The following is a 72,089-nucleotide window of genomic DNA, read 5'->3' on the forward strand; positions in this document are numbered from 1 at the left end:
AGTCCGTCTGAGGTCTCTCTGTCTCAGGAATTTGCTTAGAAATTCAAGACATTCTCATACAGCAGTTACTCAATGGATTCTATGATCTATTTTAATTCATGTAAGCACTGTTTTTATTAAGCAATTACTAATGCCTCATGCTTCACAAATTACACTCTGTTCCATTTTTAACTTGCCCCCAACACACACACACACACATAAACACACACACACACGCATGTAGCATTTACACATGATTCTTCCTGCATTTTCCATGTGACTTCCTGAAAGTCCCTGTATTTTCCTCCTTATATAGCACTCTGCTGAAATCTCATTTCTTCCATGAAGTATTTACTGTAAAGTCTGTATATAGCATTGTTCTATTATAAGGATTTTATATTTGGTATTAATTTTATTTTGGTTTGGTGACTCATTCATATAAATATAGTTATGTGCATTCTTTCTATGATAAAAATAATAAGTGTTTTTAGTGATGACGTTTTGGTATCTATTCCATGCTAAAAGTACTCCTGTATTTACAGGGAAGCTGTTATTACAGAACTTATGATTAGCTTATGTATTGCTTGTGTATGTATTTAAATACCATTACCTTTGGGCAGAGACTGGATTTCCTGTATACTTGATATTGCAGGTTATAAATTAATGTATAAGAATATAGACACCAATAATGATTAATACCAATTTCTATACATGGAAAGAAGAGGGAAATTTTGGGGGGTGACAGAAGTATTTGGTTAGAGTGTGGGTTACCGGGATGTATATATTTGTCAAAGTTCATCAAAAATTACATTTGGATTTTTGCATCTCACTATGTATAAACTACACCTTAGTAAAAACTTATAAATATAAAGGAGTGAGATACTGGAATTGTTAAAGCAGAAAGGAGAGAAATCTTATCTGAAAGTGTATTATTGAGGTGTTCCCAACTTTGCTATGGACCAAATTTGGAGAAATACTGGAAAGGAATTTTTCGATTAAAGTTGTGTGGCTTTTCAGTCTCCCATGCTGGCTTTGTTTTACTCTAAAAGTTTACTTGCTCTTGTCAACAGCAATATCAAATGGGGCTTTCTAAGTAGGGGAAATACATCCAGGATATGATGGAGGAATGAAAATTGGGTCCACGGGTTTTGATGTTTAGAATATGTTTATTTCATAAATAATATTTTTCAAAAGCATGGTGTCTAGTTGGCTGCATATAAAATCTAGTAAAATAGACATTTATAATGAGCAAGTATGTTTATAAAAATATGAATTTCTTACATTTGAAAATATTTTTATTAACATCCAAAACTAGGACAGAGAAATGTTTGCCAGGAACATTTATAGCTAGAAGACATCATTTATCTTTATCCCTCTGCCTAGAATACTTTCTTCTCACTTTTCTTTCTGCCAAGTCCTTAATCATTCTTAAAGACACAGAAAATATTACTTTTTCTGTTAAATATCTTATATTTCCCTGAGGTAGCCACATCTTTCCTCCCCTCCAAATTCCCTCATCTTTATCAGAGAGCACATGTCATGTTTGTATGTAATTATGTTGGATCACCTTTGTTTCCCCAATTAAACAGCAAATTCTCAAAGGTAGACTGTATCCTATTTACCTCTTGTGTTACTACAGTTCCGTATATTGTGCTTGGGACAGAGCAGATGGTTTAAAATATCTGTTAGGTTAATGAAAATTTTAGTTGAAAATATATTAAGGATGATCTTTACATTCTTTCTATCAACCAGCATTGACCAAAATAGAATGCCGCAAAACGATACATTTCTTGTGAAAAAGCTTGACATAAAAGGAGAAAGTGGATGTTTGGCTCGTGAGTCAGATTGTAAAAGAGCTCTTGATTGATAATTCAGTTCAAACACGTATATTTCTCATGGTAAAAATATACCCTCTAAAAATATGTCATCTCGTCCTCTTGCCATTCTCCCCCTTGAACTCTGTGCTCTAAATCACCAGACTGAATTCAGAGGCGCTCATTTTTCCTATGTTTGGCATGCTCTTCTCTGCGTAGGAAACATCCACCCATCTTCAGGACTAAACTCAAATGTCTTCTCTTTTATAAATCCTTACTAGTCTACTCTGGAATACTTATCTGTATCTTCCTCTAACAGCCAGGAGTACTTGGATACAGTTTTATAACAGCCTTGTCACTTTGTGTTTATTTAATTATTCATTACTACTCTCAGATGGTATCTCAAGGCTCAACAAATATGTTATGATTTGTTTTTTTCCACACCGTGCGGCGTGCGGGATCTTAGTTCCCCAGCCAGAGATCAAACCTGTGCCCTCTGGACTGAGAGCACGGAGTCTTAACCACTGGACCTCCAGGGAAGTCCCTGCTATGATTTGAAGAAAAGAGTTGATGGGCACTGGTTTCTACTCTCTAGTTCTGCAAACCAAATAACTAAGAGATAAAATTCACAGCAACGTGAATTCCCTCTCAATCTATATGAGCCTAAAAAAAGGCAAGAGATAAAACTTGAATATGATTATATAAACTAATGCTGATTGTTCTTTGGATTATAAAACCTTATCAATTTATTGTTGTATCACCAGGGCCTAGAACTGTACTTGATATATAGCACAAATCAATAAATAGTTATTGAATTAATAAATATGTATGGCAGGTTATATCTGAGATTCTTAGGGATGATCTGTGTCATGATCTTGTTTGACATATTCCCATGACATGCAAATGGGTGTAATGTCTACATGGCTGTCAGTTCTACCACTAGCCTGAAAATTTCACAGCAGGGGGCACCATGCTTAGCTAAGTATTGACTCTCCAGCACTTATAGATGTTCATTAACTATTGTTTGAATATTGTTAAAGGCTGAAGTCCTAAGCATTTGCAGAATAGGGTATTATTTTGACATAAAAGAAAAAAAGTCCTACTTATTTCTTTTATTGCAGTTATATAAATTTTCTTTTTAATAATGATTGGATTCATTAATAATCAAATTAATGATCCCATTAAATGGCTTATTTGACATATTGAGGTAGGGATAATAATATTTTTAATCAAATATCTTGATATTGATATAATAAAATAAAACATGATATTTATATGTGTTATCTATAAGTAAATGTTTAAAACTTTTAGAAGTTGGGAGTTCATTCAATTCATCCAGAAAAATGTTTTTGTATAGCTCAATATAGTGCTCATACATTCTTATGATTGAGTTAGAGAAAGGAATTTACTCAGTGGCAAATTTTACATTCAGAGTTGCAAAGAAACGCCCCCCTAAACCAAAATCAAAAATGTTACTTTTATCTTGAATGTTTTGAGTTTTCCTCTAATACGATGTCATGGATAAATGTTGTCTACACCTATTATGGCTATACATTCTTAAAAAAAACTGTTCTCTTGTTGATACTGCTTTTAATTAACTTCATTGGAAAATAAGAAAGTTTCCATTTTGATTTTTCTGATCTAAGGAAGAAAGGAGAGGATCATATGGCTATATCTGGTAAGATCAGAAAGGAGAACTATGTTGAGGATAATTTAAAATATTTGTACCACATAGCCTTTGATCTGTTGGAGTAAAGAAATCTGTTAAATTTAAATAAACTATCTAAACTAGTGAATTTTAACTCTTTTATGTAAAGGTAAGCGCAATCGGGTTTTGAGTCTGAACATCTTGGATGACTATGATAGCATCTAGAGCTTTGGGATGGCTTTGGATCACTTATTATTAATAACATAAAATCCCTTCAGGTGAGTAAGTCCATGTCCCCATGTTCCATAATGAACACACTAATCTAGATCAGCGTTGTCTAATACAACTTTCTGTGATGATGGAAATGTTCTGTGTGTGATATACGTACCCTTGTGTTCACTGCAGCCTTATTCACAATAGCCAAGATATTGAAGCAACCTAAGTGTTCATCAACAGATGAATGGATAAAGAAGATGTGATACACACACACACACACTCACACACACACACACGCACAGGAATATTACTCAGCCATTAAAAGAAAGAAATCTTGCCACTTGCAACAGCATGGATGGACGTAGAAGGTACTATGCTAAGTGAAATCAGTCAGAAAGAGAAAGACAAAAAGAATATGATTTCACATATATGTGGAATCTAAAAAACAAAACAATTGAACAAATAGAACAGAAACAGAGTCATAGACATGGAGAACAAACAGGTGGTTGCCAGGGAGAGGGTGATGAGGGGATAAGAGAAATACGTTAAGAGGTACAAAGTTCTAGTTACAAAATAAATAAGTCGCAGGTATGGTATGTACAGTGTGAAGAATGTATGTAGTCGATAATAATATACTATCTTTGTATGGTGACAGATGGTAACTAGACTTATCATTTTGCCTAGAAGGACAAAGAAACTAAGCCAGTCGACTGGGTTAAGTGGTGGGAGATTTTTCTTTTCTTACACAGGTTTTTCACCGCAGCCCTAGTTTTCACTTTCAGCGGCTCACTCACTCCCTTGCCAGTGGAGCCTGGTGTCTGGCCTCACATTCTCCCCCAACTCTACCTTTGTGGAAGGCAGACTTGTCCTCTGCCTGGGTGGATGAGAAGCAGTTGCTCAGCTGGGTAGGGTAAGAGAATCTGGGGGATAACTGCTCCTTATGTGAACAGGTAGCCTATCTTAGTTTTATTCTTAACTGCATCTTTACTTTCAGGTACATGGTCCCTCCAATTTCTGTGCCTTTTTAGGCTTCTGCAGCTCAGATGGCCTTGCTGCTGGCCTTTCTCTGCTGCCAACTCAGGTCCAGGCTCCCTCTACTCTGTTAAGTTCGTTCACTGGCTTTTCAGCTTCCAAAATTTGACTGCTGCCACATCTTCTCTACCATTTGTTCTTGGGCATTTATGCTCTTAAGAAAATCCCTTTATCACCATTTTCCTGAGTTTCAGGAGGGAATAGAAGAAAATACCTATATTCAATCTACCGTGTTTCTCTCCTGTATTTTTCATAGTCATTCACTTAACCCTATATATTGTCTCATCAAGGACTCCTGCCTGGGCTTTAACCATGTTGAGTCTGGACCTCTGTCATCATTTTCCCAGCTCCCTACCTTTTTCTTTGATCGGATTCATTGACGTGCCCCTTTCTCAAGTGAATTTGAACTATGCTCTTCCTTATATAATGTCTCAATGGGCTCCTCATTGACTTAAAAACAAAATTCTACTTAATGAACTCAAACATTATAATCCATGCTTCTGGATACATTGGCTCATTGTCATTAAAAAGAAAGAGAGAGAGGGCTTCCCTGGTGGTGCAGTGGTTAAGAATCCGCCTGCCAAGGCAGGGGACACGGGTTCAAGCCCTGGTCCGGGAAGATCCCACATGCCATGGAGCAACTAAGCCCGTGGGCCACAACTACTGAGCCTGCGCTCTAAAGCATGGGAGCCACAGCTACTAAGCCCACATGGCACAACTACTGAAGCCCATGCACCTAGAGTCCGTGCTCTGCAGCAAGAGAAGCCACCACAATGAGAAACCCACGCACTGCAACGAAGAGTAGCCCACACTCGCCGCAACTAAAGAAAGCCTGCACGCAGGAACAAAGACCCAATGCAGCCAAAAATTAAATAAATAATTTTTAAAAAAAAGAGAGAGAGAGAGAAGGAGAGAAAACAGGATTATTAGTTGCAATAGCCAAGGGGAAGGATTGTGACCTCAGAATCTACGTCTCCCTTTTCTCGTATGTTCCATATAGTTTTTAGGTTTCACTGCAGTGAACTTTTGTAATTCTGTCACTTAATTTGTATTTACTACCACCAAATATTGAACCAAAACCTATTCGATTAATTTAGCATTTTAGAAATCAGAGTTACAGAATACATTATTTTCATTGACTATTTTTTTATAACTGAAATAGAAATGAAGCAGGTTTATCGATGACTGTCTAAAAGAAATACCTCAAATTTGGTTAAAATTTTACATTGTAAGTGTCGACTAAAAAATTAAGTGCACAACCTAAAATTTGAGAGTTATGTTCTACTTGGCGAAAGTTTTTATGACTTCAAGCCGGGGAGGCAGCATCTCAAGTAACCCTGAAAGAACTGCTCTGAAGAGGTGAAGGGAGAGCTAGGATATGTAGGAGTTTTGCAAAAAAGGGCAGGTAGTAAGAACAAAAGATTACTGTTAATTAAAGAAAACTAGAAATTTCAAGTTAAGGCATTTAGTGCTTTTCTATGCGTGGGAAGATGCAAGAGTCTGGGCTCACTGAAATTATCCCTTTGATAAGCACTTCGGCTCTCTGGGGCCAGTATCCTGTGTTTTCCCATCCTGAGTTTCCTCAGGGCTCACCGTGGGGAGTGGCTGCAGTCTGATGGCTGCTAGATGGCAGGTATTGTTTGTTTCCTTCCTGAGTTCCCTCAGGGCTCACAAGCTTACCTTAGGTGATGGCTGTAATCAGTGAGGACTGTGACATCCTTTGTTTAGTGACCTGGCAGGCAATACCCCATTTCTCATAAGGTATTTTATATTGTTTAGAAGGCAATAAATGCAAATCCAATGTAAAATACCTATCTGTAGTTGTGATGACGATTTAATAACAATACATGGATTAAAGGCTTTCTTATCCCCCAATCCAATACACTCAAATCATTCTTTAAAATGCACATATTCAGAATAACAACATACGGTAAACATGAACTTATTTGCAAAGCAGAAATAGAGACACAGATGTAGAGAACAAACTTATGGATACCAAGGGGGGAAGGGGGAGGATGAATTGGGAGATTGGGATTGACGTATATACACTACTATGTATAAAATAGATAACTAATGAGAACCTACTGTATAGCAGAGGGAACTCTACTCAATGCTCTGTGGTGACCTAAATGGGAAGAAAATCTAAAAAGAGGGGAGATATACATATATATATATATATATATATATATATATATTAAAAAAACTGGTTCACTTTGCTGTACAGCAGAAACTAACACAACATTGTAAAGAATTATACTCCAAAAAAAATGTTTTTTAAATAAGTCGTATTTTTTTAATTGTATATAGGCTTTGCTTCATTTGGAATTGCACTTATAACTTTCTATAATAAAGATAATCAATGTTTATATCAAATGTCTTATCACTCAACCGTATTAGAGTAGACACAAACATTATTTACCAAATACCTGCTGGGAACTATTCTGAACATGCATTTCCTGTATTACACACACCCTCAATGTTCTCAGCCACAAAAGTCGCATAATGTGGAGTTAAAGTTTAATAGGTCTTGCTGATAACACGCATTGATGGAGAGTGGCCTGACCTGCTCAACTTGTTCTTAATGACAAACCATTCAGAGCAGACGTCCAGCCAGACATCACCAGTCACCCAGAGAGCTGGACGAACACTGGCTTGTTTTTGTTGCTGTTGTTGTACGGTTTTTTTGGCCTCACTGAGTGGCTTGGGGGATCTTAGTTCCCTGACCAAGGATCGAACCCCGGCCCCCTGCAATGGAAGCGCAGAGCCCTAACCACTGGACTGCCAGGGAATTCCCAGCGGTGTTTTCCTATTTACTAGCCACCGCGCTTCAGATGGGCAATCCCTTTGAACATTGTTGGAATCCCTTTAAGCAAAGTCTATGTAGGTATGTGTGAATTTAAGTTTATTACAAATTTCAAAGATTACAAAAAACTGTTATCTACTTATGTATCCTTATACAGCCCAGGCATTTGATTTTACATGATTTCTAGAGGTTTATTTCAGCAATTACACCTAAGAAAAAAATTAGTTTTGCCTAGCTACCATTTATTTCTCTGATATATATTTATTTAAGCAGCCTTGTAAATTAGTAGAAAAAATCCTGACTAGTAAATGTTGAGAATACAGCAGTGACAATGACAACCACAATAGAGCATATCACTATAGAACAAACATGCAATAACTTGAAGATATTGGCTACTAGTCCGTCATTAATTGTTTCTTGCTCCGAACAAATTCTAAAGTAGCTTTCATCAAGGTTATCTAAGCGTGGAGCCATTGACCATTTTTTCCTCACTACTAATTTCCATACAAGATTATGTTTAAATTCAAAATAGAATCGACTTAGGTTACATAATTTTAAAAGATTCTGTGGAACATGCCTAAACTTCCTCCTTGTAATGATTCTTTGAGAATAATCCTGAGATGTCTAAAAGATTTGCTTAAGGAGAGACCATGTGCACATCACCGAACCAATGAAAAAGTACCGCATGCACTGAGCATCACTTGGTACCAAGTAGTGGAGGTCTCTAAGGGGAAACCACAAATGGCTTCTTCCCCATCACGTTTCTGTACAAATTAAGATGTAGGCATAAAGGAAGAGTAAAACTGGCCTCATCACTGGGGAATAGCTTGCTTTTAGGTTTGCTCCCAAGGAAAAGAGGCAGGGCATGCTTGATTTTTTCTTACTAAACTTATCGATCTGATAAGTCTTTCCACTTGGGGCTGACTAAGTAATGGGGCAGAGCAAGTCCAGATGTTCCCAGAAAATTCCCTAAGAATTGTCATGGAAAGTAAAGAGCTGGGGGGCAGGAGGGGGGGAAGCGTTTTCCCTAACACTAATGATTGTGAGCACCAGGCTTTGCCCCACCCGCCTTGGTTATTTATAATTAGAATCCACCATATGCTTGCTGTTCTCTTTCTTTCTTTCTTTCTTTTTGCGGTACACGGGCCTCTCACTGTTGTGGCCTCTCCCGTTGCGGAGCACAGGCTCCGGACGCGCAGGCTCAGCAGCCATGGCTCACGGGCCCAGCCGCTCCGCGGCATGTGGGATCTTCCCGGACCGGGGCACGAACCCGTGTCCCCTGCATCGGCAGGCGGACTCTCAACCACTGCGCCACCAGGGAAGCCCTCTTTCTTTCTTTTTATTCCTTTCTATTTCTTTCTTTCTAGGGGACCGGTAAAGTGTCATCTACTTAATATTTCTAAAAGCTTTGCCTCACATAGTGGGGTTTGACAATATTCTTCTGTTTCTGTGTTGAAGGGTAAAGATGCTAAGCTGTCCTGTGATGTTCTATGGTTGTAGTCTTTCCCATGCACTACAGGAAACGTACATCAATCTTCAGATGGTCCAACGCCTTAATCAGATCCTCTACGTCATACGCTATAGCAAAAGGTTAGAAACTACTGTCCTCTAGGGAAGGCAGTATCTTCCTGGCGTCTTGATCAGTAAACATGGTTATTCTGTGTCTCCAAGAACAGACTGTCTTGGGAGAGTAAAGCTCTGTCCTATTCCCCAGTTGATTTGCTGCTACCATTTAACATGAGTGTCTTGGATTTACCTCATTCCTAATCACATCATATGTCCAAGATGCCTATAGATGTCTACACAGAAAATGGATAAATCTGCTTCGTCCTGGTTGGACCTTGTCTAAGACTTATCTCTTATCCAGGGGATGTGCGTGGAGGGGCTTTTCCAAGTTCTTAGCAACTTTCTTCCAAACCCTCCTTGTATGCTGCCATCTCTTTGACTCCAAACAGTCCTATATATTTGGATTTTTCAATCTAATGAGATTGAGGGTGGGCCTGGGGGTTTTGGGGGAAAGGATGACCTATAGATGACGTACTTTTGCGTGGGTATTTCTATTCAACATATATTTCTTGGGCATCTGCTATGTGCCTGGCACTGCCCTAGGCTCTAGGGACATTAAGACAAATAAGACACAAAGGTCACATTTAGTTTGGGAAGGGGGTGGATTATAGACATTATCTAATTTTTCACGTTCTCCTATTGGGTAAAGTCCGTAATATATTCCCAGGGGGTACAGAACCCAACAGAAAAGATAAGAAATGGAACAATGGAACTTTTCAACACTTCAATAATTTTATCTATGAGGACATAGATAAAATCTTTCAAACTGGAGTCTGAAAAATCTTATTTTCCCTTAGAGTAACCAGCAGACTAGTAAATGATAGACCTCACCTGAAATAAATGTCCTGAGGGGCTGATGTAAACGTTGTCTACTTTTGAAAACAGTAGGTGCAAGTTCACCCTCTTCTGAATCTGTTCGTCATCTTTCTTAAACAAGAGAAACTCAAGAAGCCATAAAACTCCCACCTTATTGATCAGCATCCTTTCAAAAGGATAAACCCAGGCCCACCTTATTGGCCCTCCTAGACTTCATTCCAAAATGAAACTATTTTCAACTTCTTCAAGCCTTTTGCTTGTTGTGTGATCCTCTGGGAACCTTAAACATTAAGAACCTCTGAGTCTTCATCACGTCATTCCCCCCAACCTCCCTTTGCACTTTTTACCTTTTCTGCATTATGAGCTTCAGAGTGTGTAAATGGTGATGAGGTGAATAAAATTTATCCCCAAAATATTTTTGAGTGACTAACGTTTGCCAGAAACAGTGCAAGGTGTCAGGGATGTGTAGTGAACCTAACAAACATGGTCCTTGTAGTTGTTAAACTTCATCTAGTGGAATAGAACTAAAATACATAAAGGCCCAAGTAAACGGCAATTGTAACAATCCCTATAAAGGAAACACACGGCGAATACAGGCGTAACTTAAGAGATCCTGCAGGTTCGGTTCCAGACCCCCACAATAAAGCAAATATCACAATAAAGCAAGTCATATGAATTTTTTGGTTTCCTAGTGTATGTAAAAGTTGTTTACACTATACTGTAGTCTATTAAGTTCACAATAGCATTATGACTAAAAAAGGGTACATGCGTTAATTTTAAGAATACTGTACTGTTAAAAAATGCTAACCATCATCTGAGCCTTCAGCAAGCCGTAATCATTTTGCAATAGTAACATCAAAGATCACTAAACATAGATCACCAAAACAAATATAATAGTAATGAGAAGGTGTGAAATATTGCTAGAATTACCAAAATGTGACACAGAGACAGAAAGTGGGCAAATGCTGTTGGAAAAAAGGCACCGATGGACTTGCTCCGTTCAGGGTGGCCACAAACCTTCAATCTGTAAAAAACGTGAAGTGCAATAAAGCAAAATGCAATAAAATGAGGAATATCTCTACAAAACTATGTGACCAAATTTAGACTGGGGTATCAGGCAAGGTCTTTCTGCAGAAAAGATGTTTCAGTTTTGATGTGAAGGATAGTAAGACACCATCCCTCATGACAAGGTAATATGGAGACTTGCATTTGGTGTACTCATGGAACATATTATCATTCTAGGAAGTCAAATATGAAAATATCGTTTCTGATACAGACCTTCTTCAAAATTGTATGAGAGAAAAATTCTGAATCCTTCAAGTGATTTAATGCGGTGACTTCAGTTGAAGTTGTAATGAATGGAGGATTAGTAATCACTTGAATTTCGTTACCGAAATAACTTAACGCTATCTGCAGCTATCATTAATCTCACTGCAGAGTTCAGTTAGCATTATGAATAAGGAAAGCATCTTTCTATTTCACTGATGATGCTTGATTTTAGCTCAGTGTTATTTATGGTGTTTATGGCTTTTGCAGTGTTCGTGTGTTTGTCTTACCTATGAGAAATATCCTTGCATTACACTCCATTGATGTACAGTTTTTATATTTTATGTGAGAGAATAAAACATGATGGGTTTTCTATTTTAATATTCTGGTCATTTTCTCCCATATGAAAAAAAATCCCAACAACCTAAAAAATGAATAACAGTGAGGGAATAATAAAACATCTGAGGTTCCAGGGACAAGGGCGCTCCACCTGACAGTAGCTTGAGCCAGAGATTTAACATTTTTGGGTGCAAGTTAGGAAGCAAATAAAATGATTCTAGCAAGGAAGAAAGAACAGGTGCAATGTGCCTCCCAAATAAATTCCCATCCTAAGTCTTGCTCTTCCTTGTTTTTCACTTAACAGTCACCAAAAGTTACCACATTCCCACTTGCTAGTTTATTAAGTTAGTTTCTGCCTTAAATTTCTATCTTTTGTTTTGTCATTTGTCCCCCAATATTTGCAGGGCTTGGGCCAGAACACAAATGGAGACCCACATCCAATACAGAACTTCTGCTGATGGACCAATGAGGTTTAAATGAATAATAAAAATAAAGACATGTATAATTTATAATTACTATTTACTCTATGAAATTTGTTGTTGATGCCATTTTAGCAAAATCACTAATTATGTTGTTGTAACCCAGATTTCCATGTAAATTATGTTCTATTGTCAGTAATGATCTAAGGAGTAAAGAAAGAAAATAATTATACAGCATTGAATCCTAGAAGCAAAGTCAACATTCAAAAAAATCTGAATGAAGCTCTAAGTCTTCAAGAATGTTGCTATTGTAGCCCACCTGGAACTTTGCCTAAAATCTGCTTTCCACCCCTATCATTTTTGTCTGAATATTAGTGCCTCCTTGCAAAGCTGCATTGCTCCAGGCTTATCTTCTCAAGCTTAATCCATTGACAAGTGAAAAAAAAAAAAAAAAGAAAAGACTAAACATTCCGTGAAATCAAAGACAAAAAGTTGATCACAATTAGTTTAAAAGAAAGAATATGTGGCTGAGATTACCATTAATATAGTATCTGTGAGATCGCTCATGTTTTCATGGCGTGTGTGTATTCGTTTCCAATGTGATTTCCCCTATTAAGTGAAAAAAAAGTACTGTATCTGATCCAAAATATTTTCTACCAGTAAAAAGACTCCAAGTTAAAAAAAATTACTGAGGTGGATGAATAGGAAATCTGAAGAGAGACGTCAACTGGACAGACCCCGTCTGTGCGTCAGTTAAATTTGGTACCTCATTCATTACAGTATTTACTCCTGGAGCCAAAGGAATTTCACTTATGATTTAGATTGCCGTGTATCCAGGTTACAACAGGATGACTTGGGGCATCTCTGATACCTGCAGAATTCAGACAGTGCCCATGAAACCTACTAGGAGAGTCTGAGAGTAGGTCAGGGAAACTGGTGTTTGTGCAACTTCTATTAGGAGCCAGGTATGTGTCAGACTTGCTAACATAAGCTGTCTCGTTTCATTTAACAGTATTCTACGGAGCCCATAGATTTAACTGTCAGAACACATGTGGGTGGTCATTTTGATTGCAAGGATCAGCAAATCTCTCTGGCTCACACAAGGAAGAGTCTAGTAGTTCTTAGGAATTTAAGAAAAAAAAATTGTATAAAACCCTTAACAACGGTTTCTGTATCATCTCTCCACTCTGTCTCGACAATGACTCAGCACTTTTAGGCTCTGCTTCTCCTGGGTCTCTTGTCACTTCCCTCTAAGTTGTCAGATCAATCAAATCATTCTCTGTCTATATTTTCTCTGTCTATAGCATCTACTTATTAATAATTCAGCTCATTCATAATCATCATATGACTCACAACATTTTTCTTTATAATCTTTTAGTTTTTCTTCCAATTACAAAATTCTTTTTTGCATGTCTATTCAAATTTCCAAGAGGGAACGATCTCACTGGCAGAGTTCTTTCTTACTAAGCAGTTTTTAGACCTCAGGTTACATCATTACCATTGGCAAACTTACGGATCAACTACCTTTAAGTCAGATTTGCAACTCTGGGCAATCAGCTAGGACCATGAGAAGGTGCCAATACAGGTCAATGGGAAAAAATACTCTCCTCAACGAAAGGTGCTGAGAGAACTGGATATCCACATTCAAAGAATGATGTTAGATACTTACCTCATACCATAGACACTTATCTCACACCATATACAAAGATTGACTCAAAGTGGATGACAGGCCTAAATGTAAGAGGTCAAACTATAAAACTCTCAGAAGAAAATATAGGTATAAATCTTTGTAGGCTTTGAGTAGGCAATGACTTCTTAGATATGACACCCAAAGTACATGCCAGAAAAATAGGTAAACTGGAGATCATCAACATTAAAATCTTCTGTGCTTCCAAGGACATCATCAAGAAAGTGAATTGGGATTTCCCTGTTGGTCCAGTGGTTAAGACTCCATGCTCCCAAAGCAGGGGGCCGGGGTTCAGTCCCTGGTCAGGGAACTAGATCCCGCCTGCCTCAAAGAAGATCCCACACAAGGCATCAAAGATCGCACATGCAGCAACTAAGACCTGGCACAGCCAAGTAAATAAAGAAATAAATATTGAAAGAAAGTGAGTAAACAACCTACAGAATGAGAGAAAATATTTGCAAATCATGTATCTGATAAGGGACTTGTACCTAAAATATATAAAGAACGCTTACAGCTGGATAACAAAAAGACAAATGACCCAACTGAAAAATGGGCATAAGTTATGAATAGACATTTCTGCAAAGAAGATATACAAATAGTCAGTACGCACAAGAAAAGATGTTCAATGTTAACAATCATTAGGGAAATCAAAATTAAAATCACAATGAGATACCGCTTCACACTCATTAGGATGGTTATAATAGAAAAGATAGAGAATAAAGAATACTGGGGAGGATGTGGAAATACTGGAGTCCTCAGACACTGCTGGAGGGAGCATAATATGATGCAACAATTTAAAAAACCAGTTTGGCAGTCTACAAAAGGCTAAAGTTACAGTGTGACCCAGTAATACTCCTTCTACGTATATACCCAAGAGAGTTGAAAACATACATCCACATAAAAACTTACATGTAAATATTCATAGCGGTATTATTCGTAATAGCCCCAAAGTGGAAACAATCCAAACGCCCATGAACTGATGAATGGATACATAAAGGGTGGCATATCTATATGATAATACATTTTCAGTAATAAAAAGAAATAATGGACCTATACATGTTACAACATGGATGAACCTTGAAAACATTATGCTAAGTGAAAGAAGTCAGTCACTAAGGACCATGTAAGTAATTAATTATGTAAATCAGTTGATATGAAATGTCCTAAATAGACAAATCTATAGGTACAGAAAGTAGATTAATGGTTGCCTAGGCTTGGGGGAGATGGGGTGGGGTGTTGAGGGTGACGACTAAAGGGCATGGTGTTTCTTTTTGGGGTAATGAGAATGTTCTAAATTTGATTGTGGTGATGGTTGCACAACTCTGGGAACATGGTGAAAGCCACTGAATTACACATTTTAAATGAGTGAGTTGTATGGTATGTGCATTATGCCTCAATAGAGCTGTTTCTTAAAATCACCATCTTTAGTATATTCATGAAAGATTACATTGAAATCTGTTTCTCCCCCAGTTGCCGTCAGAGTCTGCCATCCAAGCTAGAAACTTGAAGCACATCTTCAATTCTTTCTTCTCACTCATCCCTCAGTCCACCTAGACCACATCCATTCATTTTCTAGGTCTTTTAGATTCAACCTTCTTCATATCTCTAAATCCTTCCTTTCACTCCATTTTTATTCCCACTGCTTGAATTCAAGCCGTAATCATGTATTCCCTGGATTGCTGTCTCCTTCTGGTCTTTTTTCTCTTGTCTTTAATCTAGGCTTCCTCCTGCTACTGCAATGATGACCTTCCTGCAGCATCAATGTGATTTTGTCCGTAGTAACTGCTTACTGTGGCAGATGTCTCAGCTGACTGCAATGTCAAGATGGACAATATTCCAAGCACATTTTTTAAAACTCCCATTTACTACTGAATAACATTAAGTTGCTCCTTGATTAACCAATAATCATATTTTCATTTGGCCATATCTATCAGAATTAACCATATTAATGATCATTTCAGAAGTATCCTCTACATATTTCTATGAATCAAAAGTCGGTTTAACCCAAACAGATGATTGTCAGACATCTCTCGCTTTTAATGTTGGGCAGTCACAGAGTTACAGTAATCACTCTATTTATTTTGCAAAGTTATGTACTTTGTCTTTGAAAATTTAGAAAACTCTGAAATTTGGAGACATCCTGTAAGAAGGCAGTTACCCTTTGTATACACAAATATAAGATAGAAGAAATTATTAATTAGACAGACAAATAGGAGAAAGTGTGATTCCAGGCAACTTAGTTGTATTTTTCTGCTAATTCTCAGAAATTGAGGCAAAAGGTATTCTTTTTGTACATTGCCCTGAATGCCAATAAATAGGGATTCTTCTGTAGTAGAAAGGAAGTTAATTTTAGGGCCAAGCCCTTCCCACCTTGTTTTTTTCTGTCTTCATCGTTAATACATAACACACTTGAGCAACTGTCTTTCTTTTCAATGGGAGTGTCTTCCAGTGCCTCAAGAAAGAATTACCCTAAGATGCTGAGCCTCAATAATTAGGATTGAAACGTCAACAGCAAATATCATGTAATCTCTATTCCTATCACGTGGGAGTGAGACTTTTTCAAAAACATTCCCAAATGTTTGTTACTCTTGTGCTCTCAGCATGAAAATACACAAAATAAACATTCCCAAATGTTTATGTTACTCTTGTGCTCTCAGCATGAAAATACACAGCCAGACTCTTTCTGACACACATAGCTTGTGTCCACACACACTCACAATGTTTTTGATATGAAATAGTATTTCTTGAAGCCATATTTCAAAGAGCTGTCTCCCTGCCTTTCTTCTCTAGATGTTTTGGAAAAGTTCTGAGAAACTATGGCATCAGCAAATAAACTTGACCTTGTTTAGCCCTTCTGAGAAAGTAAACTTTAAAAAATTACTATAGCTCATTTAATTACCATTGTTTGAATCTACTGAATACACTTGAATGAACTGAATATGAAATTGCGGAAAATGAGTATGAAATTTACCTATATTTTAAATTTAAAAATTAAATTGAAAGCTCAGAATATTATCATTCTTGGACACATGCCTTTTAATATTTTATTAGACATAGAAATAATTAGCTTGAGACAGTGCTTATTCTTACAGCAGGGAATCAGTGGAGAAAAACGAAATTTTAAAAAATTTGTCAGGGGGCTTCCCTGGTGGTGCAGTGGTTGAGAGTCTGCCTGCCGATGCAGGGGACACGGGTTCGTGCCCCGGTCCGGGAAGATCCCACATGCCGCGGAGCGGCTAGGCCCGTGAGCCATGGCTGCTGAGCCTGTGCGTCCGGAGCCTGTGCTCCGCAATGGGAGAGGCCACAGCAGTGAGCAAAAAAAAAAAAAAAAAAAGAAAGAAAGAAAGAAAGATACATTAAAAAAAAAAAAAAATTTGTCAGGGGCTTCCCTGGTGGTGCAGTGGTTGAGAGTCCACCTGCCGATGCAGGGGACGCGGGTTCGTGTCCCGGTCCGGGAGGATGCCACATGCCGCGGAGCGGCTGGGCCCGTGAGGCATGGCCGCTGAGCCTGCGCATCCGGAGCCTGTGCTCCGCAACGGGAGAGGCCACAACAGTGAGAGGCCCGCGTACCGCAAAAAAAAAGAAAAAAAAAAAAAAAATTGGTCAGTGCAACTTAAAAACGAGGACCGTTTTAATATGATGTGAAACTGGTACTTCCAGATTCCAGCTACACAGATGAATTGCAAAGCAATGAACCAATTGATTTAAAAAATTATCTGATTCAGTTCCAACAACGGAAATTTTCTCTACTCACATAATTTTAAGTTTACACTCATGTTTTGCTCCCCCTCCTTTTTTTGCTTTTATGCTCCCTTTAAAAACGGGTCTTTAAATAGCAATAATTTTTATCTTCTCATTTATTTTTCTCACAAGTTTCATAATGCTGAAACTGGTGCACATTTTCCTAATATTTCAAAATACTCACATAGTTTCCATCTCTGTGTGCCACTTCCTAATAGTGAACTCAAACTACTAACAACATGTGTCACTTACTCACTGTCTATCCAACACTGACAATATCATTTATTTAAAAATTTTATTGTCTTTTCCTCCAATAAAATATTAGCTCTAAGAGAGTAGAATGAAATCTCTCTTTATAATGGCTGTAGCCCTGTATCTGGAGGAATGTTTGTCATAGAGTGGTTGTCCAACGGATGTGTGTAGGATGAATGAATGAATGAATGAATGATTGCAGATGTGAGCCATCGTGTATGGTAGTTTTTGTACTGGGATGGTGGGGAGGTGGTGGTATTTGAGCTCTCATCTTTTGAATAACAAGCACGCATTCACCGGGTGGGTAAAAGGAAAGCATCCCAGACAGAGGGTGGAGAATGTGTGGGTTTATTGAAGGAAGGAAAATCTGGTATTTTGGGGAACCGAGAGTCATGATTAGCTGAAGGATAGGGTGTATCAGACAGACTTGGATTATATAGCAGAAGAAAGAGAAAAAGGGAATGAATGAAGGGATTTAATGATAATGTATGGAGATGAATATGTTATTAAGTTCCTGGATATATTGTTGTTCATAAGTTTTATATACGACTATGCTGTGATTTTATCATTTGTTCTTATTTTACTCTCTTTCTTTTTTTTCTTGTAGAATATTTTTTGGATTCTGTGCCAATTCCTTTATCACTACGGAAAGTTAAATCCTTTTATCAGAGGAACCAGTGATTAGATAAAAGCTGTGTATAATTTTCAGGTCACTGAAAGAAGTCTATTATTGGGAGAGCAGAAATGTACTCACTCACCAGTATTTATTTCATCCACCTTTACGTGCCAGGTATTGTTCTAGACCAGGGTCAGCAAATTTTCTATAAAGTTGAGGCTTTACAGACCTAATATGGTCTCTGTCCTAATTGCCTAACTCTGTCATGGTAAGGTGAAAGCGGCCATAGACAATACATACATAAATAAATGTGATTGTCTCCTATAATACTTTATTTGTGGACACGGAAATTTGAATTTTCTATACTTTCATATGTCACAAGATAGTCTTCTTTTGATTTTTTTTTAAAAATCTGAAAACATAAAAACTTGTCGTTAACACATAAGCCACATCAAAACAGGCAGCGCACATCTGGCTGTGAGCTGTAGTCTCGCCAAGCCCTGCTCTAGACGCTGGGAATGCAACCAAATGAAAAAATGTCTCTACGTGCATGAAGCTTACATTTTAGTTAGACAATAATCACATTTGGGTGCTGTGAAAAAAATAAAGCAGCGTAAGGAGAATGGGCATTGACAGAGATGTGGCGAGCCTGTGTGTGTATGTGTGTGTGTGTGTGTGTGTGTGTGTATGTATTATACTAAATTATGTAGTCAGGACAGACCTCTCTGACAAGATGGCATTTGACATGAATGAAATGATGGAGTGACCCGTGTGGATACCTGCGGGGAAAGGGCTCAGGGAAAAAAAGCAGTAAATGTAAAGTTGTAAGGCAAGGATCACACTTCGAATGTTCTAGAAAGAGAAGAGAAGAGCAATGCCTATGCAGCAGAGCAAATAAGGAATGGAGTAGTCGACAGCAAGGGACCTGAAACCAGTGAACACAAAGAAGGGGAGACAAAGGACAAGGACACAGAAAGGGGAGTCCTGCTGGCCAAGGTCCAGCCATCCCTGAAGCCAGAGCTCCCCTATGGGCAATAGAAGGCCACTGGGTTATGAAGCCGATTTGAATTGGGTGCCTTTGCAAATAAAGGACTGCTGTTATTTAAAACTGCTAAATATTTAAAAACCAGCAATTCCCAAAGACTCATGTAAGCCGTTAGACAGCTGACATTTCTAGATAATCCTGAAGTTTTCAGACACAGGGATGAACTCCAAGGCTTATTTCTTGGCCTCAACCTCTCTCTCTTTCCAGCTCTAAGATTCAGTTATCTTACTTTTACACTACAAAGATCTGGAAAAGGAAAAGTGCACATGACTGAATCTACAGCAGGTACTTACCAGTAGATGGGTGAAAAAAAATGAACAAATGAATGAATGAATCCCTATGTTAATTTTAAAAAGTACTCTTCGTTCGTAAAGAAAGCAATATTATTATTTTTTCTCTTAGGAAACCATTCATGAGTAGACTACAAGGTTCTCAGTCAACACAGAGGACACTAGTTAATGCTTACTTGGTACACGTATTTCTATGCAAATTTATGGTTGCCTCTGGTCCACTGCTGACCCTCAGTGATAGTAACAAGACCAGGAGGGTGACAGATTTTATGGGAGAAGGAACTCAATAAGGTAAAACATATATTCCTCTCACGATCATTTGTTTTATTTTTTAAAATTGTCATGAAATACACATAGTGTAAAATTTACCATTTTAACCATTTTAAGTGTACAATTCAGTGACATTACGTACATTAACGCTATTGTGCAACCGTCACCACCATCCAGCTTCAGAACTGTTTTTATCTTCCCAAACTAGAACTCTGACCCCATCAAACACTAACTCCTCACTTCTCCCTGCCGCCAGCCCCGGCGATCACCATTCTACCTTCTGTCTCTATGAATTTAACTGCGTTAGGTACCTCATCTAACTGGAATCATACAGTATTTTTTTTTTGTGACTGGTTTACTTCACTTGGCATAGTGTCCTCAAGGTTCATCCATGTTATAACATGTGTTAGAATTTCTTTCTCTTTAAGCCTGAATAATATTACATTGTATGTGTAGACCACAGTTTCATCATTTGTCCATCCATCAATGGACACTTGGGTTGTTTCCACCTTTTGGTTATTGTGGATAATGCTGCTGTGAACAGGGGTGTACAAATATCTGCTGAGTTTCTGTTTAATCCTTTGAGTGTATACCCAGAAGTGAAATTGCTGGGTCGTATGGCAATTCGACTTAAAATTCTTTTCTCACAATCATTTTTATACACTTTTCATTTGGGGGTGTGTGTATTTTTCTTTTTAGTTCACTGGCATTAAACCTTGAATCTAATGAAACATTACCTCAGTGATTTTAAGGGAACGATTTTAGGCAGTAAATATCAAAAATAATTCCTGTCGGCAATTAACAGATCTGTTGCAAATTATACATAATCCACTTATTTCATTCAAAGAACCCATTAGGGCTGGTCATAGAAACAAAACTTCATCCTGCTAAGCATCTCTGAATGTGAAGTAACTATTCTTGGAATCTTGAACTGAAAAAGAAAAAAAACAAAATCAGGCCACCCAAGATAAATTGAAAAAAATTTAATTATTGAAAGGGGTTGTACTGAATAATTTTTGGGGGGAGGGATATTTGTTATTGCTAGAACTGGTTTTCAGCTGACAACACAGTTTCTTCTGAGCCTAGAGCCTAGTTGGATAGCACGTCTTCCTTTGGACTCAAGCACGTACAAACAGTTGATAATAATAATCATTATAAATGCACATTACAACAGTTTAGTACTTACTATGCTAAGCATTACATATTACCGTATGAAACAGCAGATCTGCAAGGCAGCTTTTTACAATCATTACTGTGGCAGAGAGTCTGCTGCTGTCCGCAAATACTCTTCCCTCTTAAATGACATGGCTCCTGAGTTTTAGCTGGAAATATGACTCTGCAGTCAGAACGCATTTCAAGCCTTCCTTCTAGCTCACCTTATTGTCTGTATCAGTAGTCCATGGCTTTTGATCTCAAACTTGTATCTGGTTGAGTAGATATGCCAAGGTTTGTTTATCCATTCTCCCACTGATAGATATACCAGGGCTTTCTGTTTTTGGATATTATGAAAAAAAAACTGCGGTCAACCTTTGTGTGTTTTGTACATACGTTTTTCTTTTTATTTGAAATCATGGAGAATATTGTGATGGGGATTATTGAGGCAAAACACTCATCAGGCCCTTCATGGCATCTCTGCTGGCACTCAGGGAAATCACTTGATTCTCCACATATTAGGCTAGGACCTGCATCCCTTGTCTTGTTTTCCCAGCCTCCTGCCCCAAGATTGGGAATCACTTTTTAACCCCATTCCTTAGTGTTCCCACCTGCAATACAACCCCAGTCTGATATAACCAGAGAATTTACTTCTCACTCTGCAAGCTGCAGTCTGTCCAGTTTCTCTAGACTGCATATTGATTTAGACAGAATCAGCCTGAGGAATCATCTCACTCATGTGGTGGTACTTGGAAGAAGTTAGTGTTTTCTTCTCTTCTACCCCTCGCTGTCAGCCTGACATTTGGTGGACAACAAGCCATGGTTTATAAAAACTCCTTCTGGATGTCCAAGTGTAGTGTCAGAAATTCCAGTCCCATTGTTTCTAATATGTAGAGTAACTATTATTCGAGCAAGTCAAGAGAAAGATCAAAGAGAATAGCAAAAGCAAATTGTAGCTATTAGAATAATACGCATATAAGACAGTCTTAATTCCATGCTTATTTAATTAACACATGTGAACATAAAATAGAAGGAACCTTCTATGTTTAGATGGAGTAGATCAAAATGCCGTTCTATTTTCTGCATTTACATCAACGGCTTTTATGATAATGCCTTGTATATATTAGATATTTGATGAGTGTCCATTGAACTTATTAATAAATGAATGAATGTTAAGGTAGGTCATCCCCCAGAGGCACATGTTAAGACACAGCAAATATTTTTCTCTGTTACGTGAGTGGGTGTAAGCTGCAGCTGGTGAGAGAGCTGACAGATGCTGTGAAAGATGCAGAATTATCAATATCTGAGCATATATCTGGGAGCAGGCTATTTCCTATGTCGTGTATCAGGTGTGATACTTGCTTTCTCTATTCAAAGCAAGAAAAAGGTGTGAGTGGATTAGAGACGCTGTCTATAGCAGCTTAAAAATTATAGTTTTTTCTCATAGTCCTATCCAACAAGAAAAACCATGAAAATAAACATCAGTGAAGTTATTTACATGAAATTGAAGCTATAACTGTATACGGTGAGAGTAGGGAATTGTGGCTAATTCTTTCAAGTGATTCAGTAAGTGAATACCACACGAATGCAGAAAAAGATTACTCTTCGTGAATCTTATAAAACAGTAAATATGTTGAGAGTTAAAAACTGAAAAAAAAAGCTCAATTACCCCCCCAAAATTTGCTAATTTCACTCCAGATCGAGGACTCAAACACTGTGTGAGAGGCCCAGCTACTCACTGAAATATAAATAGGAAAGGGGAAAGGGGTGGGGGAGGAAGGAGAGAAGGGGAGAGAGAGAGAGAAGCTCCAAGCATGTGCTTAGCAAAAGAGTGAGGAAATTCAGACAAAGTGTGATAAGAGTTTTTAAACCTCCTGAGGCATGCATCCAGTCGGAATCAGTGTGCCCTGGTCCTAATCAGGACAAGATTACATACGCCTTTCCTGTATCCAGCCCTTTACGTGCCTGTCAGGAATGTCTCTGTGGCTACGGATCAAAAGGCAACCTTCCCAAACAGGTACCTAAGTAAAATGAAGTGGTCATAACCAGCTATATTAACCAGCACAATTACAAGCATCAATACTTACCACAAAGCGCATAAGAATTCAAGGCTACATCAAATGTATATCGGCATAAGGAAGTTTAAATCAAATCTCTAATTTTCCATGAATTTCCTCTACGTTTCTATAAATATTTCTGTATGTAATCATATCTATTTATATTAAGCTAAACATGAGTTCACACTGACGTCTCCAAAACTAGTCCATTATCATGTGGATTATTCTCGTCTCTCCCCTTGTGTAATAAAATACTCTACACATAATGGATTTTTAAATCCAAAGTTTTAACTTAAAATACTCCAAGTACCTTAGAAGAGCTTATGAGGAGACTCTATAGGGAGAAATATCTATATATAGTCATTTGCCTGAATGATGCACTTCTGCTGACTAGGAAGATTACCTGCTTCAGCAGAGTATAACCCTTCTGGAAAGATATATGGTCAAATAATTCATCTCTGGTAATTAATTAAACCTGTTGATTATTCTTGCACATTAGTGGTTTTTAAACCTAGAAATCCATCCGAATCAACTTGTGGGTTAAAGAAATAAAAAAAGCAAAGCAAAGCAAAGCATTCTGCCCCAAAATGACTGAAACAGAATTTCACTCCAGGGAATGGTCAGACCCTGGACCCTACTGAAAAACTCTATGTCTATCAACTTGACAATTTAGGTGAAATTTACAGGTCCGTCGAAAGACACAAAGTACCAAATCTCACAGAAGGAGAAATAGATAATCTGAATAGGACTATAGTACTAAAGAAATTTAATCAAAAATCTTCCAAGTAAGAAACAACCAGGCTCAGATGGTATCACTGTTGAATTCTACCAAACATTTAAGGAAGAAATTATACCAATTCTCTGCAATCAGTTCCAGAAAACAGAAGCGGAGGGAATGCTCATACTATGAAACCAGCATTACTCTAAGTCAAGTTAAAGACATTACGTGAAAGAAAAACTACAGACCAATGATCTTTTATGAACACAGTTGCAAAAATCCTCAACAAATGTTAAATCAAATCCAACAATGTGTAAGAGAATCATACACCACAAGTGGGGTTTAATGCAGGAATGCAAGATTAGTTCAACCTTCATAAATCAATTCATGTAATTCATTATATAGAATAAGTAAAGCCATGTGATTGATGAATACGTTTAGTACTTTGGTTGTGGTGATGATATCACAGATGTACGCATATGTCCAAACTCATCACGTTGTATACGTTAAATGTGTGCAATTTTTTGTATATCAATTTTACCTCAATAAAGCTAAAGAAAAGGAAAACCATGTGATTGTATCAATAGGTATGGAAAATGCATTTGACAAAATCCAACATCTATTCATGATCAAAACTCTCAGCAAACTGTAGATGGAGGAGAACTTCCTCAACTTGACAAAAAACTTGTGTTAGTAAAGAAAAGAAAGAAAAGAAAAAAAGAAGTGAAAAGTAAGTGCTGACCAGGCAAAATTGGATGAAATGGTTAATAAACTTTTAAGATGTTGACGTATTATTGATGTTAAGGATGATTTAAATTATTGCACACGAACTGACATTGAATCATGAGAAATATCGTTTGTATTGTTAGCTTACTTCAACAGTTCGGTTCTAGAAATATTTCGTTGTTATATTATCTTTGCATCTTGGCAACTGGTGTTGAATGAGGAACAAAGGTATCAAGTCAGACAAGAAGATTGTTCATCTCTTCCTTAATCTTAATTTATGTGAATACCTTCTGGCAGTCTCAATGTTGGGAGTTCCCATTGTTATAGAAGTGTTGCAAAATAAAACCAGAAAAAAAGTTTCAAATGGTTTGAGAGTTACTTTATTATAATCTCAAGAAGTTGTTCATTTGGAATGTTTATATAAAACTAATATGAGGGGTCAAAAAGCTAACTTTTTTTTTCTTTCTTTCTATCTTTCTTTCTTTCTTCCTTTCTTTCCTTCCTTCTTTCTTTTTCTTTCTTTCTTTCCTTCCTTCCTTCTTTCCTTCTTTCTTTCCTTCCTTCCTTCTTTCCTTCTTTCCTTTCTTTCCTTCTTTCCTTCCTTCTTTCCTTCTTTCTTTCTTTCCTTCCTTCCTTCCTTCCTTCCTTCCTTCTTTCTTTCTTTCTTTCTTTCTCTCTTTCTCTCTTTCTATCTTTCTTCCTTCCTTCCTTCCTTCCTTCCTTCCTTCCTTCCTTTCTTTCTTTCTTTCTTTCTTTCTTTCTTTCTTTCTTTCTTTCTTTCTTTCTTTCTTTCTTTCTTTCTTTCTTTCTTTCTTTCTTTCTTTCTTTCTTTCTTATCAGAGATAAAAAAAGAATTTGTTGGAGAGGTGAGAAAGATTCAGATGGTGTTTCCTTTACTTCAACCCTTTGACCCATGAGAATGGGAGACTCTCCTAACTCTCTATTCACACCTTTTTGGCTTTTTCCCAAAGTAAGAGGGGTTGACAATTTACTTCTGAACCTAATATTCCCTGGGCAGTTCTTCACTAGGGGGAGGGATTATTATGCCATGGGGCTTTCTCTCTTACTTCCTGTTCCCACACACTAAACTCACAAGCACAGGGTCACCTCTTTCAAAAGCACACGCAGTGTTCTTTTTTGTTCCTTCCTCATCCATGAATAATTGCAAGTATGGTCCGTCAGAAGACACAATGAACCTAAATCCAAATGTCACATAGACTTCTTATAGTAAAGCACATTCTCCAATCCCAGTTGTCATCAGGACTTTACCTTTGAACATATTGGGATTTCACATTATAGTCCACGAGTCAGAGCCCTCTGAGTTGTGGAATAACAGTTTAACCTTTATTTCTACAATATATGCTCATTTTTATTCTGAAAATAAGTATATGGTTTTTAGCCAAATTGTGTTTAGTGAAACTTACCAAATCTGTCCTTTCTATTTTTTCTGATAATTCTCTGGACATAATCTTGGGGTGATGACTTCCTCTCTTCTATAGAATGTATATAGCAAACTCAGTCTGACAGGAGTATATGCGTAAAGCCCAGTGAAATGTTGAAATGTTATTCTTCAAAAGTTAAAGGCTACACGGTACTAAGTAACAAGGCTATAGCCTGTAAATGATTTTTTGGACACTGCTTCTGTGAAATCTGATCGCTTTTTGATAACACTTTATTGAGGTAAGTATTTGAGATGAGACTTGTAGGAATGATAAAGCAGGAAAGAAACATTTTAAAATATTTTACTAAAGGAAGCCGTAATTAGGCAGAAAGCAGACAGTAGGGGTTTCTAGTTTTAATTCTGCCATTATCTTAGGTGGCTTTAGGAAACGCACCATGGTCAGTTTACTCGTCTAGAAAGAGGAAAAAGGGGATGATATGAGGACATCATTGATCTCTGAAATCTGACTAACTAGGCTTTTATGAGACGAAAGCCTCAAGCACTTTAACATTTTTGGAATGTTTAACTGCTTGATGTTATCTCCGTATGAGGGAAGGGGATTTATAGGGGAACTTCTCTGTACCACATTGTAGTATTTTACTAATTTCTGTATTTCCTTATTGCTTTTATAATTTTTAAATGAACTTTATATTTTTAAAGGTTGCTGAGCACAAGTTTGTCTTAGAATCTTTTGAAATGAATCAAGTGTTTCTCCATTATCCCGAATTATCTAGAAATATCTCCAAGTATTTTTGTGACATATAGTACAGTATGCCTCACACCCTATCAGAGCTTGGTACACACTATGAAGATGAAAATTGCGTGGAGCAGCTGGCCTCCTCAGTGTTTCTTCTGTTAGGAAGGAATGTGGTTGGTTGTTTTGCCCTCTACCACCTAGTCTAATAAACTGTTTAGAACAAAGGATAACAGGAACGTTTTACTTTTTTTTAATAGACTTTATTTCTTAGAGTAGTTTCAGGTTCACGAAAAATTGAACAGAAGGTACAGAGACTTCCCATATACTACCTCTCCACACTATTATAGCCTCCCCCATTATCAACCATTATCAACCATTATCTCCGGCCAGAGTGGTGCATTTGCTGCCACTGATGAACCTACATGGGCACATCATAATCACCCAAATCCAGAGTTTACATTAGGGTTCACTCTTGGTGGAGTACATTCTATGGACTTGGACGAATGTAGAATGACACGTGTCCACCATTAGAGATTCATATGGAGTAGTTTCACTGCTCTGAAATCCTCTGTGCTCTACCTATTCATCCCTCCATCCTCCCTAACCCCTGAAAACTACTGATACTTTTACCATCTCCATAGTTATGTCTTTTCCAGAATGTCATGTGGTTGCAATCATATTGTGTGTAGCCTTTTCAAATTGGTTTCTTTCACTTAGTCACATGCATCTAAGTTTCCTCTATGTCTTTTCATAGAATTGAAAATTCCTAATCAAGAATCTTGAAATTTTCTTCTCTTTTAAATTAAATTTTCTTTTAAGGTAGCAAAGATCATAATTCTAAGTTGTTAGCATCAGTGGTTTTATCTAACTTGTAATGGATGTATATGTGATCGAAACAAATGTGATTATGGTATTTTTTAAAAAAATGCTTGCAGTAGCAAAATGAATGAAATGATCCTCACCTCTGAGATTTATAGTTTACCTAGTTATCTTATTTATTTTGTTAGATGACTGAGTCTCTACATACATTTCTAGATATTGCTTGGGTATAAATGTAAAGAATTTTCATTGAATCCAAGGATTGCATTCTGAAAGCACTGTAATGATTTTCTTTCTTGAAGTACTCAAAGTAAAGTATATAATACAAAATAAACATATTAAAAAAATGTCTTGGGCTTCCCTGGTGGTCCTGTGGTTAAGAATCCACCTGCGAATGCAGGGGACACGAGTTCGAGCCCTGGTCCAGGAAGATCCCACATGCCACGGAGCAACTAAGCCCATGCTCCACAACTACTGAGCCTGCGTTTAGAGCCCGCAAGCCACAACTACTGAGCCCACGTACCACAGGTACTGAAGCTCGCATGCCTAGAGCTTGTGCTCCACAACAAAGAAGCCTGTGCACCGCAACAAAGTGTAGTCCTGCTTGCCACAACTAGAGAAAGCCCGTGTGCAGCAACGAAGACCCAATGCAGCCAAAAAAAAAAAAAGTCTCCCCTCTTACTCCTATCACAGTGCAGAGCAGAAAGACAAAGGCTCCCCTCCTTGCCTTTATCTGGAACTCAGGCTCTCTCCCACTATGACTCTGCTCTCTAGATTCTCAAAAGCCTATCTATGGGGAAAAGATGTGGAGCTTTCACCAAGGTTTTAGAGCCTGGTGATCTCCATCTCTACATTCCCAGAAATCTAATCATGTGATTCATACTCTCTAAAGTTTGAGAACAATAGTCCTTACTTTGTGTTATGTACTGAATTGCATCCCCTACAAAATTCATAAGTTGAGGGCTTAATATTTATGTTATCTGTGTTTGGGCATAGGACCATAAGGAGGTAATTAAGGTTAATTGAGGTCATAAGGGTGGGGTCCTAATCCAATAGGACTGGTGTCCTTATAAGAAGAGGAAGAGACACCAGGGATGTGTGCAGAAAGATGTGCAAGCCAAGGAGAGAGAGCTCAGGAGAAACCAAACCTGCTGACACCTTGATCTTGGACTTCCAACCTCTAGAACCGTGAGAATAAATTTCTGTTATTTAAGCCACCCAGTATGTCACTGCATTTTGTTATGACAGCCTTAACAGACTAATGTGCTTTGTTACATCCATCACTCAGAAACCTATGTATCATCCTCTTAAAATTCTTTGCACTACTCTTTGTATATTTCATAAATTCATATCTTTCCTTGAATCCCCACTATCACCACCCCAGTTATGGCTCTTATTCCATATCTCTCCTATATATAACCTGACACTCTGCCAATTGATGCCAGGTTGCCAGAAGGTTCTTTTGGAAATGTATCAATATATAGTCATGCTACTTTATAGCCTGAAACCCTCCAATGGCTACTCAGGCTTTTAGATAAAACCCAAGTAATCAAGTATAGATCTTGCAACCTCATGATCAAATATGGGTTTATTCACCTAATATCTTCTGTCACTTCCACAAATGGCCCCTGTGTCAGCCCCATAAAACTGCCTGAGATTCCCTGAACACTATGACTATTTTTGACCTTCTAGCTGTTATTTCACCAGGGAAAAGTCTCTCTGAACTTCTGTACTTGATTAGTTCTTCCTGGTCCCAAGGCTCACCTTAGGTTAAATTCACTGGAACATTATGTTAGATTTGCATTTCTCCTCCTAAAGTTCTGATTTAGATCTCCTTCCTTTGAACTTCGGCAGTAAACCCTAACACTTACCATTTGGTGGTTTTATCTGCCTTTCTTACTTGACTGTGGCCTTTATAAGGGCAGGGATTCTATCTTTCAGAATAAACAATGAATACATTTTGTTTTCAGGCATGTTCAGTGAATCCAAGATCATATATTTGTGCATCCATGGCTTTCAATCGAATGGCAAAAGTTCACGACACAAATGGAAATGAAGCTCCCTCACATTATAGGGATAACTCAGTTCAAATGTCCAGCATTTTTATTCAGGTTATCTTTAGTCGGATTTCAAAACCGCAAAGAGATATTTATCACCACCTGCTTTCCTTGTAGCATAACAATTCATGTTTATGTTGGAAGTTGCTGTATCATTTCTTTGAAGAAGCCAAATTCATTTACCCATCTCGTGAGGCAACTCCATGCATGGAGAAGTAGGACTGTGTGGTCTATGTGATTTCTTTAAAGAAAGTGGTGTGTTTTGTTCAGCATCACATCCACTGCCACCCACTAGAGCTAACTGCAATCCTACAGTGATGAAGATTTCTAGACCACTTGGGTTTAGTAGTTATGCTCAACTCTTTTAGACTAGGCAGACATGGAAAGGAGAAATCAGTGAACCAAGTATGTAGAATTATTTCAAAGGAACAAATATTAGAAACAGGTGTGAGATACTACCTAGGGAAAATAAGGCATTAATTCATTCTACCTGGCAGTGGACCATGCTATATTTCCTGACGAATTAGCTGCCTGAAAACATTTTGACAAAGGAGTTAATTATAAATGTTGCTGTTTTTATTCATTTAAAGCCAAATTTTCAAACCATAAAAAGTGCATTAAAGACTTTTAGGCAATTAGGAAGCTGCAGAAAGCGTTTTATTCTCCATCTATTTCACAGTTAAATCATATTCTCTGAGCATAAGCTTACGTGAAACAATTTTTTATTATATGGAAAGCTTATAGTCTATGTTTTATACTCTTCTTATGGTTCAAATCTTATAGCAAAATGTATAACATAATGTACATAGTACCTAATGTTTAGTTTTATGAATTTTTTATCCACTGCCTCATTCTTGAAAGGATTTGAGGTTGTGGCATTGAATAAGTTGCTTGTTGAATACCTTAGTTTTAATTGCATCACATACCATTTAAATATTTAATTTATTATATGGGAGAAATGCACTTATTTTGCCAAAAAAATTAATTATCGATTAAATAATTACTTGTTCGATAAGAACATAGCAGTTATAATCTCATAATGTCAGTAAAACATTAATCGCTGTAAATATTTACATCAGAAATATTTACATCTCTATGGCTCCTCTCACAATTCCTTCTAGTGATCTATTAGCAAATGTTTGCTTCCCTGCATTGCAACTTTGGACTTTCCTGATTTAAAAGTCTTCTAAGTTCCCAAGAAAGGAATGCTTCCACCAGGAGATACAGAAATGGTTTCATAAAACTGCAGGCTGTTTTATGAAACCACCTGTCTACTTTGTGCTTTTCATAATATTGAACCAAACATTTTACAAACTAGATTACTTGAATGGCTGGGGTGATATGTACTAGACACCGGAAATTGAGTTGCTGCTGCAGATGGTGTGATAAGATGGAATAACATAAAGTTTGAAAGGTACAAAATTTGGCATGCCAGATTGAAATTTTGTACCTTAATTCAGTAAGCTTCGAGGATCTAGAAAATGATTTTGTCATTAGAGCCAATATAACCTCGAATTGCTTAATTCTTAATCTTTACAGAAGCTTCTTGGAGATGACAGCAAGAAAGTCTTTAGTTAGAATGTCAAAATGTTCAGGATACAATACTAACAAAAATAATTTTCTATCAATGCCTATGTATAATCCAACTATACACACACACACACACACACACACACACACACACACACACACACACACAAAGCCTTTTGTTGATGCCCCCAAATGACCTAAGAGTGTTATGGATATACTGCTTTCTGTAGAATATCTGTGACACTGACCTTGACAATGGTTTGCCCTCCAACATATAAACTGGACTTTAACCGAACTAGTTGACAAGTTTAATTATCATAGATCAGGAAACGGTGTTAACTCAGTAGGTTTTCTTCTCCTTTCTAATCTTTTGCCCAAAGACACAATCTTTTGTGGATCCCTGAAGGTGAAGGAAATTCTTGCATTCCAGCTGTCTTAAAACTGCGGAGGTTTCCTGAAATCGACTTCATTGCACCAGCCAGACATCTAAAAACTATGTCCATACAATGTTTGCTTGTAGATTTCTTGTTTGCACCCCAAACCCCCAAATTATAAGTAGATTTTTCTCAGGTTTTGAGAGATCTAAAGAAATCAGAGCTTCTTTATTCTTGCTGCTAACCTCTTCTCCCCTTTCTCCTCTCTGCTATTTCTCTTACTTCCTGAGAACATCCTTTCGCAGCCTCTTCCTTCAGGTGCTCTTCTAGCTGCCTTTTGTGCTAAGTGGCATGAATGCCGCTCTGCACTCGTGACCCCAGCCATCAAAGGCAGTCATGAATGAAATCAATGTTGTTCTGATCATTTGCTTCGTCATTCTTGCTTTCTAGACCCTGACACTTCCTGGAGACCAGCACCTACGTTTGTAGCTAAGGTGGGGTCAGGATGTAGATTCTCATTGTATTTGTGATGACAGTTTTTAAGCACTATTTTAGAGTATTCTTTGTACACCTTGCTGTCTTGTGCATGCTTTGCTGGGCTGTTTCCTGGGAGGAGAGCAAAGGTCTATTTTTGTTGTAGGTTGACAAGAAGAGTTGAGTAGGAAAATGATAGTAGGGACACTCCAACTCTGCTTGGGACCATGGACATAAATGCATCTCCGTACAACTATTCGCTTATTTCTACTGCCCAAAACAATTACACATTTTAAGGAAAGTCTGGGAAATGCAGACAAATATTTCAAAACAGTTTGTATCTTCATCCTCTGGCCTAATGTTTTAAAATGTCACAATGGTATCTCTCACATAAGAGAGCATAAGTAGAATAAAAACTGGTCAGACAACCTGCCTCTGTCAGCTTTCAAAAATATGAAAAATGACTTATTTGCTGATGAAATTTTTATTTTCTTTTCATATGTGGTTTGACATTCCTAAAGAGACTCTGGGAATATTCCCTTAATAATAGGAAATACAAATTACCTGCTTTGTATCCATAAATCAACTTTATTATTATATCTGAGCCTTATTCATCTCTGGGGCAAAATGTAAAGCAAGACACTAATCACTCAATTATTACAGATTTTAAAATTTGTTTAATAGAATATGACTTCTTATTTTTTCAGTTATATATATACAATATATGTATATATATGTATATATATAGTATATATTACAATTCTCTTATACATTCTAAAATGTGATACAGTGAATTGCCTTAACTGACCACTCAGATCTCAATGATTTAGGGACCTGTTAATGCACCTTAATTCTGAATATTCTCTACAATCATATTTCAAGATTATTTTAGTATGAAATTAAGGAAAAAACTCTTATTAGAAAGACAAGTATAGAATTTCTGCTTGCTAGTAGACATCATTATTCAAAAAGCTGACTGTGTTCAGACTAATTTCTTAAATTTCATGTTCTCATGAATAAGGACAATTGTTAAAAAAGAAAATTATCCTGAATGTAACTTTTACTCAGACGACCAGACAAGGGATAGCCACATATCAGCATGATTAAATTGCTGATTGCCTGCCAACTTTACCAAATGTTCATTGTTGTCTCTGTAGGGAAGCCTCTTCGTCCAAGCAGAATCAATTATTTCCTTTGCTAAGTCCCCTCAGAAATTTGTATGTTCTGCTTTTGAATTACATAGACTCCAGATACCTGTAGCCCATGTCCATGCAATGTGTGTGTGTTGTTTCTTGTCTACTCTTACAGCCCACAATTGTACATAGGTTGTGAAAGATGGAAGTGGGTCAGTCTCTTTTTCTCATTATTTACGTCTCTTGTCTTAGGACCTTTGAATTTGCTTTTCTATCTGCTTGCAACAATCTTACCTCAGAGAACCAAACTGCTTGTTCTCTAATTTCCTTCAGCCTTTGCCCAAATATTACTTTACCAGTGAGACCTTCTCTGACCATTCTACTTTAAATATTAAACCCTTTCTTAAGTATAATTTTCACAGGATAAAATCATGCAAATAAAAATGAATATGTATAAAAAAAAGTCATTTCACTCATTAATGAGGGAACTGATAAGATGTTTGCACAACTTCAAAGGAGAATCTCAGTACATGTATAAATGTGTGTATGTATGTGTGTGTATACGTACACATATGCATACGGTCAGAAATGCTGAAAAGAATTGCTAATGAGCAAGGGAAATGTAGAATATTGGGCATAAAGTTTTTAAAATAATATTCAACCAACGTCTTTATTTCCTATAGCTACTTTCTCATTCCTTAATTATCTCGTGGCCTTCCCCCATTGAAAGGGAGGCATTCATTCCTTCAGAATACCCCTGAAACAAAGAAGTTGCTTTGAGTTTTAAAATAAGTAGAGTTTTTTGAGTTCTTAGGAAAATCATAGCCTAAAAGTAAGTACTTTTGATTTGTAAAAGTCAGACTTTGTTGAATGGAGGAAAGGTTTTTCCTTGAAATCCTGAAAGCCACACCTGGAATTCTGGAGCATAGGTTTTCACAAAGAGTTGTAGAGGAGGAAGGTTGAGTTATAAGACTGTGACTTCCTAAAAAACAGAGGAGAGCCCTTAGGGCTAGGTGAGTTGAGAGAGGGAGTAGAGTTGAGGACTTGGATCTTCTCTCTTAGATTTGAAAGCCCAGGGAGTAGGATTGGATTTTCCATCAAATAAGTCACCTAGTCCACACTTCCAGTTACATAGCGAGCACACTGGGATAGGTTCAAGTGAGTTGAGAACATCGAGTTCAATGTTACTCTTTCGTGAGTGAAGCCTGGGAAGCGTGCAAACCTTCCCTTTACATGGCATTCCCTGGAACACTGAGCAAGGGAACCAAAGACACTAAGGCACAGTTAGGAGGGAGGGTGTCCATGTGGGTGGGCCTGAGGCCAGCCTTCCAGGCACTACATGCTCCACAGAGGCGGCAAAGAGAACAACTGAATACCTGCTTTCCTAAGTGGGGGTGAGAATCTATGAAAGGATTTAATAATTAAAAGAGTGATAGAGAAGGAGTCATACAATTACAATTAATCTATTGTATTTCCTCGTCTCTTATCTTCTTTGAAATTTGCAATAACATCTCTGTTTCATCCAGAAGGTATTTTTGTGTAACCCCACCTAATTTTAACCCTGCCTTTATTTAGGATTCCTTAACATTTATGTACATAGTTTTTTTTCACTATTCTCTACTGAACCCTACTCTGTTAATATGTTGCTTGGTAAATATGCCCCTTCGTTATATCGTGGATGTATTTCTTGCCCTTTCTTTTTGATTATAAGCTTCATGAAGAAAGGAATAGTGCTTTACTTTCCTCACGTGTTATTCCTTTGGTATGTAGTTAAATCTAATAGACATTTAATGCAGAGTACCATCCAAAATAAATTATATTTAAGGCAGAAATGTATTTTGAGAACTTCTATAATGAAAGTCATTCATATTTATTTGAGTACTAAAGAAGGGTTGGTCCTCTGTTAGCTTTATTTTAACAATTATTTCAAATATAACTTTTTAAAATAATACAGGATTATTGAAACAAATTTCAAATATTATGAATGAGTAAAAAGTTAAATTTATTCTTAACAACCACTCCTTACTTAGTAATTTGGTGTATGTTCCAATTTTTTCTCTTTTATTTCTTTTCTTTTCTTTCCTCCCTCCCCTCCTTCCTTTTTCCGCCTTCCTTTCTTCTTTCCTTCCTTCCTTTCTTTCTTCTTTCTTTCTCTCTTCCTTCCTTTCTTTCTTTCTTCTTTCTCTCTCTCTCTCTCTCTCTTTCTTTCTTTCTTTCTCTTTTTCCTCAGTATCATCACTGCCTTTATTTTTATTGTGGTAAAATATATACAGTGTAAAATTTGCCATCAAAACCGTTTTTAGGTATACAATTCAAGGGCATTAATTACATTTACAATGTTGTGCAAACATCACTACTCTGTATTTCCAAAATTTTTCGCTTATTTAAATACTATTCCTGCTGTCCTGCTGCTTGCTTTTTTGCTTGCCCTGTAAAATCTCATTGGATGGAAACTTCATCTCCAGGTACTCTCTTAGTTCAGTTTCATAAAGAGTTGACAAACTGGGGATGAATATTTTATTTTTAATAATGTGTTTACTTACCATGTTCCTTGGATCCTTGAAAATGAGTGAAAAATCAGTTGGAATTATATTTTTTCAGAGAATGAAAAAAGAAACATTTTATAATTGAATAACAACTTTTTACTTGTTTCTATGCTTGGAACACATTATTTAGAAGCTCTTTATCACTTTTCTAAAAACTCTGTTTTCATAGAATAAGAGAATCACAGAATCCCTGGTTGCAAATGACCCCAGTGATCATCTGGCCCACTCATTCAGGGTCAGAATCCACCAGGTCACTGTGGCTCTTTGAACGTCTCTAGTTATAGGGAATATATTACTATATAACCTTCCAAGGAAGCCCTTTCTTTTTCAAGGTATCCAAAAATTAGTTCTTCTTTCTTTTCTTTTCCTACCTGGAATTATTATCCATTGGGTTTATTTTAAATCTTAGTGTCTTATTAGGCAAATACCATCCTTTTCAAATGATACTTGAATATAATCATCGTCTCCCTCCTGAATATTCATTTTTCCTAAGATAAACCTCCCAATTACTTCAGCAGTTCTTGATATCCTGTGGTCTCATGTTCCTTCACCAACCTGGTGATTTTCTCTGAGTTATATTTCCATTGATCCATTTTCTTTTTAAAGTGCAATGCTTGGAACTGAAGATAATATTCAGATAACTTCTAAATGCTTTCAAGTAGAGCAAAAATTTATTTTGTATGTTTTACTTCAAACTCCTAATTCGTTACAGAATAATTTTATGGTAGAGATTTAAGATTTGGATTAAATTTACTACTAACACAATATGGGTACCTCCTTTAATAATTTATCTCAGACTTGACTTTGTGACAATGGAGTCTTTCTAGTTTAGAAAGAACCGAAAATTCAGGTAAGGTTATCACACTGTGATACAGTCAAAGTCGAAACACATACCTCCCAATCTTGCTGTCTTATGTAGGGCCACCAGCTTTTCTTACAGCATCAAAGGAGACACTGAAATGTGAGGCACAGATATTAAGCTGTCAAATGTTTTCATGTGTTGCTTGTCATTTCTGTAACTTCGCTGGAAGGAGTAACGTGGGAGTGTGAGAATTCATACTCCAAAGCTGGTCTTTTAGCAACATATAGCAGAAGGGGAGAGGAAGACAGTTCTGATAATGTAAGTGAGAATTCTAGTGTTAATGCCTTTCTCTTATCCATCTTGAGATGTCACTTTTTTTAACGTGAAGATAGTAAAATAGCACTTGTAACGACCAGGGCCGAAGTCATTATGGACCAGAGATAGAATATCTTCAGACCTGAAATTTATTACTGTAGGCGTCAGTCTTTACTAATTCATGTCGAACTTGGATTGTGGACATTTGTCTTTCCTTCCACTTTTTAGTAATATATACATAAATATTCAGGACTCACTTTGTCAAAATTGTTATTAATATTGAAGATTTAGAAATTACATTTTAGTAGAAAAACATTAACAAATCTCATGTATGGTTTTTTTTTCGTGTATGGCATTTTGAGTTAACATTTTGAATCCTTCATCACCATAATTTCCAAGTTAAATACATTGGGAGGTTAGATTTGACATAAATACACCACCATGTGTAAAATAGATAGCTAGTGGGAACCTGCAGTATAGCACAGGAGCTCAGCTCGGCGCTCTATGATGACCTAGATGCGTAGGAGGGAGGTCTAAGAGGGAGGGGATATGGGGACATATGTATACATGTAGCTGATTCACATCATTTACAGCAGAAACTAACACAACATTGTAAAGCAATTATACTCCAATTAAAAAAAACAAAAAAACCATGTTATTTGAGTTAATGATCTTTTATTATGGTGAAAGAAAAGTTCTTGGGAGAACCACATGTTTCCCCTCCATTGGGAGAATAAACTCAAAATATGAATTAACTTAGAGTTAATAGAGAAATTTCAGAGCTAGATAAAAATCTTAAAAGTCACCTAGTCCAAACTCTCAACTATATAGTGAGTAAGTAGGGGCACAATAATCTCATGACTTGTCCAAGCTCAAACTTGGAAACAGAACCTAGGTCTTATGTTACCTAATATAGTAAATCTTGTACTAGTATAGTCACTGTAGTAATGTAGTAGCCTTTTGTAAGATTGGAAGACAGAGGAGAATTAAAGGTGTTTAAATAATCGACACACTGAACATAAAAACACAAAGCACGGAATCATCTTTACATTTAAAAGATAAACTAATCTTTTATTTCAAGAATTTCTCAACTAAATAGGATGTGGCACAGAGGAAAGAGCATGGACTTTGTAGTTATACAGAGAGAGCAAGTTACCCTTGTCTTGCCGTTTTTCAGTTATGGGCCAATTAGTTAAGCTTTCTGAGCTTCAGTTTTCCTGGTACTGCTACTACTTCCCTAAGTAACTGAGAAGATTAAATTAGATAATGAATTGAAAACAGCCCAGCAGAATGCTAACATGTAGTGGGTACTCCATAAACAATATCTCCAATTGTTTTAGTTTATTCACAATCAATTGGTAAGATTCACTTTGGCTAATATATATATATATATATATATATATATTTTTTTTTTTTTTTGCGGTACGCGGGCCTCTCACTGTCGCGGCCCCTCCCGTTGCGGAGCACAGGCTCCGGACGTGCAGGCTCAGCGGCCATGGCTCACGGGCCCAGCCACTCCGCGGCATGTGGCATCTTCCTGGGCCGGGGCACGAACCCGTGTCCCCTGCATCGGCAGGCGGACTCTCAACCACTGTGCCACAGGGAAGCCCCACTTTGGCTAATCTTACTAATCAATAATACAGTCATTGGAAAAGAGATGGTGAAATCGCTAGAGAATTTTTTTTTTTTCATATTTTGGCCATGCCACATGGCATGTGGGATCTTTGTTACCCAACCAGGGATCGAACCTGTGCCCCCTGCATTGGAAGTGCAGAGTCTTAACCACTGGACCGCCAGGGAAGTCCCTCTAGAGAATTTTTATTGTTACTAGTGGCATTTTCCAGATTAACAAATCACATCTGACCTGGAGAAAGCGCTATAGGAAAACTTGATATTCCACTATTGGTACTTCACTAGACTTTGCATACAATTAAATGTCCTCCATTTTATGATGGTGATGATGATGATGAAGATGATGAGATGATTAGGATGTGGTCTATAAGCAAGAGCTCCTTCTATTTCTTAAAATATGATGAATTTAATCTCCATGCAGTTTTTATTTCAGTTGTGAGAATTCCCCTTCTATATGGATGACTAAATTACAGTCCATCTCTAGTTGTATGTACCTTACTGCATAGTAAACCATCTTAGCTCAAGGAAGGATAGAGATGAAGAAGCCATGGCAGGTTCAACAATTGGAAGGGCAGAGGCTGATCATGGGGGTCTAAGAGCAGATGAAATGCAGCAGCTGAGGCTGACACCAGGAAGGCCTCAGAGTGAGTAGTTGGGCCCAGGCTAGGGCTGGCATTCGGGGGCAAGCAGATTTATTGACCTTTCTAAACCTTTATTTCCCATCTAAACACATGTGTGTGTGTTAGATGTGTCTGTGTTATTATATAAATATAAAAAATATATATATATATATATATATATATAAGCTTTATTGACCTCTCTATGAAGCCTCAATGAATTTGCCCCAGATCACACAACTAATAAAGAATGGAGTCTGTTTAATTCTGAAAGAAACATTTTTAACTACCGTATAAGAATTATCCCAAGAAGATTTAGTCAAAAGATATTGGTAATGATAAATAAGTTCATATTATTTTCTAAAAAGGTTTGAAAGAATGAAAATTGCCAAAAAAATATGAGTTTCAACTTCAATGTACATTTTCTAGTATTTCATGTTAGAAATTACATACAAATACATATATATATGTACACACAGTACACACAGTAAGTCCCTTACATACGAACTTTCAAGTCGCGAACTCTCAAAGATGCGAAATGTGTTTGCATGTCCAATCACGTAAGTTAGTTCATGTGTCTGGCGTGCATTGAACTCCTTGCTGTGCAACACGGGGCACTTACTAATGAAGACCTGATGGAATTGGAGGCCTAGAGAAAGGACGAAGAGAGACAAGAGGAAGAAGAAGTAAGTGAAGAACTGAAGGGATTCACGACACAGGAAATGGAAAGGGGATTTTCTTTATCTGAGGAGGCACTGTTAGTTTTTGAGGCACAGGACCCAAACGTAGAACAGTACTCGAAGGTTGCAGCAGCGTTCAGAATGCATCCAGTGCTACTGTGTCATCTATGATGAGAAAAAAAGAGCTACTACACAGACATCACTGGATCATTTTTTCAAGAGGGTGGATAGAATTGAATCCAGCAGGGAACCAGAACCTGTGCCATCCACGTCAGGCGTGAGTGAAATTGCAGCTTGCCCTCTGTCCCCTATTGCTGACGATCCTTCAGCTCTACCATCTCCCACCCCCTCTGCCTCCTCCAGTCAGTAACTCTTCTTGCCTGTTCACTCGATGCCAGCCCCTGTATGCCGGCTGTTGTACTACTGTACTTTTCAAGGTACTGTACTGGAAGATTAAAAATGTTTTCTTTATTTGTTGTGTTTGTTTGTGTTTTATGTATTATTTGTGTGAAAAATATTATAAACCTATGACAGTACAGTACTATATAGCCGATTGTGTTGATTGGGTACCTAGGCTAACTTTGTTGGACTTATGAACAAATTGGACTTACAAACGTGTTCTCGGAACAGAACTCGTTCATATGTAGGGGACTTACCGTACACACATAAGTGTGTGTGTATATGTTCTGCAAGCCAAAGACAAGTTCCCTTGCCGCAGAAAAATTTTGGGCAAGTTCTACTTCTATCTCTTATTAGCAGTGGGAAAGTCATTTAACCTTTTTAAGTCTCAGTTTCTTCATCTGAGAATGGAAATGATTATTGTGCTTACCCGACACAGGGGTTTTGAAAAAATTAAACAATGTAAATGTAGCATGTAGCACAGTGCCAAGCGCATAACACAGCCTTGCTGAAGGGTAATGAGGACGTATTATCAACTAAGGTTCAATACTATTCCACACTTCAGCTTATTGTGTATATTTTCTCTTTTGTGCCTTGTCTGCTTATAGCTTTTGTTGGGCAGATTTTTTAAGGACAGGGATTTAGGACCAGAGAGATAAGGCAAAGCTTGCTTACTAAAATCAGGTTATTACTCTGAGACTTTGTCTCAGAAATAGGACTAAGGTACACAGCTCCTTCATCTGGAATACAAGATATGAAGTAGGCAGGTCTGATTCAACGCTGACTATCAACCTCTATCTCTTTCATTCATTCAAGGGAATGAAGTGAGCTCAACTACGGAGAGAGATGGACATAGAGAAGGAATTCCAGCAGGGGTTTATTAACTCAATAAGTTGGCATTGACGTTTACTATGTTCCAGGCAGTAGGCAATGTTTGGACTCCTGCCCTCAGGGACCCAGAGTCAACCAGGGGAAACGGATTATAGTAATAATCTGAAATACATGTTCCACATTTATGTATGAACAAAAATTGTTGGAGAGCTATTGAGCTGTGAGACATAGGCATTATATTTAAATTCTCGGAAACTGTTCCCTCATCTGGTCTCCTTCACTCACCTCAAGGTTGTGATTATTAGAAGTTTGTGAAAGTGCTTTGCAAGTTGTATAATATCATTATGTAAATAAAATACAAGGTATAGTACAAATGTCATGATTAAAAGGCATAATCAAAAGCCTATAAGTATTCAAGAGAAGAAATGAATAATTATGACCAGAGACACTGGAAAAAGCTTAAGGGAAGTTGAACTTGAAGAATTAAATAAAACTTTGAAGGAGAATGAGGTAGAGGAAAGGTAATCTATGAACAATGAGCTCTCTGACCAAACACACAGGGCATGAAAGTACAGGGAATATTCCAGAAAAGTGAATAGTCCTGTGACTGGTGTCTTGGCTGTATAGTAGATGTATAAAAGATGAGGCTGGACTTAAGTGTCTGTCGACAGATGAATGGATAAAGAAGATGTGACACATATATACAATGGAATATTACTCAGCCATAAAAAGAAATGAAATTGAGTTATTTCTAGTGAGGTGGATGGACCTAGAATCTTTCATACAAAGTGAAGTAAGTCAGAAAGAGAGAAACAAATACCGTATGCTAACACATATATATATGGAATCTGAAAAAAAAAAAAAGGTTCTGAAGAAGCTAGGGACAGGACAGGAATAAAGATGCAGATGTAGAGAATGGACTTAAGGACACGGGGAGGGGGAAGGGTAAGCTGGGACGAAGTGAGAGTGGCATGGATGTATATACACTACCAAATGTAAAATAGATAGCTAGTGGGAAGCAGCCGCATAGCACAGGGAGATCAGCTCGGTGCTTTGTGACCACCTAAGGGGTGGGATAGGGAGGGTGGGAGGGAGACGCAAGAGGGAGGGGATATGGGGATATAAGTATATGTATAGCTGATTCACTTTGTTATACAGCAGAAACTAACACAACAATGTAACGCAATTATACTCCAATAAAGATGTTAAAAAAAAATACACATGGAGGAATGCTGGTGATGTGCAAGTACCATCCAGATGCCTACGACCCAGAGCTGAGAAATGAAAGACTCACAATAATACAAGGTGATTATCACCAAGGAGTTATACCCACTAAGAGCTTCTCAGAAGCAACATTCTCCTCCAATGAGTTTTGTATTCTCCTGGGAGCCTAGTGCAGCGTTAGGCACAAAATGTTGCCTAATGATCACTATAAAGTCAAAGGGAATTTTTACATGGAATGTAGGCTACTTGACTTATGTAACTTAATTCAGTGGTTGAAATTAGAACCTGTAGAGAACCAAGTAAATTTAATAAAATCCCATCTGGGCCTGTAAAGAAAAACTAAAACAAAAAAAGATGAGGCTGGGAAGAGAGGCTGGTATCTGATAACAAGAGCCAGGGTAATGGCAGGAATGAATCGTACATCATTTTGTAACAGACAAGGAGCTATTTCTGAGTTAAGGCTCTGACAGCACCAGGTCTGTGTTTTGGTGACCTGTAGATATTGACTAGGACGGTGGAGAAATCCCATATTGCGATGGATCTATTATAATAAAGTATTAACAAATAGCTAAACTTGGAACGTGGCAATGTGAATAGAAAGAAAAGAGGTAAAATGGACTGGGTTTGTGGTCTAACTGAATATAAAGGAGAAGGAATCAAAGATGATTTTGAGGTTCTTGGCTTGATGGAAGGGGGGCATGAAGGTGCTATTAATTGAGAAGGGACACACCGTAGCAGGAAAGATTTGAGGAACTAGACTGAAAGTTCCTTGAGTGCAGGGATTGAATCTTATGCATTGTTCTTTCATCAACACAGCCCAGTGCGTGGCATATATTGAGTACTTTGACAATTCTTCTGAAGAAAGCAGTGAGTAAGTGCATGAGAAAGAGGGGGAGACAGGTGTCCAGTTTGGAACGTGATGAGTTTGAGCTTCCATCCATGTGAAACCATCTCTGCTCTTAACTTCCCCACGCTGCCATAACATATTTTTAATATCTTCCTCAAGCATTTACCTTAGCTCTCCCAGCTTTACAGCTATTTAGGAATAGGTCTAATTTCTTTTTTTTTTAATATCTTCCTCAAGCATTTACCTTAGCTATCCCAGCTTTACACCTATTTAGGAATAGGTCTAATTTCTTTTTTTTTTTTTTAATATCTTCCTCAAGCATTTACCTTAGCTATCCCAGCTTTACAGCTATTTAGGAATAGGTCTAATCTCTTTTACAAGACTATAAATACTTGGAGTCAGAGTCCATATCTGACTTACAGCTCTGCATACTATGGTGTTTCATAAATATACGTCTAGAAAGTAGTTGAAATGTGGAGTCTGAAGCTTAAAGAGACAGATATGCCATGTCTTTGATTTCTCCATGTGTTCCTTAAACCTGGCAGTGCTTTAATAATAGTTGATGATTCGTCTGGAGCGGATCACACTGACCTCACCTATTTAGCAAGCAGCCTTGTACTTTTTTGTTAATGTGTAGTGAACTAGGTATACAACAAGACAATTTGCTAAATGCGGTTATGTCCTATATGCCCTCCTAAAGTCTCTAAGAAGGTCATTTGTGAAATTTCTTAAACAAGTATATTTTTGAAAGCAGGTCTTCTTTAAAACTATGTTCATAATTTAGGAGACTTCAGAAAGGAGATCAGTACAAAACCAAATGAATTTTGTTTGAATTCCACCTTATTATCTTTGGAGCTGACCTCATCTTGACAACTTAAGAGAAGCTGGTAGTGATGGATTCTGTAAAACAAGGTGACTTTGATAAAGGCCATGACTCCCTTCAAGCCCTAAAAATTGGCCTGAGGAAAGAAATCGTTTAGAAATCTGATGACAAAAAGCCTAGCTCTTAAATCCAAAAGGCATTTTGTCACGAGTGCAAAATCCATACTGGTGGCTACTATCCTTAAATTCTGAAAACAAAGAGACTCATTCATTTCGAGGTTAAATTTATTATAATTTGCAAAGAGTAGATGTGATGTCAGTTTAAAATTAGTTAAGTTTTGTTTCTTACTGTGTACAATTTAGATATCTCAAATAATTTTAAACTAGAAGCTTCCACAATTCAGATTGCTGTAAAATTCAGTAAATTAGTAGACATCAATTACATCAGCACAGCAAAAACACAGGGATTTTTTGATGGGATGTATGACGACGCGGAATGATGTTTTAGGGTAATCTTTGTAGTTACCCCCTGAGACAGTCCCTTATCCTGCCCTTATTTTAATGGGAGGAGTCTGGGTCATGCAGGTTAAACAAATCGCCGAAGTTGAAATCTAGCAACTGTGCCAAGATTAGGAGCTGCAATTTCCTGTGCTTTGAGTATATTTTATCTCAGGATCATAATGTTTGAGAAAGTGAAGGTTTTTATATAAATATTGAAAATATTATATAAATCAATGTGCTTTAATTTGGCATTTAAAAATTTTATCTGTTTTTATATAGGGAACAAACTAGTGGTTACCATGGGGGGAGGAGGGGCCATATAGGGGTCGGGGAGTAGTAGGTACAAGCTATTGGGTGTAAGAGAGGCTCAAAGATGTATTACAACACAGGGAATATAACTAATATTTTGTAATAACTGTAAATGGAAAGGAACCTTTAAAAACTGTATAAGAAATTAAAAACTACTTAAATTAAAAAATTATCTCTGTTTTTCAAGTATCTAGGTTTTTTTGGACTTAGATTTTATGATTGTTCTCTCCAACAAGGAGTGTGACGGTTAAAATAGAAATAAAAGTTAAGAAAGAGCAATATAATATGAAACGCACCCAAAAGTATTAGGTTTTACTGTACCCAGTCTTCCCCAAATCAGAATGGTTATTGCACAGAAATGTCAAATAAAACTGCTAAGCTCTTACTTTAATCTCTTCTTACAGTGGTTAAAAAGTGCCTGGACTTTGTTTCTTATGCTATCTTTGTCTCATTGTCTTTTTACTGCCAACTTTCATTTTTTAATTTTCTGATACTACCAACTTCTATTATAAAAATGTTCAAATATGCAAAAAGTTGAAAGATTTTTATAATAAACACACATATTCTCTCTATCCCTCTATAACAATTAATATTTTACATATTTGCCCTATCTGCCTATTATCTATCTATCCATTCCATGTACGATGCACCATATAAAAGTAAATTGTAAAAGGAAAACATTAGAACACTTCACTCTGAAATACTTGGCCATGACTCTTCTAAGAACAGGGACATTCTTCTATATAATCACAATATCATTATTAGGAAATTCAACAATAATTCTATAATATCATTAAAAAGTAGTCTTTATTCAAATTTCTTCCATTGTTCCAAGAATGCCCCTTGTATGTATTTTATTTCATCCAAGATCCAACTTAGATTCAGGAATTGTACTTGATGGTTATGACTCTTAATCTAGAAGTAACCATCCTTTCTCTCTGTCTCTCTCTACCTCTCTTTCCCTCTCTGTCTCTCTCTGTCTCCATCTGTCTCTCCCTCTAATTTTACCTTTTAGAAGGATTCAAGCCTGTTTTCTTAAAACCTCTTACATTCTGGATTTGTCTGATTATTTCCCCGTTAATTATTTAACTTCTTCCTGAATGCTGTCAGGTCCAGAAGCTTGATTACATTCAGATTAAATTTCAGAGGAAAGAATATTTCACAGGTGATATTATGTATGTCACTTTATTATCATCACATAAAAAGGCTCCCACTATTGAGTTGTCCCACTTTAAGTGATGCTTATTTTGATCAATTAAGGTGATGACCACCATGTCTCTTCATTATAAAAGTACATTTTTCCGGGCTTCCCTGGTGACGCAGTGGTTGAGAGTCCGCCTGCCAATGCAGGGAACACGGGTTTGTGCCCCGGTCTGGGAAGATCCCACGTGCCGCGGAGCAGCTGGGCCCGTGAGCCATGGCCGCTGAGCCTGCGCGTCCGGAGCCTGTGCTCCGCAACGGGAGAGGCCACAGCAGTGACAGGCCTGCGTACCGCAAAAAAAAAAAAAAAAAAAAAAAAAAAAAAAAGTACATTTTTCTGTAGGCACTTAGTAAGTAATTGTAGATGATACTTTACCTGTTGCCAAACAATCATTCATCTATTGGCTTTAGGATCCATTGATGATCTGTATCTGTGTCAGTTGTTACATTGGAGGGTGCAAAATTATGATTTTTTAAAAATTCTATTTCTCCTTCCAGATTGTATTCTTCTGTAAATAAAAGTTTTCCGTTTTTATTCTTCTTTTTCTCTTAATTTTTGAAGTATCATTATATTCTGAAATCTTGGATTTTAATTTATTCATATTTTAAATAAACTAAGCTTAAAATTCTTTTAGATGCAATATACATTTCCCCCAAATTTGGCTAGCCATAGCCCCTTCAGGATAGCTCCGAGCCCTTTATACAAGACCTACTTCGTTTTTGTTTCCTTATCTCTTGATACAAAATATCTCAGGCTTACTTTCAACCTTTCCTGTCTAGATCTGGAATGGGTCATTTGACCAAAGAGCACAAAGCTTCCTTTTAGTGGGAAGTGGTATAACGGCCATGCCAATGTACCACTCAGGTCTCCTGCTGTGGGAAGCATAACTGACTGACAGTACCAGCTGCTGCTTACCTGGACCCATCACCAAATTCACGTAGAGGCCATGCTTCCCGTGGCTGCTTCCAGCCAAGGACTGAGCATGGCAAGGCTATGAACACAGGCTCATTCTGGCAAGATGCAGGACTCCTCCAACAGGTGACCTCTGCAACAACACTCTCAGTTGGTCTGCCTGATCTCTTCTCAGAAATGTGCAGCTGTCCAAGACTTCTCCTTTTCGAGATGTCTTTCCTTCCCTCCCCTTCTCCTTCCGAATATGTCACGCCTGTCTCTTGGTCTGAAGACTCTTCCTGCCTTCTTCTGCTGCCTCTCCTAATAAACTTCTTGCACATCTAATTCAGTATTTTTTTTTTTTTTTTTTTGCGGTACGCGGGCCTCTCACTGCTGTGGCCTCTCCCGTTGCGGAGCACAGGCTCCGGACGCGCAGGCTCAACGGCCATGGCTCACGGGCCCAGCCGCTCCGCGGCATGTGGGATCTTCCCGGACCGGGGCACGAACCCGTGTCCCCTGCATCGGCAGGCGGACTCTCAACCACTGCGCCACCAGGGAAGCCCATAATTCAGTTTTCATGTCTGCTTCTTAGTGGATCTGACTTAATGTAAATGATCTAGAAACAAAAATCTAGGTGCTAAGGTTGTCTATTGGTACTGATGAGTCATTGCTTCCAGGCTTTTTCTGTGGCTAGAGCTAGGAAATATACTTTTCAGAAAATATGGGCTTATATTTCTATTTCCAATTTGCGTTTAATAATATAGTTTAATTTTTAAATGTCTTTGAATTTCTTTTCTCTCACTTTGCAAATCAGGATTCATAATAACATTAGGGTATTTACTTATTTGCTTTATCCTATAATATAGCTGAAATCTCTTCAGAATTACAATACCAATAGCACTACTGTCACTAAACATAGAGTCAAGTTTAAGATTTCCTTACAATTATTTTTGTCCTCAGAATATATCCCACTGGGAATTTACAGAGTACTATATTCAAAAGTTACTTACACTAACGCTTTTCCATAAGTTGATGTTGACAATGTTGTATACATCTAGGTTCATTTTTTGTTTTTTTCAGTTTGTGTTCAGTTTTAAAGCTTGTGTTTTCTTCTTGATTTTTGTCTTGTTCCTTTGATGTTTGTCACTTTATGCTTGATATCATAGACTTTGTGGTGTGCTGTAAAATGTGGCTTAATTCTTTAAAAGTGAGAGGACATTTTAATTAAACTGGAATTTACTCTGATAATAATAAACTCTGTAGTAGGTTGACTTCTTACTATTGACTCATAATGTTCTAACCAGCAAAATTATTTTGAATTAATAATGTACACCTACAAAGCTCTATGTCTAAGAGAGCCTTGGGCATGAGACTTTGAGAAATCTTATGGGAGGATAGTGTAGTATCAAGGAAAGAAGAGTGAAGTACATGAAAAAGATACAAGTGCCCAGAATTCATAAATTAAATAAATTTAAAATCACTGGGTACCTATTTGCCAGGTCCTATGCTAAAGATAAAACAATGCACTCTCCATCACTTCAGCTTTTAAGAAGTTCACAGTCTGGTAGGGAGAGAGGCAATTTCAATACAGTGTGATTAGTGCTGTGACAGGATGATAAACAGTCTTAGAGAAGGTGGTACCTGTCAGTGAGTGGGCATTGCCAGATAAGAATGAAAATGGAAGGTGTCGGGGAGAAAGAAAAGCGAAGTTGTATGTGTTACGATGAAGAAGAGGCAGGACTTTCTGGGAAGAAGACAGAGTTTTGCCGTGTGAGTGAATTCGGACTTTAACTTGAAGGCACAGGGCAGAGAGAATGACAAACCCACAGAGAACCTGAGAAGATAATAAGAAAACTTGGAGCGCAAGGTGTCTCTAAATTCAAGAGAGAGACAGAGTGGCCAAGAGTATCAAACATCTGAGAAGGGCGAAGTAAGATTAAAGACTATCGAGTGTCCATTGGCTCTAGCAACAGAGAGATGGCTGATAACCTTGACGAGTGATGTTGTGTAGAGTGATGGGAAGCGAAGCTGGTTTGCAAGAAGTGGAGGGGTGAATGGGAGGTGAGAAAGTGGATGAAAAAGGCAGTAGCTGAAAAGGAAGGTGCAGTCAGGAGAGGGGTTTTTTGTTTGTTTGCTCAGTTTGTTTTTAATTTAGAGAGTTTGAAGATGTTTTTGTGTTGGTTGCATGAAGCCAATAGAAAAGGAGAGGATGGGGTAAAGGAGAGCAGGTTGGAAGGAGTAAAAAAAAACCAAGCATAGAAGGATGGGAGCATCTTCAGCAGGATGAAGGTGGGAACCCCTTCTGATACAGAGAAGCTGGAAAGGATGGGTAGGGATGCCAGGTAGTTTGTAGATGGCATGAAAAGAAACTAAAGTCTTACCTCTCTAATGGATCCCATTTTCTTTGCGAAGTAGGAGTTGAGACCCTGAGTTTAGGGTCTGGCAAACAGTAGGTGTTCAATAAATATTCATTATGAAGAAATAAGTAAGTAAAAACTTAAATATGGGAGAGAGGCTGATGGTTGGATAGTAAATTCTAGCAAAGTTACACAAGGTTATGAAAGAACAGCTTTGGAGAAAAGGGGAATTTCCTGGGACAGGAGAGGATGGTAACTGAAAGCCCAGTTAAGATAGGTCCCCCATGAGTCAGCAGACAAACTCATCTGAGAGAAGGTTGTGTGATTGTTTTTCAGCTGCTCCCAGCAACCTTGGGCTTGGGGTTTCGCAAGCATCTGCCATTCTGGGAGGTAACATTAGCTAGTTTGGAACCATGGTCTGGGGGTATCTGTAGCTGAATGGAGAATGGAGGTGAATATCCTTGGAGATCAAGGAGCTGGTTTTCTGGGATATCATATGTGCTGTCAGTGATGATGTTATTGGCCAGGACGATGACAGAACGTGGGTGGAAAGACACACAATGCAGCAGGTACTGAAGTCTTTGATGCAGGCTGTATATGGAGAGGGTGAGGTGGCAGTTGGGAGACTGATCAGCTGATGGAAATCATCCTGCAAATTATGAACATTTGTAGTTGATCTTTAAAATCCAAAAGTCTAAACATTCAAATCTTGGTACATATCAGAAAATAAATAGTCACATATAACTGGCATACAATTAGCCTTTTAAGTCCTTTTCACAAATTTGTTCTCTAGCTGCTATTGCTCATTGATCTGAAAAATTAGAATTAGGAAAAAACAGCTTCTGAAAGTCGAGTGAAATATTTGTTTTCTGCAAAAAGCCAGAGTGAAGTGGCTTTATTTGGAGACAAGGTGAAGTTTTAGGGCATCACACATTAATATAAGCGAAGTATAATGAAGATACATTTGCACCTGTTGATGGTGAGAACGTCTCTCCAAAGAAGCAACTGTTTAAAGAGCCCGTGCTTTCTCTTTTACCTGTTTCTGAGTCCACTCTGAAACATGGTTGATTTCCTTATGTTTGGAAGTGGTTCCTACCACAAGAAAGTGTGCAGTTAACCAAACAATAAGAATCTAGAAATCACCTATACCCGGTTGAAATTTGTGAAGGTTACGAACAAAATCTTGGGAAGCATGCGATGAAGTTGGTGCATTTTCTTAAGGTTTTATCCATAGAAAGTGTAAGGGAGAAGGAGAGGAAAAGAATAAAGACTGGTTAGGGTAGGGAAAGGGGGATTTATAAGACCTAGAAATATTGAGGCCAGGAGTGAAATAGAAATGTATTTGCTGTAGTGGGAAGGAAATTAGATTCCTGAATTCAGATCTTAGCTGTGATATTTCCCACCCATGAGAACTTGAAAAAGTTATATAACTTTTCTCTGAGCCTCAGTTTCCTCAATCTGTGAAGTGGGCATAGTAACGCCAAACGAATAGGGTGATGGTGAAGATAAAAGCAAGTGCCTTTAGGTAAAGGCCCCACCACAAGCCTGACAGGTTGGAGGTACCCATGAGGGGTTTTCTCCAGTCTAGGAATGCTTTTTGGTTTTTTAAAAAATTTTTATTGGAGTATAGTTGATTTACAATGTTGTGTTAGTTTTGGGTGTACAACAAAGTGAATCAGTTATACATATATCCACTATTTTTTAGATTATTTTCCCATATATGTCATTACAGAGTATTGAGTAGAGTTCCCTGTGCTATAGAGTAAGTCCTTATTAGTTATCTATTTTATATATAGTAGTGTGTATATGTCAATTTGCAGCAACATGGATGGACCTAGAGATTGTCATACTGAGTGAAGTAAGTCAGACAGAGAAAGACAAACATCATATGATATCGCTTATATGCGGAATCTTAAAAAAAGGTACAAATGAACTTATCTACAGAACAGGAGTAGAGTTATAGATGTAGAAAACAAACTTATGGTTAGCAGGGGGTAAGCGGGGAGAGGGATAAATTGGGAGACTGGGATTGACATATATACACTTCTCTAGGAATGTTTTAAGTTCGTTGAAAGTCTACTAACTTTTCATTGACAACTAGGAAGCTGCTACTTTTTAACCATGTTTTGATTTTTGTTAAACTGGATCAATTTTCTGTTAGGAAAGACCATTGGTAATTATGGCATCAGGTAGAGCAACCTGAGGAGGGTGACTTCCTGTTTTCGGACGCTGCGTATACAGCAGCAGCAGCAGCCCCAATCAGCCCCGCGAGGCCGGTGGTACCAATAAAGAGGTGGAACCCAACCCCAATCCAGAGGGCTCTGCTTTCTCATTCCACCACTACCCGATCAGTCAGTGCACATTCCTGCCCAATCTCACTGGAGATTTGAATTCACATTGTTTGCTAAATCTGATGCTGGGCCAAAGAGGTACTTAGTGGCATTTATGAAAGAACTAAAGATCAAATGACACAACCTTGCCAAAGCATCATTATCTTTCTGTTGAGTGATACTTTAAGCCTTGCTGTGCTTCTGTGAAGAGCGCAGTCTCTGAGGCTGGACTCGCTTAAGAGGACCATGTTTGAAGATGACGAATAATGTCTGGAAAGTGTGAGGTTGCTCCATACGCTGCCTTCCAACAGCAGGGGAAGGGGGTTTACTTTACAGTTGGACTCGTCATTGATAGCAAGCCTCTGCACATGGGATGTTCCAGGAAAACCTTCCGCTTCTTAAAATGGAAAAAAAGCTTCCATTTCTTAAAATGTCACTGAATCACTTATACTTTTATGCTTTGTTATATTTATTTTATAGGGAGGAAAAAAAATTGGAGTTACATATCTTTGAAACCTCACAGGGAGGAAAAATAATCAGGTATTTGATATCATTTGTATTTCTCCATTTAGGCTTTTAAAAATATTGAAATGCATATCCGAAGACATTCAACTTTAATAATGTTGATGAAGTAAATCACTTGCTTCAAAATAGATAAAAATTTAAAAAACTATGGACCCAACAATTTCTGCTGAATTTAAGACCGCTTGTTTACAGGAAATATTTTCATGTCAGAAATGAGAAAAGACCTTTCTGAGCTCACATCTTAGAATCTTCTCTTCATCTTGACTCATATTTTGCAAAAATTTAATGTGTCTACCATGTTCCAAACACTGTGATAAGTATATAAAAGACAAAAATGAATAGGCAATAATCTCTGATCCCCAAGTTTATATTCTGTTGGAGGAATAAATACATGCAGGAACAAGTTAAAATTCAAGAAGAAATAGATCTGAGTTATGTACATAGCATTAAAGAGAGAAAATTCTTAATTTCACCTGAGGAAATCAAGGAAGTCATCCTGGAGGAGGTGAAATTTGAAGCAAAATTTTAAGGATATGAGTCAGATAAGTTTATGACTCATAAGGTTGAGTCAGATGAGTATGCGTTGGTGGGTAGTGAAGAGAGGACGGCATTGTGGGTAGAGGGGGGAAAATATCCAGAGTGTTTGCGGTTTTGAGAATATCGAGTAGTTAAAAAAGGCTATAATGAAATTTAATGGTGACTGAGAAATGGAAGGGGAGTGTGAACCTGAGGATAAGATTAACCAATAATTTTCTAAGTCCTTAACTCGTAATTGACTGGTCATTTATGGTGACCAGCAGAGGGGCTTCTCTGGGTGTAGAGGTGTCCAGGGGAGACCTCTTGGTCAAGAAAAATACATGTTCTTTCTACCGTAGATACGTGGACAGCCTCCCTATTTATTTTAGCAGAAATTGACACAGAGGTTGCTGTACTTAAAATCCTTACGAACTCTTTTGTGCTTTCATTTTCACTTTTTTTTTTTTTTTTTTTTTGCGGTACGCTGGCCTCTGACTGTTGCGGCCTCTCCCGTTGCGGAGCACAGGTTCTGGACGCGCAGGCTCAGCGGCCATGGCTCACGGGCCCAGCCACTCCGCGGCATGTGGGATCTTCCCGGGCCGGGGCACGGACCCGTGTCCCCTGCATCGGCAGGTGGTCTCTCAACCACTGCGCCACCAGGGAAGCCCTGGGTCTTTATTCTTAATGATGTCTTAATATCCAATTACATTCTCATTTAGAAGATTTGTAAGGTGACACTCAAAAAGCAAATCTTTAGTGCAGATATTAGGCATAAAAATGATATATTTAAAGATGGGTCAACTTACTAGTACATTCCTTATTGGGGATTTTGTAAATGTCAGTATAAGACAAGAAAGACATCTAAACAATTTTAGTCATAGGAAAAACAACAAAATAAAAAATACAGAAGAATAGTAAATCATATGTAGAGACATAAATTAGATATCACTGTCAGCCCACTGTTGTTCTATAGAGCTGATTTAGGTGGGTAGTACTGATCATCGGTGATTATGCCTGGCATTTAAGACCCCAGTCTGCTTCTGTTTTAAAACGACCTTCAGGATTAGAACATTAAAAATATATATTAACCAGAGATAAGACTTATGCAGTGCTTACTATATGCCAGGCACTATTGCAAGAATTTTACAATATTAATTTAGTTAATCCTCTTAAGAACTTTATAAGGTAGGTACTGTTTTCACACTTATTTTACAGATGAGGAAACTGAAACAGAGTATTTATGCAGCTTGATCAAAAATCACATAGCTTGTAAATGATGGAGTTGGGATTTGAACACAGTAAATTGGTTCTAGATTCTTAGCCATTACACTTTTTTTCCCCTATAAATGGCAGTGTGTTTAGAAATACTAGTTTTAACTTTGGATAACTTGATCAAGCAAGCTAAGGAAATAAAGAACACTTTCTTCCTTCTAGATAGAAATACTAAATAGAATTTCATTCAAAAAAACACATAATGTTCAAGTTCTAGTAAAAAGTGAATACTCCCAATGTATAATTTGATCATAAAATATTAGTTTGAGCATTGGCAATACTTAGGGATATTTAGACACTCTTTTTGACGTTGGTCCTTATAAAGAAACGCCATAAATAAGAAGATGACTTAAAATTTACACATTTGCAACTCAGGTATGCAGAAATGTAACATTCTCAACCAGTGTATCAATGACAGAAAAGACTACATCTAGTCACTTAAATTAAATCCATCTCTTTAAATTTAAAACCATTTATTTCCCACTGACTTTCTCAGTAACTTCAGTACTCTCCTCTCAAGGACTTTCCTTTCTCCTTTATGGAGAAAGAAGAAAAGTTGGGAAACATTGTGATAGCTGCTAAGAGTTGTCTGTCTTGTAATCTCTGTTGCTACTGAGATCTGTCTCCCATTTGGGCTTTGCTGTTGGCCTCTGTTCCTGCAGCATCTGCTGTTGTACTAGGACTCACGTGTCCTTGGGAGCTACATCCTTCAATGACATTTGTGCTTCCATTCTCGGCCCCTGGTCCTGTGGTCCAGATCTTCTGTGCCTTCCTTGTCTTAACTCCACCATCTCTCAATCCAAGGCCACTGTCATCACCTTCTTGGCTCCTGCTAGAGCATGAAGGAGTTCTGGATCTTCTCCATGCCACAAACAGATAGAGGGAACTAAGGGCACTGTCTCCATCCTTCTCTCTATTGGACTATTAAAGGGAAGCCCGGCCCCATGGAAATCAGTATGGGAATTTGAGTGGTAGGACTTGTCAATGCCCATGAGAAGAGCTCCGTTCCAGGATCATTGGATATTTGTTGAAAATATTTTTTCAAGTTTGTCATTCGTCTATCTTTGCTTGTTGCTGTCTCTGTTCCCTCCACTATGCGATGTTTATTCTTTACTCAAATGTGCTTCTTGCCTTCCTTGGAAACACATTGTCTTTTTGTCTCAGAGTCTTTTATTGAGAGAGAGTTATATATATATATATATATATATATATATATATATATATATATATATATATATATATATATATATATATGTTAAGAATAGAAACTTGGGCTTCCCTGGTGGCACAGCGATTGAGAGCCCGCCTGCCAATGCAGGGGACGTGGGTTCGAGCCCTGGTCCGGGAAGATCCCACATGCCGCGGAGCAGCTGGGCCCCGTGCGCCACTGCTGCTGAGCCTGTGCTCTGGAGCCTGCGAGCCACAACTACTGAGCCCGCGAGCCACAACTACTGAAGCCCGCGTGCCTAGAGCCCGTGCTCTACAACAAGAGAAGCCACCACAATGAGAAGCCCGTGCACCACAAGGAAGAGTAGCCCCTGCTTGCTGCAACTAGAGAAAGCCCGCGAGCAGCAATGAGGACCCAGTGCAGCCAAAAATAAGTAAATAAAATAAACAAATTTATATATAAAAAAAGAATAGAAACTCTATGCTATACGGTACGTTCTCATTAGTTATCTATTTTATAGGTAGTATCAATAGTGTATATATGCCAATCCCAATCTCCCAATTCCTCCCACCCCCTTCCCCCTTGGTATCCACACATTTGTTCTCTACGTCTGTGTCTCTACTTCTGCTTTGCAAATAAGATCAACTATACCATTTTTCTAGAGTCCACATATATGTGTTAATATACGATATTTGTTTTTCTCTTTCTGACTTACTTCACTCTGTATGACATTCTCTAGGTCCATCCACATCTCTACAAATGAGCCAATTTCATTCCTTTTTATGTCTACTTAGTCCACTATGGTGACCTAAATGGGAAGGAAATCCAAAACAGAGGGGATATATGTATATGTATAGCTGATTCATCTTGTTGTACAGTAGAAACTAACACAACACTGTAAAGCAACTATACTCCAATAAAAATTAATTAAAAAATAAAAGAATAGAAACTCTAGATCCAGGCTGCCAGTGTTCCGATCTCAATTCCATCACTTAATTTCTCCATAAACCTGAATTATTTGCTTACTTTTGCTAAGCCTTGGTTTTGTCATATATAAAATGGAACTAGTAATAGTACTTCCTTCATACGGCTGTGAGGATGAATGAGTTAATACATTTAAGTACTCTGAACTGTTCCTGACAAGCTGGTAAACTCATCATAAACATTAATGTCGTTGAATATAGTGTTCCCTCTGCTTGGAATGGCATTTTTCTACTTTCCCTCCATCTTTAAGATACATCTCAATCTCATCATTTTTCAGAAGACTTCCATGAATAATACCCAGAGCTCTTTTGTTGTGGCCGCCTAAATATAGAGTCTACAACATCGATATGGCCTTTACAACATTTTATTTTAATTATTATATTACTCACCTTCCCCATTAGACTGGCATACTTGAAAGCATCACATTTATCCATATCGTTTCAGTATTTTTCACAAGGTATAGCAAATAATAGGCACTCATAAATATTTATTTAATATATAAATGCGGTGAACTTCTCTTGCCTTCATTCATTCGAAAGCAATAAACACTAGCTTCTCTCAGTTTCCTTGAGAAATCATCCCTCAGTTGCCTAAACAATGTGCAAACAGTAGGGCATCATCTGTCCTGCCCCCTCCCCGGGTCTTCTACGTGTCTCTCCATCTCTCACTCAGCGCTAGCTAGACTCCTGTTTCTTGAACAAGCCAAGCCCCTTTCTCAGAGCTTCGGCACTTGTTCTTCCTCCTGCTTGGGATACTCTTCCCCAAGGTGTCCTCACAGCTTGCTCTTACATTTGAGCCAGCTAGCTCCTCAAATGTCACAGTATAAGCCTGGAGCACCGCCCCCTCCCCCTCCATCCACACCGAATGTAAGTTCCACGATGTCGTGGGTGTTGTCTGGCTTAGAACAGTGCCTCACAAGCAGCTGTTAAGAGAACGGGTGAAAGGATGAACGAAAGATGAACGAATGAAAGAAGGTATGGCGATTAAGATTAATTTCCTCCCACCTGAGATGTGCTCATGACATCATGGTTTGTAGTAGCCCTGCAGCAAATCTTTAACTCTTCCTTTAAGACCTTGTCCACACCAACAAACTGACTTTTGAGGGTTAAGAAATGACAGTCTTATCTCTGATTTCCCTTCCTGTCTTTGTTCCCCAGCATCCTGTGATCAGTGGGGACAGTGTGCTTTGTATTTGTCCTCTACGTTTTTTTCTCCCGCTAGATGGCACTATGCCTTCAATATTGAAAGCTCTAGGTATGTTTAGGTTAGTTTTCTTTGTTCTTTTCTATACTATGCGAATCCTCATAATCAATGAATGGGTTCCAGTTCCAAGATCCACAAACGTTAATGACATGTGCTGAACTAACGGCCTTAAATACTACTCCTCTAAAATGAAAAAGTAGCTGGGCTGTATTGTATCTTATGAAATATTTATAACAGCCAAACACAAAAGCAGTAAGTACATTGGTTCATACAACACCAAAGAAACTTGATTTACGTGAAGATTCAAGTTTGAAGAGTTATCACACCCTCACACTGCAGAACTAAAGTGACACAGAGATAATAAATAAATGGAATAGATGTACACACACACACACACACACACACACACACACACACACACACAGTATGGTTTACGTGATATAATATACCAGCTACATTTGCCAGAGAGCTGCTAAAGTCAGGTTTGATAACAAATGATTCCCAGAACTGATACTGGGGGGGGGGGCAGTCCAAGTGCTGGAACATAGCAGTTCTACATTCATGGAAGAGAAATTTGTCAGTATTGCTCTTACATGGAGAGAGCTGCGTTAGGTGTGGGCTTCTGCTATCCAGTTCCAAGTTTATACAGACATACAAAAGAAATATAGAAATCTATATGATTTTTCCCTAACTTACATGGAATTCTAAGGAGTATGGGTAACACATTTTCCGAATCTTTGATTTACTTAAAAAAAGTTTTCAAAGGAGTGGTGAGAGTTGCCAGGTTTTACTAAAATACCGTATTCCCCAGACAGCAATTAAAAAATGTTTGAGAGGATTTTAAAATGTCTGGTGTAGAATCATCTCATTACGGTATAAAACCAATGCTTCTCAAAAACTTTAAGTTAGGTTTCATCTTACCATTACTCTCAGATCTAAACTTTTTTAGAAGGAAAGTCTCTGGTTCCTTGTAGAGCTCTCTGTCCTCTTTTCTCCATGCGTGATTGGTCCATGAGAATATTAAATACATTTAACATTGTTCTATTAAATATTCTTACTCTCCTAGGAAAAATACATTATTGCTTTCTTTTTCAGGGTAATAACAGAAATAGAGTCACAGATGTAGAAAATAACCTTACGGTTACCAGGGGGTAAGGGTTGGGGAGGGATAAATTGGAAGATTGGGATTGACATATACACACTACTATATATAAAATACATAACTAATAAGGACCTACTGCATAGCACAGGGAACTCTACTCAATACTCTGTAATGGCCTGTGGGAAAAGAATCCTAAAAAGAGTGAATATGTGTATATGTATAACAGATTCACTTTGCTGTACACTTGAACTAACACAACATTGTAAATCAACTATACCCCAATAAAAATTAAAAAAAGAGTTTTATATCAGCTTATTGTAAATCCTCTATAAGTCAGATGTTTGATAGTTAATAAATATTTCATCTTCTTTATATAGTTAAACTCAGTTCATTTATTTAACTTAAGGATGAGGACGACTACATCAGCAATACTGTCATGATGCAATCCGTACATTAACGCTAATTTTTGTCTGCCTGAGTTTCAGTTCATAGAAGTTAAAAAATTTTGAAAGTTGGAATTTATTTCATAGTCAGAGAATAATGCAAATGGCAACTTATCTTCTTGGCTTGTCTCTCTTTTCTTAAATAGTACTTACTGTCTAAACTGTACAGTTTGGCTCTTGATTTTTCAGTGTGATCACCTTATTTTATAGCAAAGTTTCATCTGAGAAATTACACTGTGTGTGATTTACTTACATATAGCTTTATTCTTTTCCAACTTTGTTGAGTTATAACTGACACATACCATTGTGTAACTTAAAGGTGTTCAGCATGCTGATTTACTACACATATATAGTGCCAAATGATTACCACGATAGGGTTAGTTAACACCTCTATCCCCTTACAGATTTATCTTTTTTCCTGTATGGTGATAATATTTAATTTCTACTCTCTTAAGAGCTTTCAAGGATGTAATACAGTATTGTTCACTGCAGGCACCATGCTATAACATCCGAAATATACAAGGAACTGATACAACTTAATAGCAAAAGAACAAATAAATCAATTAAAAAATGAGCAAAGGACCTGAATATATACTTTTCCAAAGAAGATGTATAAATGGCCAACAGGTACATGCAAATATTCTCAATATCGGTAATCATGAGGGAAATGCAAATCAAACTATAATGATATATCTCCTTACACCTATTAGAATGTCTATTATCAAAAAGGCAAGAGATAATGAGTTTCGGAGAGCATGAGAAGGAAAGGAAATCCTTGTGTACTGTGATGAAAATGTAAATTGGTACAACCACTATGGAAAACAATATGGTTGTTCCCTAAAAAATTAAAAGTAGAACTACCATATGATTCAGCAGTTCAACTTCTGCATATACATTCAAAGGAAATGAAACCAGAATCTCAAAGAGATATCTGCACCCCCCATGTTCATTGCAGCATTATTCACAATAGCTAAAACATGGAGACAACCTAAATACCAGTTGAGAGATAAATGGATAAAGAAGCTGAAGTATATATTTTAATGGAATATTATTTAGCCATAAAAAGACGAAATATCTATCATTTGTGACAATATGGATGGACTTTGAGGGCATTATGCAAAGTGAAATAAGTCAGATATAGAAGGACAAAAACTGTATGATCTCACTCATATGTGGAATCTTAAAAAGGCCAAACTCCTCATAGAAACAGAAAGTAGAATAGTGATTGCTGGGGGCTGGGGAATAGGGGAAATGGAGAGATATTGATCAAAGGGCATAAACTTCTGGCTATAAGATGAATAAGTTCTGGAGATCTAATATACACCATGATGACTATACTTAACGATTCTCTTATTATATACCTGAAATTTGCTAAGAGATTACATCTTAAATGTTATCACCAAACACACAAAAAAAGGTAATTATATGAGGTGGTGGATGTGTTAACTAACCTTATTGTGGTAATCATTTCACATTATATGTGTATCAAATCATCATGCTGTATACCTTAAACTTACATGATTTATATGTCAATTATATCTCAATAAAGCTGGGAAAAAATCAGTCATTCTCCTGGCATAGCTCCCAAGTTTGTGGAAAAGTAAGCCCAATAAAGAAACAATTACAATACAACATTCAAATGGTACAGGGGATACAAGTTTCTGTAGAAGCATGGAGTAGAATGTGTGAACTCAGACATTGGTCACTACTCAGTAATCTGGTGGGAATTTATCTTCTGGTGAATCTGTCATGAACCATTATGCTAATAGCCAGACTGGAGGTGGGGAATTGGCTTCAGTTCTGGAAAAGAGGCAAAGTGTGAAAAGCCTAAAAACTATCGCCAAACTAGGGTCTAGAATAGGACATCAGTTTCAGAGGGGACTTGATACCAGGAATTGTAACTGACCTCAGCAAAGAATAAAGACAATGTTAAAGACAGGATGTATACAAACGGGTAGTTCTTTAGAGATGAAGAGGAAGGTAGCACAAGGGTAGATTTTAATATGCTGGGATCCTAAGTATAATTCACATCATCATCCTTAAGAAGGAGAGATGGGCAAGGCTGGAAAGCAGAAGCCATGGTTGTCTCGTGGATCTCAGATCTTGATGGGCAACCTAACTTTATTCCCCAGTAGATGGTAAGAACGTGGCTACTGGTTGTTTCCTAGTAGGGTCAGGACTGACTTGAGAACTGAAGTGTGATTGAACCTACGTGTAAAGATGCCAGTTTATTTATCTTTATTAAAGGGGCTGGACATGGCAGATGTCCGGAAGAGTTTAAAGTTTTACCTTAAAATGTTTGTGTTGAATGTCCTTTAAAAGTTGGTTATATGACTTACATTCGATAAACATCGAGTATATAAAAGACTAGAGTTTTCAGGAAGCATCCAAAAATACTTACTTGGCTAAATACACAGAATTTTATTTTCTCTTCATATCAGGATTCCTCAACTTGGCACTTTTGCCATTTTTTACCAGATAATTCTCTGTTGTTAGGGGCTGTGTCCTGTGCATGGTAGGATGTTTCAAAGCATGCCCGCTCTGCTCTCTACCTATTAGATGCCAGTGGCACCCCCCTTTCCTGTGATGAAACAATACCATCAAAAATGTTTCCAGACATTCGAAAAATCACCCCTGGTTGAGAACCACTGCTTTATATTTTAGAGTTTGAATAGATATATATCATTATATTATTTACTCCATACACACATTTCCAAAGATTCCTCAATTCCTTTCCTAAAGGATGATTTGATTTCTTTGAGATGAAGGAATTTAAAGATGTCATCAATAGGAAGTCTTTTTCTTTTTTTTTGTATTCCAATACACCTTTATTTACAGAAGTAAGTGGAGGGCCATATTTAGCCCACATGGCATAATTTGCCAACCCCTGAGGACAGCAGAGCATGAGATGGAAAAAGCCTGAATACCTGAATCCCACATGGAGAAAGAGCAGTAACACAGACCAGGATCACCAGTCTTGGTTTATTACATGAGTACAATAGCTAACTTCTACTTTGTTAAGCCACTGAAATTTTGGAGCTTACTTATTAAATAAGTTAGTATTGCCTTTACTAACATATAATTCTAGCATCAAATGAAGGAAATGAGAATTAAATATGAAAACTTTAAAAAGCCAACAAGATGAGCTTAAGGCAAAGCCACAAAATTTTGTTCACTTGCTTACCTGTTCCCTGAACCATTCTGGCTCCTAGAACCATTTTTTTTTCTCATGCTTTTCTTCCCACTCTCCTGCCCCTATCTCACACTCTATTATATGGTCAAATCAAAATGAGGTTCAACATGATATATTTTATTCCATAGGTCTATTTTAATACTGTACTGGCTACACTTAACTCTGTACATACATATTTTTTTAAAACATCTTTATTGGAGTATAATTGCTTTACAATGGTGTGTTAGTTTCTGCTGCATAACAAAGTGAATCAGCTATACATATACATACATCCCCATATCTCCTCCCTCTTGCGTCTCCCTCCCACCCTCCCTATCCCACCTCTCTAGGTGGTCACAAAGCACCGAGCTGATCTCCCTGTGCTATGCAGCTGCTTCCCACTAGCAATCTGTTTTACATTTGGTAGCGTATATATGTCCATGCATATTTTTAAGAGCAACCACCAACACCACTTCCCTGGAGATGCTTAATTTTATCACTCTTCACTGGTCACTACAAAATTAAATAAGTTACAACAAAAACAAGCCAGACTGATTGAGAAGATTCATTTATTTTTTAGGAGATAGAACAGTGAAGTTTGATTTTTCTATAAACAAACCAGTCAACCAACTGTGCTGGAGAATTTGTCATGGTCACATGGACTCTAAGTGACTGTTGGAACTGCCACATGAAAACTTTAAGGAGGATTGGTCTTCATTATGCTAGCTTGCATCTTTTCACTGCTAGTATGTTTTTAAAAATACTCAATACGCATTTAAAAATACTCATAACAAACACTCATTTGTTGATAAAAAAGTACTCTCCTGTAATGCAGGACATAATATTCAAAAAGACCCTTGGGAGATGGTGCTAATCTGTTGCTAGCTTGGCTCTCGGAAGCTTGGAAAATAAAGGCTCACACTAAGTGAAACAGAAATGTCGTCATAGATGGTGATGAAGGGATTAAACACTCAGAGAGATGGGAAGGCCAGAGTGAGTATGCTCTATGAGGCTTCTGTTATTGTGGGATTCTATCACCCCAGTGTAGTCAGGGAGCCCAGGTCTGTGATGACATATCTTATCATCAGCCTAGCCTAGAGGATGCAACCACCCCTGAGAGCTTTTCTGCAATGTTCCTGCCCCTCCCACATTATTGCTTAATAAACAGTGTCTTCTAGGCTAGTGTACTTAGATGTGTTAGACCTAAATCCCATGTTTGTTCCCCTACATCTTAGATGTGTCGGATCCAACTCCTATATTTGTTCTGCTACATCTTACTACTTCTTAAGTAATAAACAAACAAACAAAAAAACTCAGTAAACTCCACATCATGTGCTGCCTGAGTGGGCATAACCCTAAGGTCATCATGCGACTCAGAGGACAAAAACACCCACCCTAAGTGAACACAGCCTGCCTCATTTCATAGTTGCATCAGCAGAGAAACCTGCTGTTGTATCTTCCACCTTGAGCGTGAAAAAAATTCTCCCCTCGCCTTGGCATTCCTTCCCAGCTGCCCCAATTTTTCAAAACCCCATGTTCCTGGGCGCTCAGGTGGCCTACTCTGCTTACTTTCTAAGATCAGATGAATGTGACCATTTCAGCATGTTAAATCTCTTACACATATATGAAATTTCTTTTTTTTTTTTACCATTGTAATCTTTTTTTTTTTTACATCTTTATTGGAGTATAATTGCTTTACAATGGTGTGTTAGTTTCTGCTTCATAACAAAGTGAATCAGTTATACATATACATATGTTCCCATGATGAAATGTCATTAATCCCAGTCAACTGACAGAATCTACTAGAAGTTGAACTTCCGTAAACTTTATAAAAAGTTACAGCACCGTCACTGGCTGTTTCATTGAGAAACGCTTACTTGTACTTGAACTTTCAGTATATTTATAAGGTTTTGAATTCTAATTTGGTACTTTTATCATAGACGATCTCCATCTCTCCATGGATTTCTAAGGGAGTTTCTGAGAGTTTTTAGGAAATGTGTTTATTTCATATGGCTCTACTGAAATTTGGCATCTCCTGGCAATGCCACCTAGCACCCCCTTTCCTTTTCTCTAAAGCCAGACAAAAATGGATAGAATTCCCATATTTTACTCAATAAACACACTTCAGCCAGAAAATGTTTCAAATGTTGACTCAGATTCAGGTGTAAGATGTGTTTTATCTGAATCTCAAATTCAGATTCAGGTAAGATTCAGGTGTAAGATGTGTTTTATCTGAATCTATTTTCCTTTTGTATAGCTTCACAGCTTTCTGAAACAGAATACTCTCAATCTTGATGTGGAGCTCTGTTTGAGAGGTTCTATGAGGCAAAGCAGAAGGAAACCAGGTGCACACCACATATTACTGAATGGAAAATATTTCATTAGATTGTACATAATAGTCTCCAGATGAGAGGGAGTGGCTATAGGAACATCTAACTAAACATTCAATAAAACTGGAGAGAGGGAATAACCCAACCAATGTGTCCAAAAGAGTGCTTCACCAAATAAAGAGGATGTCCAATAAATAGATGAAAATGAGAAAATATTATGAAATATTACACTTTGAGGAAATGAGCTGAAAAGGAATAAAACACTACCTGAATACATAAAACAGTGAGACAGTAAGATTCTGAATCAAGCTATATGGAGAGAACATTTGAAAGCCTAGATGCTGAGTGCTTTGAAGGCAACACAGATAATATAATTCTATGCAATACTGTATATACATTTAATTAGAGATTTTATTCTACTTACAAGTATCTTGGACCATTTTTTGGTGTATTTAAGTTATTTCATATGCAATAATAGAGCAGAAATAATTACCAGTTTCTACTTTCCTAAGTAATCTCAAGATTTGCATAGGATATGTTCATTCATATTGGAATCTGAATGTTATTTTTGAGTTTGACTCAATTAACATTTTCACTGTCATGAGTGGGAAGATTCAGTATTGTCAAGATGTTAATTCCTCCCAACTTGATCTGTAGATTCAATGTGATCAAAATCCCAGCAAGTTATTTTGTGGATATTGACAAAACAATTCCAAAGTTTATATGGAAAGACAAAAGACTCAGAATAGATAATGCAGTACTGCAGAAGAACAAAGTTGGAGGATTGACACTATCTGACTTCAACATCTGCTATAAAGTGATAGTAATTAATGTAGCATGGTACTAGCTAAAGAACAGGAAAATGGATCAATGCAACAGAATACAGAGCCCAGAAATGGACCGACACAAATACAGTCAACTGATCTTTGACAAAAGACCAAAGGCAATTTAATGGAGAAAGTCTTTTCAACAAGTGGTTTTGGAGTAATTGGACACTCATGCAAAAAAAAAAAAAAAAAAAAAAGTCCAGATATATATCTTACATCTTTCATGAAATTAACTAAAAATGAATCATAGCTCTAAATGTAAAATATAAAACTTCTGTAAGACAACATAAGATAAAATATAGATAAACTTAGTTTTATGGTGAGTTTTTAGATACAACAATAAAAGGATAATCCTTGAAAGAAAAACTAATCACTTGGAATTTATTAAATTAAAATCTGCTCTGTGAAAGACACTGTTAAGAGGATGAAAAGACAAGGCACAGACTGAAACATATTCCTGATAAAAACTTGTATCCAAAATATACAAAGAACTCTTAAAACTCAATGATAAGAAAAAAAATTTTTAATAGGCAAAAGATCTGAAGATCTTCATTAAAGAAGACATGCATATGGCATATAAACATACAAAAGTTGCTCAGCATCATATAGGATTAGGGAACTGCAAATTAAAACAATGAGGTCACCACCACACGCCTATTAAAATGGCTAAAATCCAAAAAAACGGACAATACCAAATGCTATAGAGACTATGGAGCAATAGCAACTCTCATTCATTACTGGTGGGAATGGAAAATGGTACTTTGGAAGACAGCACGGCAGCTTCTTACGAAACTACAATCTTACTGTACTAACCAGAAATCACATTTCTAGATATTTTCCCAGCTGAGCTGAAAACTTATGTTCACACAAAACCCTGCACACATACGCTTATAGCAGCTTTATTCCTAATTGCCAAAAAATTGATAGCCACTAAGATGTCCTTCAATAGGTGAATGCACAACCAAATTGTAGTCATATGGAATATTATCTAATGAATAAAAGAAATGAGCTATAGAGCCATGGAGAGAAATAGAGAAATCATACAAGTGTATCAGTTAAGTGAGAGGTGCCAGTCTGGAAAGGCTAATTATTATATGATTGCAACTATGATATTCTGCAAAAGAGAAAACTACAGAGACAGTAAAAAGTTTGATAGTTGCCGGCGATCTGGGGAGTAGTGGTGGTGGGAAAGATGAATACATGAAGTGCAGGGGATTTTTAGGGCAGTGAAGTTATTTCATATGACACTGTAATGGTGGATATATGACATTATATATTTGTCAAAGCCCAGAGAACTCTACCACACAAAGAGCAACTTTTAATGTAAACTATGGACTTCAGTTAATAATATTGTATCAAAAGTGACTCATTAATTGTTAACAGATGTACCACAATCCTGCAAGATCTTAATAATAGGGAAGACTGTATCTGGGGTAAGGGTGTATATGAGAACTCAGCACTATCTGCTCATTTTTTAAAATAAGTATAAAACCATTAAGAGTGAAGCCTATTGGGGCTTCCCTGGTGGCGCAGTGGTTGAGAATCCACCTGCCAATGCAGGGGACACGGGTTCGAGCCCTGGTCCGGGGAGATCCCACATGCCGTGGAGCAACTAAGCACGTGCACCACCACTACTGAAGCCCACGCACCTAGAGCCCGTGCTCCACAACGAGAGAAGCCACCGCAATGAGAAAGCCGCGCACTGCAACGAAGAGTAGCCTCCGTTCGCTGCAACTAGAGAAAGCCTGCGTGCAGCAACGAAGACCCAACGCAGCCAAAAATAAAAACTATAGCCTATTAATTTAAAAAATACAAGATAAATGGAATTTGAGTATGAAAATTTCATCGATAGATTTTTTATTCCATAAAAAACCTTTTTAGATACATTTCAAGAAATTAATGTTAAATTTTGCTATAGTGCCAAAGAAGAATATCCATCACTGTCTGCAAAGGCTGTTAAAATACCCTTTCATTCTTCAGCTACATACCTGTGTGAAGCTGCATATTCTTTATGTAGTTCAACCAAAACAACATGTCACATCCGAGTAAATGTAGAAGTGGATACGAGAATCTAGCTGTCTTCTAGTAATCCCAATATTAATGATTTACAAAAAACTGAGGAATGCCAGTCTTCTCGCTAATTTTTGAATAAATATTTTCATAAAAATTGTTATTTATATCAGCTTATTATTTCAATTTTTAAATAAATCAAAAGTACTTTAAAAAGCAAGTGGGGAGCTACTTTGAGACTAGGTAAATATTTCATTTCTTTCAAACTTTCACTCTTTTTTTTTAAACATCCACTGATTATTCTTTCTTGAATCAACTTTTACTGTGGTGGTGACTGCCAGAAGGGGATATTCTAAATTCATCATTCTTTCTGGCTTTAATGGTTGGCATTTTACTGTTATGTAGAGTAATCCTTTCTTTCACTCCCTTATTCACTCATTCATTACATATTTATATCAACATGGACTCATGGATTCCAATCTTACTCAATGAGTTATAATTAATTGTTATCATTATTTATTCTGCTGCTGAAATTGTCCCATATTTGGACAGTAAGAGCCCTTTTTTTTTTTTTTTTCCGGTACACGGGCCTCTCACTGTTGTGGCCTCTCCCGTTGCGGAGCACAGGCTCTGGATGCGCAGGCTCAGAGGCCATGGCTCATAGGCCCAGCCATTCCGCGGCATGTGGGATCTTCCCGGACTGGGGCACGAACCCGTGTCCCCTGCATCGGCAGGCGGACTCTCAACCACTGCGCCACCAGGGAAGCCCAAGAGCCCTTTTAAGGTGATTCCTTTGCTCCTTTGCCATGTCCAAATATTCTTCAATCCCTTCTTTCCTTTCTGGTACCACACAGAATTCTAGCTCCACCTTATACCTTTCTTGCTCTGGAATCATCTGTTTTCCCAAGAAGTCCTGAACTTCTTTAGTGGAGAATGGAATTTATAAATGAAGATCAGGATGCTAGGTGTGCTCATTGCTCCTGGGCTTCTAGAACTTCTCAGTAGGCAGAACTAGGAATAGATATACACACACGCATATGTATATGCTCACTTGGATCTGTATCTCTTTCTATACCCATCCATCTATTTATATATTAAAAACCATGAGTTCACAATTCCAATCCAACACTTCAGGATTTATTCTCACCTTCCCCATTTCTATTTTTGCATTTTTTCAAGCAGTGAGAAATCTGGTTTCCGTAATTCTCAATATATTCACTTAGTTTTTATATGCCTGTGTATAACTAATTTTTTTAACCATATGAGTCATCTCCTTTGCCTCAACACCTCTATGCATGGAGGTTCCCTCAGGCCAATCAAGGCCATAGTCCAAGCATCAGTTTCTCTGACTATATGTTATTCTAACATGGTTAAAGTCTTCCTTTCTCATTGTACTCTGTCCTATTAAAGGAAACAGTAAAATAAGTTATTCTTCTCCTGTTCAGTATGACACCCGATTGGCATTATGTTCCTATTAAGGGTCAGCTACAAAATTTGCAGCCCCACTACTAAATGAAAATCTGGGGCCCCAGTAGGGGCAGGAAGTAAATCTTCCTTTCCTATTGGTAACCATCGTAACCATGGCTGACTGGGTGACCCCGCCCCCAAGGGACTGCGTCCTATAAGTTGATACACACTTGGATCTGGATCAGCTGTGCAAGAGAAGCTTGCCCCCATCAAACACGCTATGACACTGCCTGCCCAGGGATGGGACAACCATCACCATGCGGCTCCTCTAGACACCACAGGGCATACACGAGTGACCCTGACCTTCCCCATGACCCCTGCCCAAGCTCTCGTGGGAGTGAAGGGTAACAAGAAGAACGGAGACCTCTTCCTACCAACATGGCCCTGTTGCTACCCTGGGTGGAAAATGGCAGGGGTCAGGGAGTGGAGGCAATCAGGGGAAGCAGGACGGGACTCAGCGTGTCAGAGGGTAGGAAGCGGCTGCTCAGAACTTCCCCCATGGAGTCCGGGAGGTGGGGGAGGTGTGGCCGTGGCAGTCGGGTGTGGATTCTGGCTCCAAGTTCTGGTGCATTGCGCACCGTCCCATTGGACTTTATCTCAAAAAGATATACTTAAAGAAAAAATCGTTAAGAATTTCAAGACGGTGAACGTAGAGCACTAAACTCCAAGCGCTGGGCCCTTTTGAAATTCGAGCCCTGTGCCATTTTACTGGTCACACGTTCGTGAAGCTGGCCCTGTACCTGTCACAGAGTGGGGGACGAACACGCATCTCTGCCCTGGTCCCTGAACACAAGGTGGCGGTGGCAACACAGTCCGTGGGAACTTTAAGAGGACGTTCTTGGAAAGAGTAGAAAGTGAAGCCAGGTGGTATGCAGTCAGGTCGGGGAGCGAAGGCATAGGTAGTGGTATGGATGGACAAGAGCTATCCCACCCTAGGACTCCCTGAGAGCGGACCTGAGGTCCTGCTGGCACACGGTGGGACTCTGTACATCATTTGTAGTATTTGTGTAAATGTGACTGCAATTGTGTTCAAAGGATGTTCAAGCTGGAACTCCAGTGAATTTGCACCTCAGTCTTTTCCTCCAGTCTATTGGCTTATCAGCCATTGAGACCATCAGAGTTTCCTCTTTATTTCTGATATCCTTGATGTGTGCTTGTCACATAGAAGGTGCTCAGCAAATGTCAGCTGAATGAATCAACGACTGAAGAATGGAAATAAGCACCCACACATGTTCAAACATCACATTCAAGGTAATTCAATCCAGCTAATACTCTACTTGCTTTAATTCCTAGTACTATGAATATACTGTATTTCCTTTTTTTCCCTTGCTAAATTATGGGTCTCAGTAAGGAAGTAATTCCTTCTGAGAATCAAAAAAAAAAAAAAAAAAAAAAAAAAACAATGTGCAAGTCAAATTTTGGAACGTCCATTGTGGTTTGGAGTCTGCATGTGTGTACCAATGAAGTGAGTGCTACGTGAACAAAATAACCAGGCATCAAATCCAACAGTTACTTAGTATCACATCAAGTAATGGTTTGCATTAATTTATCCAGTGCTATAAATCTTTGTGGACAACTTGGTCAATAACTTTGAAGTAATAAGACAGGAGTGAACTGTGAATATGAGTGTGGGTCCTTGGAATCTGCACATGGTCTCAGAAATCTAAGTGACAGCAGCACCCATGATACTTATTCTTATCTCTAACCCATTTCTTAATTCTCCCTGTTGGGAGAGATTAAGGTAGAGATGTTAAGACAGAATGTTGGGAGAAGAAATTTGCATTCCCTCCTTTTCCTTTGCACCTGCTGGGAATCTGCTTTTGAGATTAATGGCCAGTGACAAAGAGTGCACCTGTCAGGCTTTATCCTCTTCAGATAAAGCTGGTCCTAGGAAAGGTTCTCAACTTGGTGATGTTTCCTACCAGTGATCTCAGTCTCCCCTTTCTCTTTATCTTGACTTGAGTACTTAGTGTTGTAATGGTTTTTCTACTGTACTTGATCGAAGAATGCTTGCAAGATGTGACGAATAAAGCAGTTAACTAGAGTTAAGAGACTTGAGTCCAAGGTCAAGTTCTGTATCTTACTGGTTACATAACCTTGAGAAAATCACATTATCTCTCTGAGTCTCCACTTCTTCATCTGTAAAATTGCTCTATTGATACCATCTTGTGAATTATATACGTTTATAATGTCACATTACGATCTTTTCATATATGAACCCTTTAGACATTTTATAAACATACATACTGAGTGATAAATTTGAGGGGTTAGCTTTTCCATGTTCATATTAAATTTAAGAGAGAATTATTATCTTTGCCTAGTCCAGAGAAGTTGTCTGTTATCTATGAACCCCAAAAAACATTTCAATTGCTTTAAAGACATTTAAATTTCTTGAATAGCTAAGGAAAGAGCCTGAAATTTTAACACCGGGAATGCATTTATTTGCTTCATATGTTTGTCGACAGCAGAGATGGCACCCTTAAATGGGGCAGTTAAGTGTAGTTTAATAAAGGAACTATTTGTGAAGTTGTGGGCTGGACTGAAAAAAAGAAAAACAACAAGGGATGACACGCCTCAGGACTAGCAAATGCAGGAAATTCTTAGCATCCTAGACCTCAAGGGCAACGCGAATTGGAACCCATGAGAAAACGTCGCCGTTGCTTTCACTGTGGCTGTGATTATAGGAGAGGGATGCCAAGCAGGTGCTCTGGCCTTTGTAGTGTGACAAAACCGCTGCCAATCTGCAGCCTGGCAAGGGTTAGCGGGGAGCTAAATACTAGGACCTCACTCTCCTTCCACGTGCTAATACTTCCCATGGGCCAAATCCAACTGGAAGTCAGAAGAAGCCTGTGCAGCTGATGGAGTTCAGCCTCCCAGGGCACAAAGCAGGATGGATAAAAACAGAGTGTGGAAATGAAGGGGAAATAGAAAATCTCTTGCATCTACAACATTCATTCATTCTTTTTTTTTTTTTTTTTTTTTCCGGTACGCGGGCCTCTCACTGTTGTGGCCTCTCCCGTTGCGGAGCACGGGCTCCGGACGCGCAGGCTCAGCGGCCATGGCTCACGGGCCCAGCAGCTCCGCGGCATGTGGCATCTTCGCGGACCGGGGCACAAACCCGTGTCCCCTGCATCGGCAGGCGGACTCTCAACCACTGCGCCACCAGGGAAGCCCTACAACATTCATTTTGTTAAAAATATTTCTTCTTACAGCAAATTTCAATCCTCTCCCCGATGCATATTTCCCTTTGTTCATCTCTAAGAAAAACATACTAAGTAATGGTTGAAGACACATAACTTCTGTTTCTCGTGCTGAATTTTTTCAACTACATTTCAGCCTTTCCTCCCTGTCTCTGTTTAAAAATATTTTAATCTTTTCCTGTATAAGGCATAGGTACAACTGGACTTGCTCCAACATCTGTAAAAGAAGTTCTCGCTTCTTGAAACAGTAATTATTAAGAAAAGTTTTCACTGTCACAAACTTGGTGATATTTCATGGCATACAGCGCTAGCTAACCGTGAATTTGTTTGGGAGTTTTGTACTTTTTTTCCCAAAAGTCAGTATTCAGTAGCTTATACCAGTATTAGATTAAGGTACGGGTTTTTTTAATGGAGATGCTTGGTTTTCTCAGAATGATAGGTGGAAATATAAACACATGTACATTGAATACTGCATTTGTTTACAAGAGTTTAATAGATTACCTTTGAGGAGTTGTCATTGTTATTGTTGAACTATATCGTTGAAACAATCCTTGGATACATTGCTTCCATTTTAAGTGTTTATGTTAAG

General features: G+C 37.8%; 1 long non-coding RNA gene across 1 annotated transcript; it reads right to left on the bottom strand.

Annotated features, from left to right (window-relative positions):
• Positions 1-20,655: 20,655 nt before the first annotated feature.
• On the bottom strand, positions 20,656-36,455 carry LOC309835882. Its single transcript, XR_014298059.1, has 3 exons — positions 36,418-36,455; positions 21,176-21,288; positions 20,656-20,730 (listed from the first exon to the last, which is right to left on the bottom strand). It is a non-coding gene; the product is annotated as an uncharacterized lncRNA (long non-coding RNA).
• Between the last annotated feature and the right edge of the window lie 35,634 nt (positions 36,456-72,089).

The sequence above is a fragment of the Grampus griseus genome (genome assembly GCF_964374135.1).
Source record: "Grampus griseus genome assembly, chromosome: 18".
NCBI lineage: Eukaryota > Metazoa > Chordata > Mammalia > Artiodactyla > Delphinidae > Grampus > Grampus griseus.